Below are 69,711 nucleotides of genomic sequence, written 5' to 3'. Positions count from 1 at the left end.
ATAATGGCTATCAGAAACAATGTTGCAGGTCTTTAGAAGATTAGGTGGGTGGCCCTGAAAAGGGCCGTTCGAGAAAGCAAAGTTGGAGCCCGAGCAGCTCAGCCGCCGAAGCCGTAGAGCGTGCGCCCCTGGCGCTTGAGCGCGTAGACCACGTCCATGGCGGTGACGGTCTTGCGCTTGGCGTGCTCCGTGTAGGTGACGGCGTCGCGGATCACGTTCTCCAGGAACACCTTCAGCACCCCGCGGGTCTCCTCGTAGATCAGGCCGGAGATGCGCTTGACGCCGCCACGCCGGGCCAGGCGGCGGATGGCGGGCTTGGTGATGCCCTGGATGTTGTCGCGCAGGACTTTGCGGTGGCGCTTGGCGCCGCCCTTGCCCAGGCCCTTCCCGCCTTTGCCGCGACCAGACATGACCACACAGCAGAGGGAGCTGAAAGCTGAAACGCCGACGCCTCAGCCGAGCACCGGCTTTTATACGGCAGGCGGCGGACCGAACTGAGAACCTGCCGGAGGAGGCGGGAAGTTGCTCCCGCCGCCGTGGGGGAGGGGAAGGCTTTAGAAGAAAAAAAAAAAAAAAGGCGCCTTTTGTTTCCTTGTCTGTGCTTCCTAATGGAACTCGCTCTTCCTCCTGTTTCCAGTTTGAAGAACTGAGCGCACAGTCAATTCGCTGACCTTGTGCAAAATACGAAAAGCCGAGCGGCCCCTGACAACCCGTTACCCCGTCCAGAGAGAAGACCGCAGGGAGCCGCTAGGGTGCTCTGGCGGCCAGTGCACACTTTCTAAGGCGCAGCCCGGGCTGGGAATTACCTTCTTTTCCTTGTCTACAAGTGACTAGACTACATTTCAGTTTTACTTAATATACTTAGGGTTATACTAATATTTCTATTTTGACTATATTAAATTTAAGCTTTACCTCTATATAAATTTCATCATATTGCAAATCTCATTTCTTCTCAAATATTTTCAATTTAATTGGCTTTAACCAATATTTTCAAAGATATACAAATGCTTTTGTGCAGTTTTAATAAAATCTTTGAGGCTTGTCGTTCTTCTGTGACTGCTGTGTACAATACTCTCAGTACAGTACAAGTATAATGAAAATGCTTTTAAAAGAAAAAAAAAAATGTCCTGAAACATTTTTCCCTTGACTTCTGCGTTAGGATCTGTCAAGAAAAGTCCTGGAAGGACTGAGGCTGTGTCTTCAAAGGATGTGGGACTAGAACTAAGGTGATGTGGAGAGTTAGGGCCCAGACCTAACAGACAGGTTGGAATGTTATAGGGCCATAGGCTGGCTGTCTCGTCTTTGCCTAGTTTAAAACTCTGAACGTGGTTGCCCACCTTTGTGTCCAAACTAACACCCTGGGACTAATAGATGACAACCATTTGCAGCCTTAACATAGCAGACCACTTGCTTCCACCAACCCAAAGTCTAAGAATGTCATCAGATACAACTAATGTGTGTCCTGGTGGCTGGTGGCTGATTGACAGTAGACATGTGTCCAGTGCTCCTGAAAGGGTCACATTTGAACTGGAACTCTTGCTTATGAATTTTCCTGTTTCAACTGCCAGTGTAAACAGCCTCAGCAAGGCTCAGTTACACAGCCTGGACCTGAGCAACAAGCTGTGACCTCCAATCAAATTTATCCACCAAGCAATCAGTAATGAAAGCTTTCCACATTGCAGAGCTGTGGCCCTCATTTGCATGAACAGAGTAGAGTGGGACTGGGCTGGAACTTGGTGCAAATAAAGCCAATTCTTTCTTCAAACACACTTTACTCTTATGTGTAAGGATGTACATTTGCAAGCTAGTTGTTGAAGTAATCTTCAACACGTGGCTTTTTTTTTTAAAGTTGCATTTACACTAAAATTTAAACCACTATTTAATAGGCCTCAGATTCACAGTCATCCTGTCTCAGCCTCCTGAGCCCTGCCATTGCAGACCTGACTATCAATCAGACTAGCTAAATGACAGTTTCCCCTAAAAGTTTTATAAAAGATTTGCATTCATTGCATATTTGTACTTGCAATTCAGAACCTAAAGAACTCTTACTTTGAAATTTTTTTAAACTTTTTCTTTTGATTTATTTAGCTTTATGTGTATGAATGTTTTGCCTGTGTGTATGTAACTACATATGTACATGTGTCCCTGGTGCTCACAGAAGCCAGAATAAAGCATCAGATCTCCAGGTACTGAAATAGTTGTGAGCTATCATGTGGGTGTGAGGACTGAACCCAGGTTCTCTGAAAGAGCCACAAATGCTCTGAAACCTTGAGCCATCCGCCCAGGCCACCGCTCCACCCTTCCTTTTTTTTTTTAATAAAGAGATGGTTGTATTCCAGGGAGGCGAAGGCTGTGCCGGTAGAGAACTGGAGGATGGGACAATGGGCAATACCAGGAACTGAAGGAACACTTCCTAGGTGTGTGTAAGGGGTGTGTGTGTGTGTGTGTGTGTGTGTGTGTGTGTATAAACATGCATGAGAGTGAATACATACTTGCAAGTGTGTATGTGTGTAGGGGTGGTGACCCAAAGTCAGAAAGGTAGGCAGGAGACAAATCATGAAGAATCTTAGGGTTGCATGAGACAGCAGTGAGAAGATCCCATCACTGGAATGGCACATTAAGAGCTCATCGTCTCCACTCAGGTTTTCAATGGAAAAAAACAACACAGACTACCCTGATGAAGACCAAGTTTGTTGAGAGCCAGAGTGAATGCTGGAGGCAAGCACATGGCTATGAAATCCAGGGAAGAGATGGAGCTGGCTTGAGCCCAAATGTTGGCACTTCTGAATACGTGTTCTGGAGGTATGCTCACAGCTCTGCTTTCTCTGAAGAAGGCCGAGTCTCAGAAAAGAAAGTTAACAAGAAAAAGTGGAAGAGCTGGGGTTTCTTATTCCTCTGAGTTTCAGCTGAACTGAGTGTCATTTGAACACCGTCTAACATGAAGAAGATCGTGAGCACAGAACCCCAAGGCAGGCTGGGAGATCCAATAGAATGTCTAACTTTTTTACTGTGGTCTTCTACTAGTCCTCACGTTCTACGTGTGCAGAAACAATGTCTTTTGCTCATTCCATCTAACTGGAGTTTGGAAGAGGACACCACAGGCAGTAGATACTCAACCTATGAGATGAATAGAAAATAAGGTCTTCAATTCTAGCTCCTCTCTGCCCCTTATCTTTTTTTATTCAAGTGTCAATTTGGTGTCTCAATGTATGCCTCAATGACAGAACAGGATGTGTAAAACACCCCACCCCACCCCACCCCCCTCCCACCCTCCTCCTCACGCCCCCCCTGGCTGGATGTGAGGTCCTAGGAACTAAACTGGTCCTCTTGCAAGATCAGCAATTCTTCTTAACCACTAGGCCATTTCTCCAGCACCCTAAATGACTCTAAATTGTAACTACTACCAATATATACTTCAAGTAATATTCAGATAAAATACAATTCTAGTGATAGATTTAGTACATCATTATTTAAACCTTTTCTTTCTACAGTTGCTCTTCCTAACTTCTATGAACTCAGGATAAATATAAAAGCACTGAATTTGTATATCTTCTGAATAAGTTTCTAAGTCCTTTGGCAGCAGAGACTGATTTTTTTTTCTTTAATTTTGTATTACTGTTTATGTACTCCAGGATGTTTCAGAACTCGAATCTCTCACCTTAGACCCCTTTAAAGCCTGTCTCCACAATGGGCTTGTTTTTGCCATGTACCTTTCAAGGCTCAATAACAACCCATGAAATACTTGCCTATGATACTTAGAATTTCCTTATGTAAAGTGAAACTAAGTTAAAAAAAAAAGATAAAGTTGCACTGACCTAAGGGTTTTTAAATTTTTTTTTTTTTAAGTACATCTAACAGTTGCACGTCCTCCTGTAAATGCAAAGGCAATGTGTGACTAGAGGGACATAAGCAACAATCTTACTAGCAAACTTGGTATTCGTATGTAATGCTACACAGGGACCTACACAACGTGATTTAATGCCAAATTCCTGACTATCTCAGTCACTAGTCCCTTGAGATCTGTAATTTTAGCACAAATGGGTAGCAAGTAGCAAGTGCTCACTCCCAGTCTTAACTAGGTAATGAAACTTGGATCGGGTTCGCTTACGTTTGTACATGTCCACCTAGAAGTGACTACAGGATCAACGACCATTTTAAGCACAACAGCTCCTCCCAGTGTTTTTGTAGGTGGCTCTGAAAAGAGCCTTTGGATTAGCTAAAAGGTTTGTTTTCAATGCCTTATTTCCCCTTGGCCTTGTGGTGGCTCTCGGTCTTCTTGGGCAGCAGCACCGCCTGGATGTTGGGCAGGACGCCGCCCTGCGCGATGGTGACGCGGCCCAGCAGCTTGTTGAGCTCCTCGTCGTTGCGGATGGCCAGCTGCAGGTGGCGCGGGATGATGCGCGTCTTCTTGTTGTCGCGGGCCGCGTTGCCAGCCAGCTCCAGGATCTCGGCCGTCAGGTACTCCAGCACGGCCGCCAGGTAGACCGGGGCGCCGGCGCCCACCCGCTCCGAGTAGTTGCCCTTGCGGAGGAGCCGGTGCACGCGGCCCACGGGGAACTGCAGGCCGGCGCGGGACGAGCGGGTCTTGGCCTTGGCGCGAGCCTTGCCGCCCTGCTTGCCGCGTCCAGACATGGTAGAAAACTGGCTGTCACAAACTGCTCAGTCAGTAACGAGAGAACTGCACTGGCGCTATTTATAGTCGACGCAGGGCGCGAAAACGGAGCGATATCATTGGTTGCATATAGCAGTTTCACCCAAGCCAATGGCATCGTGGTTTTGAAAAATCCTTGCTTTGATTGGGCACTTAGTGAGTGACGTTTGCTAGTAGCGCTCAGCATAGCCACAAGTCTGTTTAAAAAGCAGCCAGTGCAGACTGCGTCCTGACTCTTAGTTGCTTTTTACTTTGTTTGTCTCTTGTTCATCGCTATGCCTGATCCCGCGAAGTCCGCTCCCGCCCCGAAGAAGGGCTCCAAGAAGGCCGTGACCAAGGCGCAGAAGAAGGACGGCAAGAAGCGCAAGCGCAGCCGCAAGGAGAGCTACTCGGTGTACGTGTACAAGGTGCTGAAGCAGGTGCACCCCGACACGGGCATCTCGTCCAAGGCCATGGGCATCATGAACTCGTTCGTCAACGACATCTTCGAGCGCATCGCGAGCGAGGCGTCGCGCCTGGCGCATTACAACAAGCGCTCGACCATCACGTCCCGGGAGATCCAGACAGCCGTGCGCCTGCTGCTGCCCGGGGAGCTGGCCAAGCACGCCGTGTCCGAGGGCACCAAGGCCGTCACCAAGTACACCAGCTCCAAGTGAGCGCGCTGACTGACCTCACCGTAACCCAAAGGCTCTTTTCAGAGCCACCCACAGTTTCGTATGAAATAGCTGTTACATGCATTAATGCTTTGTAGTGTGATCCTCTGCCCTGGGAGGTAACATAAGGTAACGTGCAAAGAGATAAGGTATGAAATATGTGTTTGGACTGCCAGTCCTTTTTAATTCTTACTAACTGGGGAGCGTACTTTATAACCACAGATCTGCAATGCTGTGTGGGTTAGGTTGTGAATAGTGACGGGTACGCAAAGGAACGGAAACTGGGAGCTCTATTAAAAAAAGTATTCCCCAGAGAGGCCATCTGCAAAGCTGTGCGATTTCAATGTCCGTCCTCACAAATCCAGCAGCATGAGTCTTAACCTGAAGACTTCTCAGAGCCACTCACTCTACTGGTAGGATGCGGCACTTTATTGTGAGTTGTTACATTTCTTAGAAAGTTGTTAGTTATAGCCATCTGGAGGTTGTCATTCGGAGAAAGATTTAGTAAAGCTATTGAGTACTTAGTAATGAAGCGTTAACGCCTTGCACACTGTCAAGTTTTCCTGGTCTTTGAAAGAGCCTGTGCACAAGTAACACGTATTGCTCAGTTTTAATGTTTGATTTAGTGCGGTGGGATTTATGCATGTTTGGTTGGATTCCCCTTGAGCTTTGTTTTACCAAAAGTGAAACTAACCAAAAGAAATTCTGCTCATCTCAAAGAATCTGCTGCATAGTGGCTTAACTGGCCAATCCAGGCGCTGCGCGGGCAATTTAAAAATTACGCGCCAAATTTTACTTGTATCTGTCTTTATCCCAAGGGGAGCCTATCTTCACCGCCGCATTCACTTCCCCGCCATTCATACGATTCTTCCCTGTTCATTTTTCTTGTCTGTTTCTGACACATGGAAGAGACTTAGAAGGAAAAATCGGAAGGCTTTTGCCTGCTGTTCCCTGTATTCACCTTGAGTAATCAAAATAGACTTTTCAGTTTCAATATGCAATAACAAAATTGAAACATTTAAAAAAATCTTTACCTGTAATCCACATGAAACCACTTCTACAAAAAGTTTATTTTGCTCAGTTCTTTTGGGTGGTACATTTTATATGATTAGGGTATTCTAGTGACTCCGGGCTGTTTTCTTAAGAATAGGCTACAAACACAAGCAACAGGAGATAGGTTTTGTTTTTTGTTTTTTGTGGTTTTGTTTTGTTTTTTGTTTTGTTTTGTTTAAGAACAATGGTATTCTTTCAGACAAACTAATAGAAATAAACATGGTAAAAAGAAATGCATTAATTGAAGTAAATTAACACAATGCATGTCATACAAAGAAGAAAATGGCTGAAGTAAAGTGTTTAATTTCAGAGTCATATCTCAGGAGGTTCACAAACAATGGCATTTAATAAAACCAAAACCAAATTACTTAATTTTGAAGTTCACTTAGAAATGTGTGATTACAAATTGATAAATGAAGATGTAAAACTATTAGACAGAGACTACTTTAGTGACAGAGGAAAGCACAGAGACTCTGAAATCCTTTTGGGGGACCAGTAGTTTGGCCTGGGGTGTCTCACATAATTTGCTTTACATTTTAGGTGTGTGTTCCCTCTAGCCAGTTTGTCAGATACTACATGATAGCATAGATACAGTACAGAGATGAAGGATTCTGTGTCAAAACAATTCTAAGCCTCATTAAAAATAGAAAAATCTATGAGAACCTAGTTTCTCTAGGTGTTTGTATTTTCTTTTAGAAAGAAGAGGAAGGAAAAATAATGAAGTTCTAACAGAGGCCAGTATCAAGGCTCGTGGTATCAAGTTTGGGCTAAAATTAAGTGAGAAAGATCAAAAGATCGGGTCACAGAGACCATGGACACCAAAATGAGGAACAGCCAAAGAAAGCTTTAGTCTTAGCCATATTATACTGTTGCAGCTCTGGTTACAAAACACAGAGCACGTAGATACCAACCTGTAACGTTGGCTTTTTTCTTACTGGATGAAGAGTAGTTTTATATATGTTAGCAATTGGACCTTTTCCCAGAAGATAAATGAGAAAAACAGGACACCTGGCCAAGGAAATACTTGTTGGCGTGTTCTGTCCTAACCCTGCAAACATCCTTTTATTTTCAAGGATTGTCTGGCAAGTGTATTGTCCTGGTCTGACATCAGTTCAGCAAGTCTCATTCACGTCTCCTTTTATTTATTGTATACAAATTATATATATTGAGATTGATACTGTTAGGAAATGCTGTATGTATTTTTTTTTATCTTGTTCAGGATATTGTACTTAGACAGTTCATTTAACAATATAATGCAATTTGCTAGTCCTTGAATGATATTATTACCAACTACTAGGATATAAAAAAATGAAAGTTAGTAGTTAGACATTACAATCAAACTTGTAGTCATATTAGGTATGTTTTCAAGGTCAAGCAGAGATATATTAGATATAGAGGTCTTCTTCAAACCCTTCAGAGATCTACAGAATATGGCATTTAAAATGTTTTAAATATTTTAAAAAATATTTTAAGTAGAAATCAGATTCCCTAATGGTATTACACAGGATGTAATTTTTCCTTAGTTTAAGCAATTTCAGCAATAGGATAAAAGATTGGATGAACACCTTCCTTTGAAATTTCCTTTTGTTCAGTTTAAGTTTACCCACTAAGCTCTTTACTCAATTAGAGGCATGAGAACATACATTTATGCAATTTCCATGATGTTTAATTTACATATAATTAAAACACCTAATAAATTTTATGTTATACAGATCATGGTATTATTTTTCATGGCTTTTTCTTTTCATTATTACTTACTATAATACTGATTAGTGTAAAGTACTGGTAAGCCACAAGCCACGTGGCAAAGTAAAGATTAATAGAAATGGGCTGAATATAAGAGTGAGAGCTAGACAATGATAGGCCTGAGCTAATGGCCAAGTAGTTTAAATAATGTAAGAGTCTGTGTGTTTATTTTATAAGTGGGCTCCGGGACTGGCGGGACTTGGCGATGGGAGCTGGAGAAAAATTCTCCAGCTACAGATTAGATCTCTCTGGAAATATGTCTGCAGAAGACCTTAATATATACTTGTTTATATTCATGGTTGCAATTTATTAAGTGAATAGTCTTATGCAGCTGGTATGATTAACAGTAATTTACACATTTCTTTTTAGTTTTATAAAACAGGGTTTCTTTGTGTAGCCTTAGAACTAGCTATGTAGACCAGGCTGTCCTCAAACTCAGAGACACACCTGTCTCTGCTTCCTAAATGCTGGGATTACAGGCATGCACCACTACCTGGCAAAATTTGTATGTGTAAGTATAACAACTTTGCTGTTTATTTAAGTACTATTAATCATAAACCTGAAGATATTAGTTATTTTCAGTATACTAAAAGTAATGACTGATTTTATATCATTTACCTTCATATATTCTGCTAAAGGCACATAATTCATTGTGCTTCAGACATACTCCTTCTTAACTAGCTTCCTACATTTGTTATATTTTGGAGGATGCTAATCAATTTCACACAATGTGCTAAGGTACTCTGACCTATTATAAATTAGATTTGAAAAATAAGTATATTAATTTGAAAATAAGTCAAACATGGCTGTGTATTTATAATTCTGGAACAATAATATTATTTTAAAGAGTTGACACCCTTGTTTCAATATTGAATACTATAGCATTTCAGGGACAATAGATTGACACTGGAATATTGTCAAAAGTGCTCCTATATTTATCAAAGTTCACTGAGGTGTATCCATTCTTACATTACTGCCAAAGCCCTTCTTTACCACAGGTAGGCTACACTGCCTCTCTTTATCTCTTAATCTGCCCCCCTCCTATCAAACTGATTCTCAAATGCTGCCAATCTTGTAACAGCTCACTTAGGTTTGCAACATGTCTCACCCTACATTATTCAAAGCTTAAATATGTAAAAGCGACTTGCTAGGAATGGTGGGAGAGCTTAGATTTTTCTTAATTACCAGATTTCATTGTCCCTTGGTAATAATTAAACTGGAGTATTTTTCATATTTTCTTCTGCTTATCCCCATAGTATTATTGCACTCTGTATTAGATTTTTACCAATGTAAAAAGATAAGTCAGTGGAACAATTTAACAGGAAGAACAATGTATTTTGGCTCATGGCTTTAGAGGGCTTAGACTATGGTTACTTGGCCCAGTGCACTTGGGCAGAACATCCTGCTGGCAGCGTATATGAGAAAAGAGCTGTTCACTTCATGGTATATAGAGAAATAGAGTGAGAGGTGACAGACACAGGAATGATATAGTGACTAAGTTCCTCCAGTTATGTCCCATTTCCTAAAGTATGTTTTATAACTTCCCAAAGCAGTACAGGACCAGACACTGAAAGTAGGAGGTTTGAGGGAAGAATTGTCTTCAGTCAATAACACAATGACTTCTACAACAGAGCATATTAGTTGTCTGATTACCATTCAATAATTACCTTAAAGTGTAGTGAGGCAAAACTACTAGGCTCACTGTTTCTTACAAGTCTCTAGATTTACTAAGAGGTCCCTTTAGTCTGTGTTAACCTGGAAGGACTTGAATAATTTCCCATGGACTCAGTCACACATCTCTGTTCTCTGCCAACACAATAGGCATATCTGTAACCCCAGTCCTGTATCCTGAAGGGCCTTTATTGTCCATGGGTTAAATTAGGCTTTTCAATATACTAGACAACAGCTATACCAGCACACAGTGTCCACTTATTTGTATGTTGTTATTTGTGATATTGTCAATTAAGATGTTATCATATTCCTTGGTATACATAAGCCACATAGAACTCTAACACACAGGAAAAATGGAAATAAACCAAATTCTTCAGAAAAAGTAGTGGGAAAACCACAACACCACACTTGGATTACAGCTACAGCAGGATCTGTATAAAGTTGCTTCCTAGAAATAGAAATCACTTTGCCTACTCCTTCCATTCATTCAAGATTTACAGGATGGAGTGTTACGCTTATAGTGTACGACAGTACTTACAGGCTTCCAGTGTAGAGCAAGGGCTTTCTCTTTAATGGTGATAATCTTGAAAATTCCTACCTCTGTTTCACTACTTGAGTGCCATCTGAAACTACCTAGTGCTATTTTTCTCAACAAACCATGGACTTTGGAATTTTTATTTTATCTCACTTGTTACTCTATTTTTACTGAAGACTGGAATGATTCATCAGTAATAACCATCCAATAGAATCAATATTTTGTCTAAGAAATCAGCCCATTTCTTTTTCATTCTGCCTCACTCAATAAGAAAGATTTTGTACCAAAATATCACACAAATGACCTCTAGCTTAATTTTTCTAGGGGATTATTTACCAGTGAACTCCTATGACCTTGACCTCAACTGTATGCATTACCATTGACCATCTCCTCTTCCAGGTCCTGCAGGAATAGCTGACTAAGCTGTGCGTACAGCTTCTGTGACTTTTGCCATCTAAAGTCCTGATATCTTCCACATTCTTCCAAAAGACATTCCCAAGTCCTTTAAAGCAACAAAATCACTTTTGAAGTATGATTTTTTTTTTTTAATACTAACTTGCTTCTCTGTTGCTGTGATTAAATTCTCTAACCAAAAGCAACTCAGGTAATGAATGGGTTGATTTGGTTGATATCCCCAGGACACAGTCCATCATTACAGGAGCTTAGGATACAAGCTTAAGCTAATAACTGAAGGCAAAACCACATGGAAACATGGTCTCCTGGCTTACTGTCTTGCTTTGTCACTGTCTCATGCTCAACTAGCTCTCTTATACACCAGAGTCCAACTTGCTTAGAGATACTGTCACCCCCAGTGGTGGAATGTTTCCACATCAGTCATCAGTCAACACAGTCTCTCACAGTTGTTGCAACCAACCAGTATGATCTGGTCAAGCCATCAACTGAGGCTCCCCCAGATGACTCTAGCCTATGTCGTGTTGATAGTTGAAGCAAACTAGGACATACAGACAATGTATGAGAGTATTTTAAAAATTCAAAACTAATGTATTAACCATATAAACCACTGAAGTACCAAAATCCTAAAGAAGGATGATAGCAAAAACTGGACAACACAGATATGCCAAGAAATAAGCAAAGGAAAGATTCAAAGGAAAGTGGAGAAAAATAAAACAGTTTCTCCACAGATAGTCCCCAAACCAACAAAAACTTTAGGAACTCATAACAATACAGTAAGTTTTCAGAATACAAAAATAGGTGAATGTCTATCATTTTCAGAGAAACTAAAATATAATTAGGTTATAATTAATAAAATTAATTAGGTAATAATTAATAAAATAACCAAACAATTATGGCACTACTGATAAAGGGAGACACCAGGCAGACCTATACATATAACACTGTCTTTTAAACAAGAACTACAAGATTATAATCAAAATCAAAACCAAAGAAATCACTGGCCAGCATTCCCCCTTTGTACTCCAGTTCTCTCCATTGCCAATAGAAGAAAATGGGTTGGGAGTGGAGTGCTGTGTCACCAAAATGGGAGGGCTTTGGTTAATGCGTTCTGATGTGTCAACATTGTAGAAAATAGTTTTGACTGCTAAATACATTTCATTCCCTCATGATAAAGAAAATGATGTCTGATAGGATCACTTAGAAACCATTTTGTTTTCTATGATTGATGATTGAAAGTAAGTCTGCACTACAGTAAGGAAATGAAAACTTTTAAAAACAGATGCAAGATGACATATTTTAAAGAATCATTGTATGATTTGTATTATATAGCATGCAAAGCAACTAGTTTTGCTCTAATTGCTTTATAAGTCACAGGAACTTTTGAAAACAATTGTCCCCAGTTTTATGTGTCTATTTGGGTATGTGAGAGAATGTCTTCCATGAGTTATAGGTAACACACCAGCAAAGAGGGTGTCAGATCCCCTGGATCTGGAGTAGCAGGTGGTTATGAGCCTCCCAGTTTGGGTGTTAGTATTTGAATACAGTCATCCCCAAGAAGAATACTTGCTAAGTGACCTACCCAGCCCTCATTGTACTTTTTATCCAATAAGATAAAAGATTTTTACAGATTAACCATGACAACAGCAAGCAAAAATAACCCAAATAAAGAAAAGTAAATAAACAATCCCTGGGAAATTGATGCATTAGTATTAAGATGTTGCATATACAGGCAAGACACTGCCCACCACCCACTGAACCCCTTTAAGCCTGTTCAAATATCTCAGACTGCACACAGCACACTTCCCAGACCTGACTCCATATCCTGGTCTACAACTTTGGAAAAAGACTTCTGCTTTACCAAGTAACAGGTAGGTCACGTCCTCTTTTTGTTTAACCATATTTTGTTACATAATGTTGAATACAGCTGCTTAAAATTTTTTCTTATCTTGAGGTTTTTCTTTCTAGACTATTAAAAATAGCAAAAAACAAGCAAATAATCAATATAAACACTAAAGCATAGGGAGAGCTTGCAATCTTAACTTGATCAAGTGGATTTAATTTCCCCAAGGCACCAGGAATACCCTCCAATAACTTATCACCAGATAGTCCATGTAATTGCTCTGCAAACATGTAATATCAAACAGTAATTTCAATATTTCCTGATTCATAGTACCATGATTTAATAAATGTTTTTTAACCATATCCTAAGAAGTAACATAGAAATTAGTCACATTCCAATCAGATCTGTGGTGATATTTTATTTGTGCTCTAACAAATAAAACTTATCTGAGGATCAGAGGACAGAGCCAGCCATAGATGCTGACATAGATTAAACATAGAAGCCAGACAGTGGTGGCACACACGCCTTTAATCCTATCACTCTGGAGGCTGAGATCTGTCTGGATCTCTGTGAGTTCAAGGCCACACTGGAAACAGACTCAGGCATGGTGGCACACACCTTTAATCCCAGGAAGTGATGGCCGGAAGCAGAAAGGCATATAAGGTGTGAGAACTGGGAACTATAGGCTTTTAAGCTTTTAGAGTTTTAGCAGCAGTTCAGCTGAAATCCATTTGAGTGAAGACTCAGAAGCTTTCTGTGGTGGTATTTTACTTGTACTGAAATGTGATTTTAATTGTATGTTAATAAATAAAGTTGCCTGGGGGTCAGAGCTATTAGAGCCATAGCAAGTGCTTGGCGTTGGTGGCGCACGCCTTTAAGGACCTGGAGGGCAGTACATACAGGCAATGACAAGGCAGTCATGTGTTTGGGTTTACAACCAATGAGAAGGCAGAACAGCTAGACTATAAAAAGGCATACACACAGGAAGTAGGTCCCTTTTTCAGAGAGCTCTCTTGGCTGAAGCAGGATAGCTGAAGCAGGAAGGGTAAGGCTCTTAGCTCTGACCTCTTGGCTTTCTTCTCTGAATCGGCTCTGTGCATCTTATTTAATAAGACTGTAGCTTAAGTTTTCCTGCCTGGCCCACAGTCAGGGCAAATCTCTTTCACCTGCCAGTCCCACAGCCTCTCAAACCCGACCAAGTAAACACAGAGACTTATGTTGCTTTCAAACTGTATGGCCGTGGCAGGCTTCTTGCTAACTGTTCTTACAGCTTAAATTAATCCATTTCCATTAATCTATACCTTGCCACATGGCTCGTGGCTTACCGGGATCTTCACACGCTGTTTCTCATCGTGGCGGCTGGCAGTGTCTCTCTGACTCAACCTTCCACTTCCCAGCTTTATTCTCTTCCTTGCCCCGCCTATACTTCCTGCCTAGCCAACGGCCAATCAGTGTTTTATTGATTAATTAGCAACACATTTGCCATACATCCCACAGCACTTCCTTTTTTTTTTTTTTCAAAAAGGAAGGTTTTAACCTTAACAAAGTAAAATTACATATAATTTGGGAATTTGGACTTAGCTTCTCTTACTACTTCCTGCTGGAAGGGGGCGCTGTATCTTATGGGGAAACAAAGAAAATTTTAGAATTATGGAATAGTCCATGAGGCTGTATCGTCTGAGCCAGATGCCTTCAAACCACTCTGGATGTTGGATCATCTGGGCCATGGTGTCATCGGAGACCTTCAGGGGGTCTTGGCTGGTCAAATCTGATGTATCTTAATCTTGAACAAATCCATAGCCTCTGGCTTTCTGTGGGAACAAAAGCAGAGTCTCCTTTCCAAAGTAACATATCCTTACATCCAAATTGTGAAGTCAAGGTATCTTTAAAATATACATTTTGGTTTAACTCAACATCTTTTACGATCAAATGTTTTTCTGCAGTTAAAAATCCCAAAGACAACACAATCCAGATTCTCTGTGTAATAGTCATCTTCACGTGGCTTATTTTTTATATTAATTTTATTGTCTCTTTAAAGACTTTATTTTTTAAAACTATATTTGTTTCTATAACTGTATATATCACCTTTTTTATCTCTTTCAAGCCTACGTATCTTTTACACACATTGTAAACTATTACATCTGAATCTGTCTTATTATGAATCTATTGCCTTAAACTGCAGCAGCTGTGGCTGCTGGCTCCGCCCACCTCAGCTTCCCAGTATGGCTATGTTTTCCACCAGCTCTGGGAGCTATTGGGGGTCTATGCTTTTAGCCAAGCAGCATGTAGTCCAGAAACCTCTTTTTTTGTTTTGTACTGTCAAAGTCTAAATCCACCATGCAGCTTAATGTGCCACTTGCAGAGGCCTCATTCCCGCCAGTAGCTCCAACTGGCAGCTGCCACGCATTTGAGAGAGACAATTAGGAAGCTGGCTTTAGCTCCGTTTTAGAATCTTTTTTCTCAGTTTTTAGGTGGAAACTCTTGCCACCACGTTGGACGCCATTTGTAGGTAGAGTTTTCCTGACTGGCCCACAGTCAGGGCAAATCTCTTTCACCTGCCAGTCCCACAGCCTCTCAAACCCGACCAAGTAAACACAGAGACTTATGTTGCTTTCAAACTGTATGGCCGTGGCAGGCTTCTTGCTAACTGTTCTTACAGCTTAAATTAATCCATTTCCATTAATCTATACCTTGCCACATGGCTCGTGGCTTACCGGGATCTTCACACGCTGTTTCTCATCGTGGCGGCTGGCAGTGTCTCTCCGACTCAGCCTTCCACTTCCCAGCTTTATTCTCCTCCTTGCCCCGCCTATACTTCCTGCCTAGCCAACGGCCAATCAGTGTTTTATTGATTAATTAGCAACACATTTGCCATACATCCCACAGCATAAGACAGTTGGTTACATCTACATTTGGCGCCCAACGTGACAAGAATCCACTAAAAACCACTTAACTTGGCTTGGCAGCAGGTCCGGGTTCCCGCCAGGGCGGCTGGCAGGTCTGGTTTCCCGCCAGGGCGGCCGGCTCCCTAGCCCGGGCCCAGGTCGGCTTAGCCTCAGGCCAGACCAACCTTGAGCTACTTGCTTAAAGCCAGTGTTACAAACAACTCAGGCCTGCCCTGCCGAACAGGGCCCCTGCCTGTAAAGCCAACGCACGTGGTCGGAGCTTAAGGTAGCCAGAGCCAAGGCTTGACTAGGCTCAAGTGGGAACACGTGGCTGGATTCAAGCTCTTAGGCAGAACTTGCGGCTACGATTCTTGCGTGTTCCCTTTCTCTCTCTCTCTCTCTCTCTCTCTCTCTCTCTCTCTCTCTCTCTCTCTCTCTCTCTCTGGATTCACACCTCGGACACTAGGTGACTGTTTTGAAATTCCCTCGGATTTGTACTGTTCTACGAGGACTTGGTAAGTTACTTAACATATCAGATATTTTAAAGGAAACTATTTAAAAGAAAAATTTTTTCCACATTAAAAAAAATGGGTTTTCTGTGTACATTGGAAGAAAATTGGGCTTTGTTTGCAATTTTAGACAGTCTGACAATGGAACAGCTATATGAGAAGATTAATGTTCATCGAATTATGCATTTTATTACTATGCTTATCCTCATTTTACTATTTAAAAAGATAGTCAATTTAAGTGCCAGGGTGACATCTTTAAAAAAACCTGTTAAACCTGTAAAAACTCAGACAGAAGAAACTAACAGTGAAGTTGCTTCAAGATTGGATCATAGGGTTACAGAAAGAAAGCCTGTTTTCACACAGTCACCCTTAGTTTGTCCAGTAACCGTACAGCAGCTGCCTGATCAAATGACTACACAAAATATTTGGGCTCCAATTGAAATGTTAGATTTACAAAGGTTTAAGGAGGCAATAGTATCTTATGGCATGCATTCCCCATATGTAAAGCAAATGTTAAACTCTTGGTCAACATATAATAGGATTGTACCACAGGACTGACGGGAGCTGGCACAAGCTGTTCTTGAACCCAGTCAAAGGCTTCAGTGGCTAACTTGGTTCAAGGATGAAGCTAAAAACATAGAAAAACAATGGAGGGATAAAGGAATACAAGTCTGCCAGGATCAGCTTATTGGAGAAAGTCAATATGCATCAGCACAAACACAATGTTTATATGATGTCCAAACCCTAATTTTATGTCGAACAACAGCCTTGAATGCATGGGACAGAGTTGAGGAACCAGGAAAAAAAACTGAGTCATTTACAAAGGTTGTACAAGGCCCAAAAGAATCTTTCACAGATTTTTACAAAGACTGGCTTCAGCAGTAAAGAGAATGGTCCCGGATTCAGAAGCTAGTAAGATAATAATTGAGTCTTTGGCCTTTGAGAATGTGAATGCAGCATGCAAAACAATAATCAGGCCGTTAAAGGCAAGATTTGCACCTTTGGAAGATTGGATTAGAGACACGGTTAATGTTGAAGCTCATGAGCATGATGATACGTGGGTAGGAGAAGCAATTTCAAGAGGTTTGAGGAATGTTAGATGTTTTGGATGTGGAAAGCAAGGACATTTGAAAAGGGACTGTAAACAGGTCATTCCTAGAAACAATGTTTCTTCAAGGAACAATGGCAACAGAATGCCCCTTCCTTCTGGAGTATGCAGAAGGTGTGGTAAAGGAAAACACTGGACCAACGAATGTAGATCAACAAGGGACAGACAGGGTAATCCTTTGCCTCAGTCTTCGGGAAACTCCCAGAGGGGCCTCATGCAGGCCCCAATAGCAAATCCAGTTCAAACCTTTCCTGCAGTCGTAGAGGAAACCCCTACTCAGAGCAATTAAATAACCAAATGCCTATTGGAATAAGTCATGCTGGTCAGGATGATGAAACAGAGAGAATAGAAAATTCAGGAGAAAACATAAAGAAAAATTTTTGGCAAACTTCTATTAATGAAGGAAGACCAAAATTATCGATAAAAATAAATGGTGTTTTGTTGTCTGGTCTGGTAGACACAGGTGCAGACATTACCATAATTGCACCAGAATTTTGGCATCCAACTTGGCCTCTTCAGGAGGTAAACGTTCAACTGTTAGGAATTGGGACATTATCTCAGGTGAAACAGAGTGCAAGATGGCTCGAATGTATAGGTCCAGAAGGACAGAGAGGAAAATTGAAACCATATGTAGCTAACATAGCTATGAACCTGTGGGGTCGAGACTTGTTGCAACAATGGAATACTCAGATTAACATCCCTCCAATCTCAGAAACAAATCATAAACTAGCACATGTTTCTGAGAGAAAAATTAGAAGGCATTATTCTGAGTGGTCACCAGCCATGCATATTATACAAGAACAGGGCACAACAACTGATGATCTTCCAAAGACATCAACAGTTCTACCTTTAAAATGGTTAACAGACAAGCCTGTATGGGTCCAGCAATGGCCTTTAACAATAGAGAAACTCCAGGCTTTAGAAGAGCTGGTAGAAGAACAGTTAAATGCTCAGCATATTGAGGAATCAACCAGCCCTTGGAATTCTCCTGTATTTGTTATTAAAAAGAAATCGGGTAAATAGAGAATGGTAACAGACCTTAGAACAATTAACAAAGTAATTCAGCCAATGGGCTCTCTACAATCTGGAATTCCTTTGCCTACTCTGTTACCAAAAGGATGGCCTCTCATAGTTATTGATTTAAAAGACTGTTTCTTTTCAATACCCTTACAAGAAAAAGACAGAGAAAGATTTGCTTTCACAGTGCCTACTTATAATAATCCTCAACCGGTTAAAAGATTTCAATGGAGGGTCCTCCCACAGGGAATGTTGAATAGCCCAACTCTGTGCCAATATTTTGTACAACAGCCATTGGAAGTGATATGTAAGAAATTTCCTAAATCTATAATTTATCATTATATGGACTATATTTTACTAGCTGACTCAAATGCAGATACTTTAGAAAGAATGTTTGAAGAAGTAAAGAAAATTTTGCCTTGCTGGGGATTACAAATTGCTCCTGAAAAGATACAAAGAGGAGATTCTATTAATTATTTAGGATATAAAATAGAGCTACAAAAAATTAGACCCCAAAAGGTGCAAATTAGGAGAGATAGACTACAGACTCTTAATGACTTTCAAAGATTATTTGGAGATATTTCTCATCTACGAACTATTGTTGGGGTAAAAAATGATGAACTGCATAATTTGTTCAAAACCTTAGAAGGTGACAAGGACTTAAACAGTCCAAGAGAATTATCACCTGAAGCTGAGAAAGAATTGGCCTTGGTAGAAAAGAAAGTACATGAAGGGCACGTGGATCATATTGATCCAAAGCTGGATTGCATTTTGGTTATTTTACCTTCTAGGCATTCTCCTACAGGAATATTAATGCAGAGGGAAGATATTATATTAGAATGGATATTTTTACCAAATAAACCAAATAAAAAAAATTAAAAACTTATGTGGAAAAAATCTCTGACTTGATTTGGAAAGGAAAATTGAGACTTCGTCAATTAGCAGGAATAGACCCAGCAGAAATTGTTGTACCTTTAACTAAGGAGGACATTGAAAAATTATGGACAGAAAGTGAACCTTGGCAAAGAGCTTGCTGTAATTTTTTGGGAGAAATTAACAGCAAATATCCCAAAAGCGATAGAATTGATCTTATAAAGAGAGCTGATTGGATCAATTGTACGGGAAAAGCCCATATCTGGAGTTCGTACATTTTATGCAGATGCCAACAAACAAGGAAAGGCAGGTTATAAATCAGAAAATTTAAGTAAAGTGGTTCAAAGTCCTTATAATTCAGTTCAAAAATCAGAATTGTATGCTATTCTGTTGGTATTAATGGATTTTTCAGAACCTCTCAACATAGTAACTAACTCTCAGTATGCTGAAAGAGTAGTATTACATATTGAGACTGCAGAATTTATCCCTGATGCTTCAGAATTAACTTCACTATTTATTCAGTTACAAGATACAATCAGGAAAAGGAGTCATCCTTTATATATAACTCACATTTGATCTCATACTGGTCTGCCAGGCCCTCTAGCACAAGGCAATGATGAGATTGATAAGTTATTAATAGGAAATGTGCTGGAGGCCTCAGAATTTCATAAAAAACATCATGTCAATAGTAAAGGTTTAAAAAAGGATTTTTCCATAACCTGGCAACAAGCCAAGGAAATAGTAAAGAAATGTCCTACTTGTTCCTTCTACAATCAAACACCATTACCAGCAGGATGTAACCCAAAGGGTACTCAAAGGAATGAAATCTGGCAGATGGACGTGTTTCACTTTACAGAATTTGGAAAACTGAAATATGTACACCACACTATCGATACTTATTCAGGATTTCAGTGGGCAACTGCTTTGAGTTCTGAAAAAGCTGATTCTGTAATCACTCATTTGCTAGAAGTTATGGCCATCATGGGTATACCTCACAAATCAAAACTGATAATGCTCCATCATATGTCTCTGTTAAAATGAAACAGTTTTTTGTTTATTACAATATAAAGCATATTACAGGCATACCACATAATCCTACAGGTCAAGCAGTTATAGAAAGATCAAACAGAACTCTAAAGGATATGCTAAATAAACAGAAAGGGGTAACAAAACCCCCCAGAAACAGACTGCATAATGCTCTATTAACTTTGAATTTTCTTAATGCCAATGAGAAAGGAACAACAGCTGCAGAGAGACACTGGATAATAGAAAAAACTACAGAATTAAATCAGCCTATATACTTTAAGGATGTGCTGACCTCAGAATGGAAACCAGGGTATGTGTTACATTGGGGACGAGGTTTTGCTTTTGTTTCTACAGGAAAAGATAAGTTGTGGGTACCATCAAAATTGATAAAGGTTCGATTTGAACAAGAGAAACATCTTAATTAGAGGAGGTGATAGTTCTTCAACCAGCATGATCATCCAATTTAAACTAACTTATACCAGTAACACATGTCTTTTCATTTAATTAAATAACAACTTGCCAAAAAGGAACATCCCCAAAATTAGTCTTGGGGAAAGGTTTTTGTTTTTGTCTTTTAGGAGAATGAAGGTTAAGGAATCTGAAGAACACTGGACAAATGAGACAACTGAAGAAAAGGGACAAATCATCTATCCCAGGAAGCAGAGTGAAACGGCGTATGGGTATATATTATCTAAAAAATGTTATGTCTTCCTAAATGTTTGTTTCTGCTTTTCTCTAAAGATTTAACACTATTGGTCTTCTAATAGTCCCAGTCTAATTAAAATTTAAAGCTGACTTTGGAATTGGAGAATGGCTCTCTCCTTCTTTAAACTCAAGCATGTTGTTAAAAGGAAAATGCAAACTCCCTGTATCATGCCAGAATAAAAGAGCCATCTTCTGCTATGAGACAGGAGAAAAGCCAAATTAATTAAGGGATTATTCTATTACTAATCTCAACTCTTTGATTCTATTCTGATTCTTTAAACTTTTCTTAAAGTATAAATTTTATATCAAAATTTACAAGATTAATATATATAGATATATAGATATATATACATTTTAAACTTTGTTAAGATATGAATGGTCATATAGAGTACTAATTAATTCTAGAAAAAAGGCTTCAATTAGCTGCATATATATGTCTTTGTGTTCGAGTCTCTTATCAGTTTTCTGCAGGAAATCACGGCCAGGCCTAACATCAACTGAAGTCTCCAGGAAGAAGTTGGGGCCCCACAACAACAACAATTCCACGTGGACAATAATAATATCACTAAGCTGACAAACATCATCTACAGATCAGCTTTGAACTACAAGGTGCTCAGAGCAATTTTGAGATGACTAGATGAGATGATCCAGTCTCAAAGACTACTTGAATAAGGACTTGAAATAAACCCTGAACTTTGGCATTATACACAGACCGGATAATGAAGGATATAGTTACCTTTCCTAGAATTTGACAATTAACCTAAAATTTTTCTTTCAGGATAAAGATAACTTCGCCCATACCCAGCAGGAAGCAATTTTAAGAATATGACGCCCACATTCCCAAAGAGGTGGTGTGGGGCGGGTGGTTTTTTGGTCTTTTTAATAGGTTTTGGGTCTGGGATAATTTTCATTGTTTAGGGGGGTTGGTTACAAGTTGTTGTCAAGGGTTAGGAAAAAGACTAAGCAGATTAGATTTAAGGTTCTTGTTTAAAAAAAAAGAGAAAGAAAGAAAGAAGAAAAAGACAATTACTAGTTTTAAATACTTTACATTGGATTGGATTGTTTTATATTGTATACAAATTATATATATTGAAATTGATATTGTTAGAAAATGCTATATGTATATTTCTAATTGTACTTATACCGTTCATTTAACAATGCAATTTTCTAATCCTTGAATGTTATTATTACCAACTATTAGGATATAAAGAAATGATAGTTAGTAGTTAGACATTACAATAGAACTAGTAGTCATATTAGATATGTTTTAAAAATTGAGCAGATATATTTTAGAAAGGTCATCTTCAAACCCCTCAGAGAAGTACAGAATATGGCATTTAAAATGTTTTAATAACTTAGAAAATTTTTCTTTTTTGTTATGACTATGAGACATGTCGGCTCCTGGCAGTACCAATCTACTTCAAAGAAAATATGGGCATTGAAGAAACTGCATATAGAGTTAACTTTCATTGTGGCAAAAGTTAGCCACTGGACCACAAAGTATCCTCGAATCAAGAGGACAAAATGGACATACAGGACATGAAACAAAGGACTACTGATTCTTGATTCGTGCCAAAACAAGTGTGGTTATGGCTTTATCAAAAGGCATCTTCTGAGGTCAGGACAATATGGCACCATCCCTGACGTGGCCTTTGCAACTCGGAAAAGGTACAGTGCCCTTTTCTTCGAAGGCAGCTGAACAAGCAGTGGGCCGATGGCTTCTGATGTGCAATGGAACAGCAGCTGAAACAGTTATTCTTGAAGAGTAACTAAGCTCACGCCTCTCAATAGTAGACTGGCATTTCATAGAGGGATGTGGAGAAGAACGGGATGCTGAGATGAAGCCATATATACACAGCCAAGAAGAATGGACAGCTGAATTAAAAAACCATCAACAATTTCCAGAATTTAAAATCCTGAATCATGACATGACACTAGTGGAATTCAAGTGTTTCTGGTATATGGACTGCTCTCACCCAATGTGAGGTTGAACTGTTGACCTTGTATACATCCTACTTCACAAATGAGTCTGTCAGATATGCTAAGCCTATAGACTGAAGATGATGCCCCAGCATTGCGGAGAAACCTCAGGTGACTGTCCAGGCAGCTGGCTGTTTGTGTCAACTCACAAATGTTTTGGAAGTTGCTTGCATGCACTTTCTGTTTTTATTTTTGTTAGCTAATATTATTTCCTTCTTGGGTCTCTGAGGGAGTTGAAGATTAGTTAGTTATAGTTGAAGGTTAGTTAGTTATAGTTGAAGATTAATTAGGATAGAAAGTGAATTAGATACATTTTGGACTTAACAAAATAGGAAAATGAAATTATTATCTCTGAATTTGTCAAATACAAATGGACTAGACATTGTTTAGACATTTATTACTTGTATATATTGTATATAGTCATTGTACTTTTGTATATAGTTTTTCTTTTGTTAGTTATAACCTTTTTCTTTTTTTTCCTTTTTATTAAAATAGAAAAGGGGAAATGTGGTGGTATTTTACTTGTACTGAAATGTGATTTTAATTGTATGTTAATAAATAAAGTTGCCTGGGGGTCAGAGCTATTAGAACTATAGCAAGTGCGTGGCGGTGGTGGCGCACGCCTTTAAGGACCTCGAGGGCGGTACATACAGGCAGTGACAAAGCAGTCACGTGTTTAGGTTTACAACCAATGAGAAGGCAGAACAGCTAGACTCTATAAAGACATACACACAGGAAGTAGGTCCCTTTTCAGAGAGCTCTCTTGGCTGAAGCAGGATCGCTGAAGCAGGAAGGGTAAGGCTCTTAGCTCTGACCTCTTGGCTTTCTTCTCTGAATCGGCTCTGTGTATCTTATTTAATAAGACGGTTGGTTACATCTACAGCTTTCAGTTTGAGGATCCGTGGAAACAGGATAGGATGAGGAGTTGTCGAGGTGAGGTTGGCTGTGGCTTGTTCTGTTTCTTTGATCTTTCTGAACTCACCCCTATATCTGGCTCCAGTTTTTTTTTTTTTTATTAATAAGACTGTTTAGCAATTTGTCTTACACACATCTTAATAACAATCTTTGTAAGCAAAAAGCTTGGTCACCAAACCTAATCAGGACTGATTCTAAGTCAGTGATTTCAGCATGTAATATACTATCTATACGTCTTTGAGTATTCCATAATTTTTCTGAATAAGAATGACATTTTTTAATGTAATATACATATTGAATGCTTTGATGTAGGGCTACTCCAGCAGCAACAGAAATGGGAGCAATGGCAGTAATTCCCAACACAATGTCAATAATTAGTCATTTTCTTCATTTGATCCACTGTATCGTAAAGCATAGACATAGAGGGAGAGTCTTCCTAGCTTGATCCATCTAGGCATGCAAACACCAATCCGAAATCAAAGCACAAAAATGCTCTGGGAGCTCAGTTAATGGGAGTACTAGTGTTTAAACACGTCTATAAGGAACAATTGAACAAGACACAGATCCTTCAGATTGGTCCTAAGTGATTTCTCCAATCATGAAAATAAGGAAGATTAACACATGCCATGTGATACTTTTTTTTTTAAAGAGGAAGTCTCATTGTTAGAAACATTTTTCCATATATCCCCTTTCCAGGTCCAAATATTACCTAATGCTGTTATTAATTTCCAAATATGTTCTTGAGTAGCTCCTCTCTCCATATGAGGATAGGAGGGAGCATCCTGCCCCCATACCATACTGACTCCTCAGACCCATTACTATAGGTGCTGATGGTATAGTTATTACACAACTATCTTAATTCTTTGCCTTTCCATTTGGTGCAAGCAGAAAGCTACAGGGCTCCAGTCGATGACACTACCATAGGAAGTATCAATAAGAACTCATACCTCTGGTCCTCTACATCGATTCCATTCACTTAACTCTGAGACAGACAACAGGAGTATGGCAAGGGGGGGGCGAAATGAGATGGAATGAGAGGCTCATTAGTAATGTTTCCTTTAAACACCTTAGCTATCAAAATGAACACATTTTCTTCCCTTCATTTTTTTTGTTCCATTACGAATAATAGATAACCATCCCCTATATGTAACTTCCAAGCAATGAACTTCATGCCCAATACAAATAGGAAATTCTTACACTAACATTTCATAAGATGAATTCAAATTTAAACCCCCTTCATTGGGAAACAAAGAACCTCTATTGTCAAGGTCTTAGAATCCAATTAGAGGATCACAAGAATGTGATGACGAAGAACATTCTCTCTTTGCCCCATCTACTGCAAGAATGAAGACCATTCTCAGCAATCAGACTGTTGACATTCCAAAAAATGTAAACATCACTCTGAAGGGGCACACAGTCATTGTGAAGGGCTCCAGAGGAACCCTTCGGAGGGACTTCAATCACTTCAATGTAGAGCTGAGTCTCCTCAGGAAGAAGAAGAAGAGGAGGCTCCGGGTTGACAAATGGTGGGGAAAAGAACTGGCCACTGTCTGAACCACCTGCAGTCACGTTCAGAACATGATCAAGGGTGTTACACTGGGCTTGTGCTACAAGATGAGGTCTGTGTATGCCCACTTCCCCAACAACGTCGTTACTCAGAAGAATGGGTCTTTGGTTGAAATCTGAAATTTCTTGGGTGAAAAATACATCCGCAGGGTTCAGATGAGGACAGGTGTTGCTTGTTCTGTCTCTCAAGCCCAAAGGATGAATTAATCCTTGAAGGAAATGATATTGAACTTGTTTCAAATTCAGCAGCTCTGATTCAGCAAACCACAACAGCTAAAAATGTAGATGTAACCAACCTTCTTATTAAATAAGAAACACAGAACCAATGCAAAGAAGAAAGCCAAGAGGTCAGAGCTAAGAGCTAAAACCTTACCCTTCCTCCTGCGGTGGTCCTACCTCTCCGAACCAGAGCTACTTTATGTGTTAAAGTCCTTATATAGAATTTCTGTTCTGCCTTCTCATTGGTTGTAAAACCAACCACATGACCACCTCGTCACAGCCTGTCTGTAGAGACCTCCAGGTTTTCCATGATTCGTATTGAGATTAAAGGTGTGTGTATCCAATAATGGCTGTATCCCTGAACACACAGAGACTTACCTAGCTCTGCCTACCAAGTGCTGGGATTACAAGCGTATGTCACCACTGCCCTGCTTTCCTATGGCTTGCTAATAGCTCTGACCCTGGGCAACTTTATTTATTAACATACAAATAACATTTTAATGTAAATAAAATATCACCATATAAAAATAAGGATATAAGAAAGTTTTTGGATGATATCTGTGTGTCTGAAAAGGAAACAGTGCAGCAGGCTAATGAGTGAGACCTGAGTTATCCAGCTCCAGAAACAAGATTCTGCATTTAAGTACGATTTGGGGTGCCTTTTGGGACAATAAAAGACTTGTATTAACAAAAAAAATTAGAGTCATTAGTATAAATTGGAATAGCATGAACCCCCCAATGCATCACTTAGTTTAAGTGAGAATTTTTAGAAATGTAAACCCAGTAAGAAAAATTCTTTGCCTCACTTGAACAGTAGTGCTCACTAACATGGCCAAGAACAAAGTTTCAGGCATTTTATTTTGCCCCAGCTTATGAACCATCTTCTCCTACATTGGCTAATTTTTTCCGCTGCCGCCAGGTAGGAAAGGTACAATTCATTGAGGAAAGTAGTGGTACTGCAATTGTTTGGGATGTCTGACCCAAAGTCAGATGAGCCGTTTTGTTAAGTAGGTGAATCGCAGTCAAACCATGGTCACGTGCCCATCTCTCAATTTCAGCGGTCTTTCTGGGATCCAGTGATCACCTGAATCTGTGCAAGCATATCCATGCACTTTCTCCATCTTATAACATTTTCCTTTTTCTATTGCAAAGTCTTCCCTTTTATATCAAATAGGTTGTAATATATTACACTCAATACATTCTCCAATGCTAGATTGCCAATGAATTTTATCTGGCATGAGATCATTGTCTTTACAATTCAAAAAATTTAAAATAAATAATGAGTCTAATATAATGTTCCTAGAGTTAAGCATTGTCTTTCCCCCTTTGTTTAATTAACATCGCTTTTAATGTTCTGTTAGAACTCTCAATGATGGCCTGTCCTTGAGGATTATAGGAAATACTTTTAATATGTTTAATATTCCAATATTGTAAAACACTCTTTAAGTTTTTGTCACACATGAACTTGAACATTAATAATTTTAATTTTTGGAGGAGTACCCATGGTATTAAAAGCTTCTTTTAAATGTAGTATAACTGATAAAAACCTTTCCATTACTTAGTGTAGTAGCCCATTGAAATGCTGAAAATGTATCCATAGAATGATGCATACACTGCAACTTCAAAAAATTTAATGTGTATTCCATCCAGTTGCCATATTTCATTTGATGTATTACCTCTGGGATTGTTACCAGAAGGCAATCTAGGCCGATAAAAAGTTTGACAAGTTTCACAATGTGAAGTTATTACTTTTGCCATTCTTTGAGATACAGGAAATTTTCATTTTAAAGCTCTCTGGTTAGCTTGTATATCTGCATGAAACATAATAGCTTCAGATACAAGGATATAATTGATATGCATTGATTAAAGAATCTGTGAATTGATTAGCATTGGCCATAGGGCCCGGGGCACTGGTGTGTGCTCTGATGTGCATAATAAAATGGGGATTAATGTGATGTACTAATGGTTGTTGTAACTGTGAGGAATACAATATAATCATACTACATTAACTTATAACTAATTACTTGCCTTTTAAGAGCTTTTAAAACCTGGCTTTGTATTTGCTCATTAGGGACTGCCCTTCCACAGGGGTGAAGCCAATAGCCGTGTTTCTTAACTGGTTTAGACAACTGTGGGAAAGTTTCTAGTTTTACAAGTTCTTAAGTAAGGCTCTGAGCAATTGCATATATTGGTCTTGAATTGACAGGGAATTTCCTGAGTTCCAGGAAGTGCTTGGACTATCTAAACATGGTTTCATGTGTGGAATTAGGATCAGGAGTGCTGAGAGTTCTGTTCCTTTGGAGAACCCGAACAGCTTCTACAAGGTGCGTCGACTGCTAGGCCTATCCTTTCAGTTTTTACCCTTTACCAGCTCTATGGAACCCTATAAAACCTTCCAGTAGAATCATCTAAAGGGGCTCAGCAGTTAAGAGCACTGGCTGCTCTTCCAAAGGACCAGGGTTCAAATCCTAGCACTCACATGGCAACTCACAACTATCTGTAGCTCCAGTTTGAGGGAATCAGACACACTCACACAGGCATATATGCAGGGAAGACACCAATAAACATTTTTAAAAAATTTAAAAATCATCATCTGCTGTAGTTGGAAGATTTCCTGTGACCCGCCCAGTCCACACCTGCTCAGACCCAAGTAAACACATACAGTGCTCAGCCATTAGTTCAGGCTTCCTACTGACTAGCTCTTGCACTTAAACTCAGCCCATTTTTGTTAATCTATATGTTGCCACATTTTCCGTGGCTTTACCTGTGTGCCATTACATGCTGCTCCCTGGACGGCGGACTGACATCTCCTGACTCAGCCTTCCTCTTCCCAGAATTCTCCTTATCTGCTTATCCTGCCTATACTTCCTGCCTGGCTACTGGCCAATCTGCGTTTTATTAAACCAATGTACAAAAGCATTATCCCACAACAATATGCTCCTGTCTCAAACTTACTGATCCCTGCCTTGCTTCTGGGGTTTTATGTGCTACATGTCCTGTTCTAAATCTGCCCATCTGCTTCTTCCTCACCACAGGAACCCTGGAGTTGCCTTAAGCATGTTGTGAACAGTAATCCTGAGAGTTTTTACCAGGTCTATCTATCCAGTCCTCTGACTGGAATGCCTCACTTCCTGCAGATAGTTATCAAAAGATGACTCACCCAGCTTCTTGATGTAACCCTGCAAACTTAATGGTAACGTATTAGTGAGATTTCCTATCCCTGTGACTGTGGGGCATTTACCCACCAACCCCACAGCTCCCCAGAGTTTTCTTGAGTGTGAGAAGCAGGAAATATTAGATAGAAGGATTTATATTGTGGAGATAAACAGGTAGAAAATAAAGGATAGCCTCGAGGGGGCCTGAAACCTTTTCCAATGGGCCCCGACTGTCTCTGCCACAGGGTATTTATAGAGACGCCAAGGGGTGGAACAAAAGACCTCCTCCCACCCAGCACAGCCAAGTGCAGACCATCTCAGACACCTGCACTCAGGCCCGTGACCCTAATCATCCTCTATGCGGATCTGCTGGGTAAAGCTACGAGGAACCTGAAAACGGGCTCCCACATGTGACAAAATACCTAACAAGAGCAATCAGGAAGGAAGGGCTTATTTCAGCTCCTGATCTGAAGGGATACAGTCCATCAGACAGGGATGGCATGTTAACCATCCTGGCAGGGGAAGAGACCCTCCTTTCCGACATCAGGCTACATGAGCGATGGGAATTCCACCTGAATTATAGTTCCCCCCTGAGAATCTCATGCTGGGAGAAGGAAGATATTAAAACCTTGATACCAGCTGAAGAAGAAACTTGCCTCCTCAGAAGAGGTTTCAAATAGTTCTGACAATTTATCAGGCAACCTTGCAGGAACAATGGGACTTGAGATAATGATGGACCAGTGCTAGGTGGGACATGCCTTGATCAGGACTACCTAGTCATGTATATCCCTTCCCTTCTGATGTAAGCTCGTGTCAGGACCCAAAAGAAAAATACAAAGATCACTGAACCTCCTTATTGTTCCTCTTCCAATTGGGGACACATTGAACAAATCCTTTTTCTCTGCTATTCTCTAAGCCTGTCTCCTTAGTCAGCCATCATGTTGAGAATGGGTGGCCATGCCAGCTTGCTGTAGCCCAGGTTTGACTGTTTAACACTCCAATACTAAACACGGCATTGGGAATATGAAGTAGCTGTCACATTGCGCATCCATACCAAGAAGCAAAAAGATGCGTGCTGGCATTCATCTTGTTTCCTTGTTTTCATTTTTATTCAGTCTAGGACCCGGACCAAGCTTGAGTTGGTCCAACCCACACTGCGGATACGTCTTCCCTCCTCAGTCAAATGCTAGCAACCCCATCACAGACCCACACAGGGGTGGGTCTCCCGTGTGATTCCAAGTGCAATTGCTCTGAAGATGAACAGGAACCACAAGAACAACATAGATGTTGCCTTGATGTCCTTTAAGCACAGTGCTAGGAGTTTACTAAATCAACTTAAAACACGGAGCAAAAAACAGCTTGAGGCACAGATGGGTTAGATGGGCCAGCTCTCGGAGTCGGTGGAATCGTAACACTGTGCCTTACTTGCACAGTGGCTTTAGAGAGACACAAGATGAGCAGACCTGACCACTGTTGGGAGTGTCAGTTTGTCTACTGAATAGCTAAGGTGTTCTTTTTGTCCTTCTCTTCTCCTCCTCCTCCTCCTCCTCCTCCTCCTCCTCCTCCTCCTCCTCTTCCTCCTCCTCCTCTGTCACCCTAAACACCCTTATTCCCTCCTTCTCTACCTCTTCAACATACAGTGCATGCTACCCTGGAACTAGCTACATAGCCCTAACTGGCCTTCATCTCATGATTCTCCTGTTCAGACAACTGAGTACAGGAATTAGAGGCCTGTACCACCATGCCCAGATTATATCATTTCTTCAGTACAAACTTAGGGTATCCCCAGATTGTATGTGTGTTTTAAAGCCTATGACTAGTTAAAGTTTGAGTGTGTCCTGTGACTGTCAGTTCTATTTAGTGTTTCCACTTTGTGCCTGAGCATTAGCTGTCTCTTGATGCCAAGGCCCTTCTGTCTGTATCAGACTACACATGCTCTGTTTACTAAGTACCTGTGCTCTAAGCACACATGCTCTATTTACTAATTACCTGTGCTCTAAGCACACACGCTCTGTTTACTAAGTACTTATTTATACTTAAAATATCTGAAGTGGTTTTGCCTATAGCTTACTAACTAAAAGCATATTTATTTTTATAACAGAATTGTGACAAAGCCAGGCATAATGGCACCTTTAATCCCAGCAGTCTAGAGGCAGAGGCAAGTGTATCTCTGAGTTCAAGGTTAGTCTGGCCTACATAGTGAGAACTCATCTCAATAAACAAAAAAACTTAACAAAAAAAAAAAGTGACTTCAAATCTAAAGGCATGCTACAATATAAAAATCACTAAGTAATGGTGTGATTTTTTCACACAACATTTTATTATTTGTACATATGTAAAAGTTTCTAGGTTACATGTACAGTGAATTTTATCATTGTCAGTAACAGAGTGAGTCAAAGCTGTACAGTTCTGTTCTTACATATATGAAGATTCAGCAGTCGGCTAAAGGGCCTGTTATGATGTCTTCACAAACATTTTGTAATGGTGACACATTTGAGAATTATAGAAATGAAAAAAGTTTGTTAGAGATTTGAATTCATTTTTGCTTTTTTAAAAATTAACAGCCACGGCTAGGCGGTGGTGGCACACGCCTGTGAGTTTGAGGCCAGCCTGGTCTGCAGAGTGAGATCCAGACAGGTACCAAAAGTACACAGACAAACCCTGTCTCGGACAAATAAATAAATAAATAAAATAACAGCCAAAACAAATGGGTTTCATGATAGCATTTTCATACACACATATCATTGTTCCTAAATGCCGTCCCCCTTAATATATGCTTTCCTCCTTTCTCTGGGAGTGCCTTAGACACTGTTCTGTTGCTGTGGATAGACACCACAACCAAGGAAAATTATCAAAGAAAGCATTTACTTGGGGGATTGCTTACAATTTCAGAAGGCAAGTAAGTCCATGAACATATGGTGGGAAGCATGGCAGCAGGCAGGCAGGCCTGGCCCTGGAGGACTAGCTGAGAGCTCACTCACATCTAATTCACAAGGAAGGGGTGGGGGTGGGAAGGAGAGAGAGAGAGAGAGAGAGAGAGAGAGAGAGAGAGAGAGAGAGAGAGAGAGAGACTGGGCTTGGCTTGGGCTTTCGAAACCTCAAAGCCCACCCCCAGTGACACACTCCTCCAACAAGGCCACACCTCCTAACCCTTCCCAGAACAGTAAATAGGGACCAAACCCTAGAGTACATGAGCCTATGGGAGCCATAGTCATTCGAACCACCACAGAGAGGGAATTTAATTAGCATATATCACTTTACTGGACCAGAACATTATTTATATAGTCAAAATAATGTAAACTCAATAAAATTTTAAGGAAAAATGTTGACATAGAAAGTGATATAGATAAGGGGAAGGGAGAGAAACTATAAGGGTGAAATTTTTATTCATTGTAAATAAATCTGGGAGGTGGTGATGCCTGCCTTTAATCCCAGCATGTGAGTTCGAGGCCAGCACGGTCTACAGAGAGAGTTGCAGGATAGCCAGGACTGTTTCACAAAGAAACCCTCTTTCAAAAGAAACAAAGAAAGAGTAAATAAACCAATAATAATGGAATCGCACATGATGGCACGTACCTATAATCCCAGCATTCAGAAGACTGAGACAGGCAGATCATGATAGGCAGGCCTGCTAGTCTCAAAGGCCGAACAGCAGGGGCTGGGGAGATGGGTCAGTGATTAAGAGCACATCATGTTCTTGTGGATGACCCAATTTCAGTTGCCAGAACCAGGAGATCAGAGGCCATTTTCTTCACTCATAAGCACATGAACACACACACACACACACACACACACACACACACACACACACAATATATATATATATATTTTTTTAAAAAAAAAAAAAAAACAAGACAAAAAGTAACGTATTTTGTCAGTCTTCTGTTGTTCATGGATGTGTGGAAAAATTAGGGTCACTTCCAGGATGAATTTTGTCTTGCAGGAGCAAGAAAGCCAGTTTTTGGTGAAATGACTGCCACTACTTTGCAAAAAGGCCTTTTTTGTTGTTATACAATCTACACCTTAGCAAGTCAATTTCCGAATATCAAAACCTCTAATCAGAAGTCTCCTGAATGAACCAAATGCTAAAGCAATTTTCAGTCTGGACACCTCTTCATGCTCCAAGCACTCTCATAACAAAGTTTTGCAAAAGCTTTGAACCCTTCAGGAAGAATTCAGACAAGATTCAAACACTTCAACCAAAAGGTAACATCACAAAAGGCAATTCAAGCCCAGGCACTAACACTCTGGAATTCAAACCATATGCAGTGCAATACTACATACAGTAGTATTAATTGATTTTCTTCTGCTGTAATAGAACACCAAAATCAACTCAACTTATAGAAGAAAGTTTATTTTGGCATGCAATTCCCGAGAGTTAGACTCCGTAATGGCAGGGGCCAGGCATGGCACCTGGAGCTGGAGGCTGAAAGTTGTGAGCATGAACAACCACAAGAACAAAGCTGGTAGCAAACTGTAAGTGGGTCTAGGCCTTAGGCTCTCAAAGCCGAGCCCCACCCCCACCCCAACCCAACCCACCCCGACCCGTGACCATGTTCTCCAGCAAGGCCTCACCTTCTAAACCTCTCCAAACAGCATCAGCAACTGAGAATCAAGTGTCCAAATACCTGGGACAATGGGGGACATCTCTCATTCATTCAAACCACTACAAGAAGAAAACCAATTTTTTTTTTTTAAGGTCACTCCATCTCCCATTATTCCTAACATTTATGTTCCTCATTTCAATGTTTGTTGAACATGTCCTTAGAGTCAGGTTCACAAGTCAGCAGTGGAATCCTTCTGCATCATCAGGCAGCCTGAGGACTGAAGTGGATGCCGCATCGGATAAGCAGGTGCATCAGAAAGGAACAGTGGCTGATACAGAAATAAGAGGAAGCTCTGGGGCCCCTACATGGAGATACAGGTTTCCTGAACCTGAGCATGTAAGGTTTGAGGCAGGTCCTAAAGAAGAAGGAGAACTGGAAAGCAAACAGTACAGGCGTGCTGAGAAGGCTCTACTTTGTGAGCTTGGGGCTTGGCCACTCTTAGGGCTGCCACACTACTCACACTCACTCGGATTCCCATCTGCTTTTGTCAATCTTTATCAAATGCAGCAAAATACCTGAGGCGGGGTGCTTCTGGAGAAAAGAGTTTGTTTAGCTTACGATATTGGATCCCCAAAGTCTAAAGAGAGTGAAGGTCCCGTGATAAATGGCTGAGAACCCTAAAAAGATCACTTTTTCAAAGAGAGGCTTGCAGTGGAGGGTGGCTCACTCTTCTGTAATAAGCCTTTCTTGAGAATTAACTTAGGGCTTTCCACAATTACTTTGATCACTTCCAGGGCCATGGCCCATAGTGACCTAAGGGCTTCCCAAAAGGTCCTGCATGCTAAAGGTCTGGACTGTCTCCCATATCACCACTGGGGAGCAAATTACCATCACAGTGACATTTGTAAACCAATCAATACAAACTCAAATAACATTGCCATCCATTATCCATCCACCAGCCAGCAATCTACCCATTCATTCATGATCCTATCCATCCCACACTACGAATATATCCTTCGGTTCAGTCACCATACTCCCGTCTACCCCTCTTATTCATCCATTGGTCTTTTGTGTGACCATCTACCTAGGCACTACATACTCACTGAAGTTTTCTGTACGACCCAGCTGGCTAGTTCTGATTCCCCAGCCTCCAATTCTTTCACAGTAGCCTCAACTGTGGCTGTGAGAGGTGAGAGTTTTAAGGTCCATGGACTGTGGATTGCTTACCCAGGTCTCTCTAAAAAGCAGGAGGAGGCTCCTATAGCCTCTCACCCAGGGGCACCTTACTCAGATCCTCCTCTCGTTCTCTTAGCTGGATCCTCCCTTCTTCTACACTACCTACTCTCCAAGCCCTGAGTCTCCATCCTGGGTGGAGTTTTGTGATCACTCAGTCTTCCTTCTTCCTAAAGTTCACACAGAAGCTCAGCAGTTAAATCCAGTGTTTCCTGGTCTCTCTTGCAGCCAGGTGAAGCAGTGTGGCTGAGTTTCAGTCATGAAATAGTTAACAGAATCTCAGACCCTTTAAAAAAATATTTGGTGGCTGGAGAGCTGTCTCCATAGTTAAGAGCACTTGCTGTTCTTGCAGAGGTCGCTGGTTCAGTTCCCAGAAGCCACATAGTAACTCACATCTTGAACTCCAGTTCCAGAGGATCTGGCTCCCCCTTCTGGCTTCCACGGGCACTGTATATACATGGCTCACATAACAACAGGCTAGCAGAAACAATCATGCACATAAACTAAAAATAAATAAATTCCTTTTTAACTTGTTTTACTATTTAAAGTATGTGTGTGTGTGTGTGTGTGTGTGTGTGTGTGTGTGTGTGTGTGTGTGTCCCTGCACTCATCCACATGCATGTATGTACGTATCCTTGGCAGCCAGAGTCATCAGATCCCTCTGGAGCTGGGGTTTCAGGATCATTTGCTGCCCGATGTGGATCTGGAAACTTAACTTGGGTTTTCTGCAAGAGCAGTATCTGTTCTAAACTCTTGAGCCATCTCTCCAGCACCCCAGATAGGAGGAGCACTCTTCTTGGTTCATTCTTTATATTTTTTTCTCTTTGAATGCAAATGTAATGTCTGGAATCGAAACACCTATTTTGGACAAGACCTAGAGGTCAATAAAAGAGCTTGAATAGCGGACCATGAAAGATGAAAATGCTCTATGCTATTTAAGGAGGTTTCCAGTAACTCAGGACAGAAGTTACGAGTTTGATGAGGGCACAGTTCACCCAAAGTCTTAAAGTGGAAAGGCCAGGCCCTTCACATTGTCCTCAAAAGTGTCATCCAGATGTAAGAGAGAAAGCTGTCGCTCTCCTGTTCCTGCTCCCTCTCTCTGGCATTCTAGTAGCCTGCCTGCATGCAGCAGTTCAACCTGACCCAACTGGGATTTTCTATACTTATCTTTCTGGGTAAGAACAATTCTCCATCTTGTTACTGCACAACACGTTTTAAATGCTATCTGAAGTGTGAGGGCAAATATGATGGTCAAAACATTCTAGTCAGAGAATGTGTCTGGATTTTTCTCAATCCTTGCAGAATAATTCAATCTGGGTTCTTAATGTCATGTGTCCCTGGATCTTGATCTTGGCATGGTCTTAAGTCCTCTGTCCAGAGCCCCAGAGGTACCAAATTCAGCTTATAATTTCACAAGCTTCGAAGAAATGCTGAGACATGGGCTGGTACAAGTCCATCCTCAAGAACAACTCCTGCTGTCCCTTTAGTCCCCAAAGAAGCAGAAGGGCGCACATTCTAGCATAGCAAGACTTTTGTACAGCTGAGAACTCCAAGGGCTCAGAATCACTGACCTCAAAGAGTAGAGTGCCAGGCCACACTGCAGGCATCCTAGCTCTGGCCTTCATCCCAACAGGTTTCACAGAGGCAGGCCTCTCCTGAGCCAGCTGGGAACCCTGAGCTGCTCCATCTCCTTTGTGTCCCATACTCTGCCCTTCCCTCGGCCCTCTCCTTGGGGTGTCCCTGTCCCCTTTTCCTCTGTTTCACTCCTGTCCTCTGACTTACTGTCTCCTGTCTTGCAGTCTGTCCTCTCCAAGCTGAGCCTCAGTGGACCTTAGTGTGCTGCAGTACTAGATCTCATCCCTCTGGAACAAGAGGTCCTCGGGTCACCCAGCTGGAGTGTCTCCCACACTGCAACACAGCATGTCTCGACGTGCCACTATTAACATATTTTGTGCAGATCATACTTGTGGGAGCCCGTTCTCGGGTTCCTCGTGGCTTTACCCAGCAGGTCCTCATAGAGGATGATTAGACCACGGGCCTGAGTGCAGGTGTCTGAGATGGTCTGCACTTGGCTGTGCTGGGGGAGGAGGTCTTTTGCTCCACCCCTTGGTGTCTCTATAAAAACCCTGGGGCAGAGACAGTCGGGGCCCATTGGAAAAGGTTCCAGGCCCTCTCGATGCTATCCTTTATTTTCTATCTGTTTATCTCCGCGATAGTCTCCGCAATAAATCCTTCTATCTAATATTTCCTGCTGCTCGCACTCAAGAAAACTCTGGGGAACTGTGGGGGTGGTGGGTAAACGCCCCACACATACTGAAAGGATCAAGCAGACGCCATTACAGGCTGCTCAGTCTTCTCTCAGAGGTCAGGCCTCAATTTCAGTTTCCTGAGACTTGAGCAAGCAGTTTCTGGGAGAGCCATGAACAAAAGACCATCACTGATGCCCCTGCCAGCAGGGACAGGGAGATAGGATGCACCAAGCCTGGGCCACTGGGCCAAGCCTCACATTCAGTAAGTGCTAGGCCAGCCAGCCTCCACAGCAGCTCAAGGACAAAGCCTGGGACTTGTCTAGGCCTGCCCAAAAATGGATAACTGTAACCCTCAACTAACCCTAGCCAGTTTAAAGTTACTAACATGATTACCACTCGCATAAACCAATCCTGAGTCTGTTCCTATGTAGTCTGTAGACCCCAAGACTCCTTTGCTTTACACCCTATAAAGACCCTGCTCCATTGCTACCTGAGGTCTCTCCTGCTCTGCTGCTGCATCGGACTGGCGGAGAGACCCGAGTTATCTCAGAACAATAAAGACTCTGCTTTTGCATCGGATTTGGTCTCTTGATGGGTCTCTGAGGGACTTTGGTTACAACAATACCCCACCCTGTCAAAGCACAGCCCCCCACCCCCACTCCCAATGGCAGACATAGAAGGGCAATGGGTAGACAGGGTGGCCAAGCGTGACGGCAGAGATTGTCTAAAAGCCTTTCCCAACTGTAAGTGTTCCTCTCTGTCCAGCCTGCTCCCTCCTAACCCACAGAATCATCCCTAGAAAAGCCAGGATTTCCCTGTTTTGTGGTCCTAGAGAGTGGGATGATGAGAGTTTAAGGCCACCCTAGGCTATGTAATTGGGGGAGGGGGGCCAGCTTTGTGCCTCAGGCTCAATGGTGTTCACCCCAGAAAAAGCCCTATAAACCTGTCTTACTTCCCTATAGTCCATCCTTTTCTCATTATCTCCTGTAAAATATAAGATTGCCACAGGAACAGTGGAGAATAGGTTCTTTCCCTGATTTGGGTCAAGTATAAAAAATCCATTTCCCTTACCAATTTCTTTTTCATAATTCTTTTGGAATACAGCAAAACTAAGGCAGTGGAGGTGGACCTAAATAACACATAACAGTTGTAGCAAGGGCCAGAGAATGCCAGGAACAGGAGTGGCAGCTGCCGAGATGCAGGTAGGTGTGGTTATGGGGGAGGGCGGCTCTGACTGGCACTGGTGATGTTTCCTCTCCTTTCCAGGTCTGGGGCACAGGACTTTGTGACTTCTGCACTGACACCAGCAACAAGAACCCCACCTAAATTAGTGTTCCCTTTCCTCTCCTGCTGTTTGTGCCCCTTACTACTTACTCCTGTGCGAGCCTCGAGCTCCAGCTCGTGCATGGTGAGTGAGCACACACAGAGAGAGAGAGACAGAGACAGAGACACACAGAGACAGAGAGAGAAGGAGCGAGGAAGGGAGGGAGAAAGTGCACGCCCCGCATGGCAATTGGGCCTGAAACCTGGCGAGGGAAGTCGGGATGAAAACAGCACACATCAGTCAAGTAGCAAGCATCAGGACTCGCTTTATTCTTTCTTCCCCATCTTGTATACCCTTTCAGGAGGAACAAACAAAATTGTTTATCAAGCACCCAGGGTCAAGGAAAGGTCAGCATGCCCCAGAAAGCCACAGCTGCCAAACCAGGAGACATACCAAACAGCAGAACATCCGCAGAACAGCCCGACCTCAGCGCACTCAGAACAGGGGAGGTGGGGGCAATCTTAGGGGTCAGAGCCATTCTGATCCCAAAAAGAAAGAGAGAGAGAGAGAAAGAGAGAGAGAGAGAGAGAGAGAGAGAGAGAGAGAGAGAGAGAGAGAGAGAGGAAAAGTTTCCCAGAGCCTGGGGTCCTGATATAACCATTTACCATTTAACCTCATTGGTTTCCATTTCTCCAACTATAAATAAATGCAATTATTAACAAGAATGGCAAGATTTTCATCAACAGTGTACTCTATCCTCTGCTCTAGGTCTCTGTGTTGGCTTAGGCCTAGTGTAGCCAGCATATTTCAAAACAATCAAAGCCGGGCGGTACTGGTGCATGTCTTTAATCCCAGCACTCGGGAGGCAGAAACAGGCGGATCTCTGTGAGTTCGAAGCCAGCCTGGTCTACAGACCAAGACCCAGGACAGGCACCAAAATTACACGGAGAAACCCTGTCCTGAAAAAACAAAACAAAACAAAAAACAAAAAAAAATCAGAAGCCCTCTGTGTTGCCCATTATCATTGCTAGAGACTTACTGCCAGGATCCCAAAGTGGAGGAAAACTTCCCTGCAAAGTATACTTCAATTTTGCAAATGAATCCATATAAGATTAAAAATTTAAAGATTTAAAGTGATACCGAAGTCAAAGCAGTAAAATGTTTATGGATAAAAGTCACGAAACTTGTTGGAAGGTGGTGGCACATGCCTTTAATCTCAGCACTCCACTTGGGAGGCAGAGCCAGGCCGAACTCTGAGTTCAAGGCCAGCCTGGTCTACGGAGAGAGATCCAAGACAGGCACCAAGACTACACAGAGAAACCCTGTCTCGAAAAACCAAACCAAACCAAACCAAACCAAACAAAAAAAAAAAAAACCTTTTCAGAGTTCCCTTTTAAACTACCAAATAAATAAAGTAACATTCCTATGAAGAGATATCAATACAAAAAATTCAGAGGCAAAGATGAAGCAACATACATTTGTCTACCTCTTTCTTGTCTCTCTAGCAAACTTCTGAAATACCTTTGTTACTCAAGTTCAAAAATGTACTCTGTCCTTGTTATGCCCAGATCGAGGGGACCCCCAAAAGATCACCACGGAGACCGAATCCCGCATGTAAAAGCAAAGAGCCTTTATTTCAAGCTCCAGAGCTTGGTCCCTCTGTCTGTCTGACACAATAGTGAGAGCAGAGAGTCCTGAGCCCAGGTGGGGCAGAGTTTTTATCATAGCAGAGGTTGGGGTGAGGGGGATTTCCAAGGTTCACGACCCTGATTGACTGACAATTGTCTAGGGTATCTGTAAAACAAAAACAGATGTGTGCCAGACTCAGGGGCATCTGGCCACCTTATCTAATGCTTGGAATGTTTGGGATGTCAGGTACTTCCTCACCCATGGGTGGATCCCTGGGTGGTGTCCGCTTAAGGCTGTTCCTGGATCTGGGTGTTGCCTGCCAGTAAGCCTGTCACAGAAACTGTGTCTAGGCCCCTAAGCCTGTCATGGCTGCTGTGTGGTCAAGCTGTTTTGGGGCCCCTTCACATCCTACCAATTAGTCACAGATGTATTATTTTCTATTTGTTGAAAATACATATGAAAACATACTGACAACCTAAGGTGTTTAATTTGCAACATACTCAAGCTGGTCACTTAACATCTCTCCAGAATGAGGTCTTGAGATGGGGGTACAGGACACTTTGAGTCTTTGCTTAAGGCAAGGCATCACATTCAGAAATACTGCTCTATTGCTTAGAATTTCTCCCCCACATTGCAGACGAGAAAAAATGTAGCTAAATGAAACATACAGCTAATTTTAAGACTGATCTCCATTGTGGATGAAGGAAAATTCTAACCTTGTGGAATTAATGGCAGCTCGGCAGGATGGCACAAGCATTCTAAAGCATGCTATCCCAGCGCTGAGGCTCAGTAAGAGCTGCTTTCAGTTGGAGGTCAGTCTGGGCCGACTGTGGCCACACCTGAAAAACAGGTAACTGCAAAAAATCATTTTTTAGAGGGGCAAGATGTTAAAAGGCAAATAAAACACAGGCATCAAAATGAAGCTAGCATTTTCATAGTAGGAACTTCATAGAAAGGTATGGCGACAGAAACAAATATGGCTACTTTGCTCTGTCTAGATCAGATACACAAATTGGCAGAGAAGTTCAAACTGCCAGCAGTGTTTACACTAGAAGCCAATTCTGACTCAAATGAAGCCTGTGGGGTGCCTTAACTCAGTGTAACTTAACTTGTTCGATAACACTCAGGCATTTCACGCAAATTAAGCCTGCAGTGAGTGAGCAAGAAACCACATTCCCAAAACTTACATTGCTAAAGAAAACGTGACTTGAAAGTTCTTAAAGACTATTTACTTATTTCTGACTGCCCAGCTGCCATGCCTGAAACACTTTACAAACGATGACTGAGTAATGTTGGCAACAATCTAACCTTAAAAGTGAAAACGATGTACAATCTTTAATGCTTAAAACCGACCAAATGTTAAATAAATACGTTAAAAATCCTGTTTGGGATGTCACACCAATTACATTAATAAACCTTTAAAGCAACAAAAGGTCTGTTATCCAGGAACTTCACTGTCTGTGTGCTACCAATGGAAGAACCAAGCAAATACTCCCTAAGTGTAAGTGAGCTGGATGGTGGGGGCGCACGCCTTTAATCCCAGGACCCAGGAGGCAGGTGCAGGCGGATCTGTGAGTTGGAGGCCAGCCTGGTCTACAGAGCTAGTTCCACTAGTCAAGGCTGTTACACATTTAAGCCCTGTCTCGAAAAAACACCAAGAAGTGTCAGTGACTTGAAATGCACAGTCTTGGTGCACTTAGACACCGGTGCTTGGCATTTGGCACTGGAAGAGATGCCCATGCTGGGTTGTAGCTGCTACAGCACCTGTACACGAACACGGAATAACTCTATCTGGCGGCAACCGTGCTTCTAGCAGGCTTTCAAAGATTTGGTCATCGCCTTCATAGAGAACTCCTTCCGATCGGGCTCGGATTTCACGGGCAAAAGAACTGTGAAGAACAAATGGAAACGTTTAAACGTAGGGTGTAGGCTGCAATTGTAAGCAAGTTGTGACAATGAGTAGCGTGAACCTCCAGACGTCACCGACCAACTGCCCAATCAAGGTAAGGTTAGGACAAAACCTTGGAACCATTGGGTTAGGGGATTGGATTATGTGCAACCAATGAATTCGCTCTCTTTTCGCGCCCTGCGTTAACTTCTACGGTGGAAAAGCCTCAGTGCGGGCTAAGTGGACTCACCGTGTCTTCAACATGGATGGTAGTAAATAGTGCGCCCGTAAAGGTCAAGACGAGCTGGAAGCGGGAGGAACTTAAGCCACCGGCGGGTAGGGGGTACAGACTGGAGAGGGGGGTAACGTTTAAAAAGAGTTAGCGCCCGTGTCCTGGGTAACATGACGACTATGGTACAGTACCAGTACCTCAGTGACAGAATTTCTATTTCAAGCACTGATTAAACTCTGGCAGCCTTACCTTATAGACGAGCCCACATGACTGGGTTCGGTTAGTTGGCCAAAGTTTGAACACAGGCGGGACTTTTGAAAAGGCTAGGTCAGTGTGTACAGCTACATTCACAGAGCTCTCTGGGTGGCTCTGAAAAGAGCCTTTGGGGCTTTGTTGCTCTCAGAAGCAAACCTACTTCTTCTTGGAAACCGCCTTCTTCGCCTTAGCAGCTTTAGGCTTAGCCGTCTTAGGCTTGGCTGCCTTGGGCTTCACAGCCTTGGGCTTTGCCGGACTCTTAGCTGCCTTCTTAGGCTTGGCTGCAGCCTTGGCCTTCTTAGGGCTCTTGGCCACTTTCTTTACACCAGCCGCCGCAGGCTTCTTTGCTTTCTTTGGAGTTTTCTTCACGGTCTTCTTTGCCCCCGCAGCCTTCTTAGGCTTTTTCGGGGTGGAACCCGCGGGCTTCTTAGCCTTGGCCGCGCCTGCCTTCTTGGCTTTGGGCTTGGCCTCGCCGGAAGCCGCCTTCTTGTTGAGCTTGAAGGAGCCGGAGGCGCCGGTGCCCTTGGTCTGCACCAGGGTGCCCTTGCTCACCAGGCTCTTGAGCCCCAGCTTGATGCGGCTGTTGTTCTTCTCCACATCGTAGCCTCCAGCAGCCAAAGCCTTCTTGAGCGCGGCCAGGGACACGCCGCTGCGCTCCTTGGAGGCGGCTACAGCCTTGGTGATGAGCTCGGACACCGGGGGTCCGGACGCCTTGCGCTTCCCCGCCGCGCCAGCCTTTTTGGCTGTCTTCTTCTTGGCGGGAGACTTCTCCACGGGAGCCGGAGCAGCGGTCTCGGCGGGAGCAGTTTCGGACATGGCCAGAATATAAGCTGCTAGAAAAGTAAAGAAAAGCTAACTCAAAGAGCCAATTTAGCAATGCTCCTTTGCTCAGGCCCCGGGTTTATATAAGCCAGAGCTAGGCTGTGATTGGTGGAGCGTCCAATCCACCGCCCTCTGGCCACGGCGACTCAAGGTTAGAATCCCAAACTGTGTTTGTTAGTCCCCAAATTTTTACTTACTGCTGAAAATAATGGCACAGAAATTGGCAGTTTGGAGTTCCAAAGAAGAAGAGCCTTCGGTTTCACATGTCTGTGTGTGCTTTTTTGAATCGCATTCAATTGACCAAAGATATTTATAAAAATCCCACCAGTGTTTACGAAGAATCCAGCAAGCAGAGAGCATCCTGATAGTTACTTGCATGTTTTCATAAACTTAGACGAAGTATACAATGAACATTACTTAAAAGGATTTGTCCCCAAGTACCGCCTTTAATTTTTGTAAGAGTAAAAGTAATAATGTTTTTGGTTTGGGCACAAACTTTGTTTCTTACTGTAGCAAATAACACAGGTAAGAGTGTCCGGTTGGCTCCAGGCTGAAATTAACCATTTCAGATATTTCTTTTTAAAATGGTTCAGGCTCCTAGTACTTTCCAAACATTGCTATCTATAACGGAGAATGCAAATTTTCCATTATGAAGGTTTCTTCTTTAAAGTAGGAAGATTAGAAGTCATTGACTTCAGGAGTTGTTGAAATGGCAGGGCAGTTAAAGAGTATTTACTGCTCTTGCAGATCTGCGTTTCTTTCCCAGAACCACAGGGCAGCTTGCAACTGTCTGTATGTAACTCGAGTCTCAGGGGATCTCGGGCTATTTTCTAGATTCTCCCAATCTCGGGCATGTAAGTGGTGCACATATATGCAAGTAGGCAAAACCTCATTCAAATAAAGATTTTTAAAGATTTTTAAAAATCACTAACTTCAGAGGCTAAACAACTTAATTCTAAGTCAAAATTAATTAAATATGAATCTGATTGATGGGCTTTTGTCACATTTCCTAGTCCTTTTTGAAGACAAAAAATACTTACTAAAGATAATTTACATTAGAAAACTGCTAAAAAAAAAAAAAAAGTTCGGAAAATTATTAGGGTAACGCTATGGCCCTCAAATGCAGTTGGTTGAGATGGCCAGTGAGAATTTCAAAACATTTAACAATCAGCACAATCAGACATACTCTTAAGTAAATAGTCAAAGCCAATACACGTACTTTTTGCATGTTGAGATGCCAAGCAGGAAAATATTTTAGAATATTATTAAGGGGCCAACAGAGTTTCAAAGAATTTGACAAAAATAAAACAAGGTAAAGAGAAGGGGAGTAGTGAAGTTTGCTGTAGGGAAAAAGTGAAGTTTGCTATGGTGAGAGCTGCGACTTGCTAGGGTGGGGAAAGATGTACAGAATTCTGCACTAATAAAGGACATCATCATTGATTCAGATGTAAAATAAGTCACAAAGGTTGCAGTTGTTTTATTTTACATTAAAATGCAGTTTCTTTTGACAATCTTGATGCAGGTTTACTGGGTGGGGCACGCCCATAATCTTACCAATTATGCATAAGAGACAAGATTAGGACAAGGTCATTCATTGCTACCTATGCAGGCGCCTTACCTCAAAAAGTAAAAACGAATAAAAAGACTGTCTTAGCAATACAGACCGAGACAAGGACCTAGACTAGAGGCCAACGCACGTTTGATACAGGAATGGTGTACAAAATAGCCAAACCTATATAGTAAATTGTGACTCCCAACGTAGGAAATTTTTAAACCATATAAAACATCGTTTAAAGTAATGTCAAAGATGTAACTTAAAAAACTTAAAACTACTTGCTCGCGTAGAACAGGCTAATTAAACACACACACAAAAAAAACTATATTAACACTTGAGAGGGTTCAGGACTGCCAAATCCCAGGCCAGCCTCATCTATAGCGAAGCCTTGCCTTAAAAAGCGAGAACCAGTAATGTAACCAAACAATCTCCACTATTCAAACAAGTTCCAGTTAGGGAACACTCCAATGCAGCATGAAGAATAGGGCAGGTACTTTATGTTAACCACTAATAAAGTCCTGGACTCTTAAGGGTATGCTCTGAAGTTTCATTTGCAATTCTTCACATTCCAAAGTTGAGATCGTTAAGGTTAACGAACAAAGAACATATACCTAAAATGTAAAACCAGAACTGGTCTCAGATTTGAAGTCATCTTTAAGGGCTTCTCTATACAAGGGGCTGATTATTTATAGCCCAAGGTGAAAAGGACAAAAAAGTGCCTTGCTAAAAACTAAATACGCAAAAAATACGAATGCATATGCTGAGTGGCTTTAAGAAAATGGTTTCCTAAACGTGGGAAGTGTAAATTTGGAAATTAAGGATACAGCTTGCTTTTGGTGACAATGAAGGGGCTCTTAAAAGAGCCTTTTGCAGAATAGACGCCGGTTAACTTATTTATGCCCTCTCCCCGCGAATGCGGCGGGCCAACTGGATGTCCTTGGGCATGATGGTGACCCGCTTGGCGTGGATGGCGCACAGGTTGGTGTCCTCGAACAGACCCACCAGGTAGGCCTCGCAGGCCTCCTGCAGCGCCATCACGGCCGAGCTCTGGAAGCGCAGGTCGGTCTTAAAGTCCTGTGCGATCTCGCGCACCAGGCGCTGGAACGGCAGCTTGCGGATCAGCAGCTCGGTGGACTTCTGGTAGCGCCGGATCTCGCGCAGCGCCACGGTGCCGGGCCGGTAGCGGTGCGGCTTCTTCACGCCGCCGGTGGCCGGGGCGCTCTTGCGGGCGGCCTTGGTGGCCAGCTGCTTGCGCGGGGCCTTGCCGCCGGTGGACTTGCGGGCTGTCTGCTTGGTGCGAGCCATTGCAAAAACAGAAAAGAAACTTCTGTGGAAGAAACGGTGGCAAAGCCTACGTTTATATAACGAACCTCCCTGCTGGATTGGACAGTAAATTGCTGACATCATAGATGCTAACATGGGATTGGTCCGCGTTTAAACCCAGTAAAAAGGAAAGTATTCGTTGCCTACCTCTTGTTTAAAATGTACAAATTCCATTTTTTACGTAAAAATTACTCTACCATATCCCAGGAATTAACATCACAAGGAAATGTTGATTTTGAAGATCAAAGGATCTTTGCATTATTTTAACAAAGGAGTCATTTGGGGCACAAATTTAATAAACAACCTGAAAGGGAAATTGACAAGAAATTCCTGGCGTCATCAGCACTTCCCACACTTGATCGCACCCAAGTACGGCGCCAACAGTTCCATCACAGGAAACTGCTTTAGAAATTGCAGTTCTGACTGCCTTTCTCTCGACTTTTGCGGTTTTGGCGCGAAAAAATTCAAAATGGGTGACCCAGCAACTTCCTGTAGTTACAAACCCACAAGGCAATGAGATTTGACTGTGTTACACTATCACTGAAAGGGACATGTCTGGTGAGTGGCATTCATTTACAAGTTACAAAGTTACACAGTTCAAGGTTCGAAGGGAACCCCGGAATTATTCACAGAAACAGCAGCCGGTACAGAACAATGTATACAGCCCTGGGAGACTAAGGCAGCCTCTGGAATAGCTGAGCCAGTGATGCCTTTGATGCAGCTCTGCTGGGCCAGGAGGCAGGTGGCAGGCTTGGTGATAATTCTGTGTGCTGTGCAGGACTTTGCAGAGGCGCTTAGCACGGCCTTTGCCCAGACCCTTCTCATCTTTAATGTAGTCAGATTTGCTTTTGTAGACACAAAAGACAATAAGGTCAGACTGTAGGGGTGTGGTTTTATGAACAGGTTTTGTTTTGTTTGGTTTTGTTTTTGAGACAAGGTTTCTCTGTATAGTTTTGGTGCCTGTCCTGGATCTCACTCTGTAGCCCAGGCTGGCCTTGAACTCACAGAGACCCGCATGCCTCTGCCTCAAAAGTCCTGGGATTAAAGGCGTGTGCCACCACCGCCCGGCTATGAACAGGTTTTTTACCTGATAGGGAACACCTTGTGCCACCAATATTTACTCAATGTTTTACCAGAGAACCTTATCAGGATTTTCAGAAAAAGGAAAAGGACTATGCGGGAACTCCAGATTCTAAAGAGGTCTATTGGGAAATATCTCTACCCACCTAACATTTGGAACTACCCACCGCTAATGGACCACCCCAGCATGGCAGTCAGGCTCCTTAGTCTCCCTTTGTTCACAGCCCGGACACACTAGTCTTTGTGGTTGGTGGGTATGAGACTCTCAGTTTAAGAGGGTTCATGCGAGTTATTTCTGATAATGTCGGTGTGCAAAGAGCTTTCTTTATAAGAGAAGCTAAACAGCCTGAGAAGTAGAGGGTGGCAGTTGGTGCCGTGTAATTGACGCTTAGATGTGGTTCACCCCCGATTGCCAAGTGCAGTTCTTTGTCTTTGTTCTATGTATAAATGTTTGGGTAAGAGGGATTCAAACCCCAGTCGTGTACTGCTTTCGAACCCTTTGCTTCTCCCAGACTTGCCACATTTCTGGTGAGAAGAAATTAATGTTTTCTTCATCCCAAAAACATCCGAGAAGCAGTGCTCTCACTCTGAATTTCTTTGCAGTGTGTAGAGATGAAACTGCTGTTCAACCTGGCCCCTCTGCCCTTTTTTCTACCCGGGGAAGCAAGTGCACCCAGACATCCTCTCCTTTACGTTTACAAATAAGAGGCAGAATGCAGAGACTCAAAATGGCTTTGTCCCAGGACACACTGAAGGCCGGTCCGGCTTGGTTCTGAAGACTCCAGCTGTTAGGCCATGTCCTGTCTTTCACAGCAACTGAGACTTCCCCCTTCTGCCTTCTTCTCTCACGTTCAATGTCAGTGATATTCACCTTTAAAATGGGGCGACATTTTTATTACTTTTGGAAGGAATGCCACTTTTAATCTTAAGAGTCAGCTTGTCTTAGTACATTTTGAAGTGTGATCTGCATGTACAAAACAATACATGCTGCTGTTCTTTACGAGAGTGTATTTTATTTGAGTTACTAGGTTGTAAGTGACTGGTGTGGGCATCTTGTCGAAAAGGCTCAACAACCCCCTTCCCTTGCAACAAATATTTTCAAACCAAGTAGCATTCTATCTGTGGACACAGAAAAAGCCCTGGATAAACTATCTGAAATCTTCAAACACAGAAATCTTGGGTCTCATTCTCTCTCATCTGATTCTCTAATGAAGAGTTAAAACCAAAAAAAGAAAGATTTCATCTACCTTTAGGTTCCGTGCCTGTGGCCTTGAAATTAAACTGACAAAAGGCACATTAACAGGGGAAATTATTTAATTTCATGAGATACACAGAGAAAAGCTTTGCAGCAAAACCAGAAAAGTCAACCATGCAGCTTATCAGCTATTCTAAGGGTCTGGGGATTTAAGATAAATACAGGAGGAAACTAATAACGGGAAAGGTAACCTAATGAGAATCCTTCCTGAGAGTGTTGTGACCTGGTATGTCACAGACTACTTAGGAGCTGGAGAGATGGCTGAGTGGTACATGCAGGGAAAACCCCAATGTATATAAAACACGATAAATAAAAAGGGAAACCTGGTCTACCAAGTGTTCCACCCAGTAGCTCGTTTTTAGTTTTTGTTTTGTTTTTGTTGTTTTGTTGCATTGACCATGACTTAAATCTTGGTACTATTCTTGATGAGGCTCAGAGTTCAATACTCTGAGTGGAAGGCTTGAAAAAGAAATGTCTAGCATTCTCCCACCCTCCTGTATCCCTTCCTCCCAAACCTCGTTACTGGAACCAGAATTCCTCTTCAACAAACCAGGAAATAGAAACTAGAGTTGCAGTCCTCCAAAGCAAGACATTAATGTGAAAGTTCATTCTTTCCTTTCTCCTTTGCAGAGTCTCATTCCATACCGGTGAGGAGACTGCTGAACACAGGTCAAGAACCTGGAAGAACAGGCCTTGCTGGAACTTCCCTTTGCGCTAAAACCATTAGGTCAAATGCTGGATGGAGTTGCATCTCCACACAGCTTGTAGTCTATTCCATATCATGCACTTAAAACACACAAGAGGGTATTCTCGAGAGCTTAAATCACAATCGTTAGTTGCCTGCCTGTGTACCTCTTGTGCACCACGTACATACTAGTGCCCTTGGATGCCCTAAGAGGGCTTCAGGTACCCTGAAAGTTACAAACGGTCCAGTGCTACAATGTCATTGCTAGGAATAGAAGGATGCAGTTAGGCTCATAACTCCTGGGACCTGACATTCATGTCACTAAAAAGGTTGAGGAGATGAATCTTAAGCCAAACTATTGGAGCTCCTACCTACTACTTACGATGGGTTGTCTGAGAACAAGTTAATACAAATTACTGTGCTTTTAGTATTCTGTAAGGACCCCTTGTAGTTTTGACTCTTCGTGAAAACAGCCTCTCAAGTGAGAAGGTGGTGGCTCTGAAAAGAGCCTTTGGAAAAAGCACACGCAGAGAAAACCTTACGCCCTCTCCCCGCGGATGCGGCGGGCCAGCTGGATGTCCTTGGGCATGATGGTGACCCGCTTGGCGTGGATGGCGCACAGGTTGGTGTCCTCGAACAGACCCACCAGGTAGGCCTCGCTGGCCTCCTGCAGCGCCATCACGGCCGAGCTCTGGAAGCGCAGGTCGGTCTTGAAGTCCTGCGCGATCTCGCGCACCAGGCGCTGGAACGGCAGCTTGCGGATCAGCAGCTCGGTGGACTTCTGGTAGCGCCGGATCTCGCGCAGCGCCACGGTGCCGGGCCGGTAGCGGTGCGGCTTCTTCACGCCGCCGGTGGCCGGGGCGCTCTTGCGGGCGGCCTTGGTGGCCAGCTGCTTGCGCGGGGCCTTGCCGCCGGTGGACTTGCGGGCCGTCTGCTTCGTGCGAGCCATGACCTCAGAGCTGAGCACAGTGGAATGGGCTCGGCTGAAGGCTTATTTATAATCAGAATCTGAAGCTGATTGGACGAGAGTACACTGGGCCTACTCAACTATACAGGGATTGGTCCATTGCGCACGCGCGTTTGCCGCGCCGCCGCCTCCCTCTCTCCCCGCCCTCCCCCACCCCCACCCCTGGGCAATCCTGGGCTTAAGTCTGAAATGTAGGTTTTAAAATCGGCACCCGGTACCCCCCAGCACTCGGGACAATGAGGCAGGAGAATCGCTACTAGATGAAGACCAACCTGAATTATATAGTGACAGGCCTTGTCTCAAAAAAATGTTTGCACATCCTTTGATACTTCGTGATGTATGTGCTGTTTCTTTATTTCTCAGGTATAGGTTGTTTTATGCATGCTTCTTCTGATAGACATATGTGCTAGTGGCAGTTTTCCCTAAAAAGTACACTAAAGCTGGGTAAATAATATGCCAGGTAATGTGCCCACGCTAGTACTGCTGGTAATTAGTATGCTCCCAAATGTTTTACTTTTATTTTGGCCCTTCAAAATACAATGTACTGTATATGTCAATTTTTGGTCTACTAAAATTCCAATTCAGCAAAAGGAAAATATTTGCTAATGGCCACCATCACTGTCCATGCACATTTCAACGCTCAAGTTATTTCAAATTTTTCATCGATAAAAAATTTATAGGAGAGTAATTCAGGGAGCAATTTAAGTGTCTAATTACATAGTTTCTCACCAAAAACAAACCTGTTGTCAAAATTTTTAAATGCAAAGGAATGGCCTTAAGATTGTAATCAAAGTTTGACGTGAGATTTTAAAGAACGATTTAAATATTCAAAGCAAAAACTAGTGTATTTGAATTTTTCAAGTTTATGTGGAGGGATTATGAAGTTTGGGAGGAACATTAAAAAGCCGTTCAAATTGGCAAATCGATTCTCCCACTCAGTGTAGTTTCTTCCAACCCTATTTAAAGAAAAGCACTGATTCTGGTGTGGAAAGCTCTGGGTTAACTGTCACTGATTCAATTCAATGACGAGCAAGAGTGGGAAAACGAACTATCCTCCCACAGGAAGACTTAAAAACCTAATGGCTAAATATAAGACACTTGGCTAGAGGCAATTGCATATAGCTACACAGCCAAAAGTGTTCAGTTCTTTAAGGACAGTGTGGGTGGCTCTGAAAAGAGCCTTTACTGGGTTTTGTTTTCAATGACTCATTTCCCCTTGGCCTTGTGGTGGCTCTCGGTCTTCTTGGGCAGCAGCACCGCCTGGATGTTGGGCAGGACGCCGCCCTGCGCGATGGTCACGCGGCCCAGCAGCTTGTTGAGCTCCTCGTCGTTGCGGATGGCCAGCTGCAGGTGGCGCGGGATGATGCGCGTCTTCTTGTTGTCGCGGGCCGCGTTGCCAGCCAGCTCCAGGATCTCGGCCGTCAGGTACTCCAGCACGGCCGCCAGGTAGACCGGGGCGCCGGCGCCCACCCGCTCCGAGTAGTTGCCCTTGCGGAGGAGCCGGTGCACGCGGCCCACGGGAAACTGCAGGCCGGCGCGGGACGAGCGGGTCTTGGCCTTGGCGCGAGCCTTGCCGCCCTGCTTGCCGCGTCCAGACATGGTGAACACACAGTAGTCGTTACCAACTGGGTGGATGAGAGCCGCAAGAGCTTGGGCCTTATAGTCTTCTCTGGGCGCGAAAAAGAACCCGTGCGATTGGCTGACTTCTTCATTTCGTTTAGGCCAATGAGAAGCGTTTGTGCCGACCTGCACACGTCGATTGGGCAAGACTCCGGATGACATCATCAAAATAGCACTGAATCAGAAGTGTTCTTTTCTCAGCTTCATTTGAATAACGCCTTATAAAAAGGGAAGTTACCGGCAGACTCGGTGCTACAGTTCCTGTGGTTGTTGTGTCAAGATGCCCGAGCCAGTGAAGTCCGCGCCCGCCCCGAAGAAGGGCTCCAAGAAGGCCGTGACCAAGGCACAGAAGAAGGACGGCAAGAAGCGCAAGCGCAGCCGCAAGGAGAGCTACTCGGTGTACGTGTACAAGGTGCTGAAGCAGGTGCACCCCGACACGGGCATCTCGTCCAAGGCCATGGGCATCATGAACTCATTCGTCAACGACATCTTCGAGCGCATCGCGAGCGAGGCGTCGCGCCTGGCGCATTACAACAAGCGCTCGACCATCACGTCCCGGGAGATCCAGACGGCCGTGCGCCTGCTGCTGCCCGGGGAGCTGGCCAAGCACGCCGTGTCCGAGGGCACCAAGGCCGTCACCAAGTACACCAGCTCCAAGTGAGCGGCGGACCTCACCGAAACCCAAAGGCTCTTTTCAGAGCCATGCACGTTTTCAGAACAGAGCTTGTTTCCTCCCACAAGGGAAATGTCAACTGTAACTGTCCTTGTTTAGGCCTGGGAACGCAGGAGCTCCTTTTTGCCTGTGCCTCCTGAGTACTGGTGTTAAAGGTGTTGCACCCACCACCGGCGCTAACATTACTTTTATCTTGGTATTCCGGAGTCCACAAAGTCTGATGGAGACTTAACTTGTCAGTGAGTGTTGTGACGCAGTATTTTAAGTCCCCTTCTTAACTGCTGAAGCTGTTATAATAGGTTCTGTTCAATAAATCACCTCAGTTTTCCTGTTAGAGCTGGGGTCTGGCCTGAGGTCTGAAAGTCGCAAATCATGTGTTAGAGCCCAGAACTCTGCATCTTAAAAGATAATGATGCTGAAGACCTAGAGATGTAGTCAGAAGCAGCTTAACCTGATTGAGTTCTATTTTCTCGGTTTTGTTTGGATTGAGTGTTTTGTTTTGACAACAGATTTAACCATTTAGCTGTCCTTGAACTAATTGGATCTCACTGCCTCAACATCATGAGTACTGGAATTACAGGTCTATACAATCAGGCTTGGTCTTACAAGTCTCCAGGTAAGCACTCAGGAAAATAGAAAAACTTATTATTTTTTTTCCTTTAAGAATTCTTAAGTGGTTCGTTACCTTCATAATTGTTTTCTGTTTCACCTTCACTGTATGCTTATTACTTGATTGTAAGCATGTGTGTGTGTGTGGTTGTGTATGTAAATATATACTTAGATCTATATTCTGGTGTGATGGTTGAAAATTGGTTGTGGAAGAAGAAAAAAACTAAAGAGGGTCTTAATGTGATTTAGTTTGCAATTGTGTTTGAGTTTTTCAGGGCATAAAATACTAAAGAAAGATTAATTCAAACACATTTGAAAAAAAAAACCTCATTTCTGTAGTCCATTAGGCTAGTAAATGCAAATACGGTGTTGATTTAAGTATGAATATGAACAGCTTAAAGGTAGTTGACTATCAATGAAATGTTAGTACACCACAGCTGGAAGAATTGTTAGGTGTTGTATAACTAGTGAGATCTTAATAAAAGCCTATCTATTTCCCTAATCATCTCCATTAATCTCTATAGTATCCTGTGGAGCAAATTCTATTGTCTCCTTCCTTTAAAGTTGAGGAAATTAAAATGATCCAACTGAAGCTGCAGTCTAAATCCAGTCTTGTCTGAGGTGAGATTGAACTGTGAAATACCCTCCAAAATATCCTGCAAAGGGACTACTTACTACATTATAAAATGAATGTTTTAAATTATCCCAGAATGTAATAGTCTCTTCATTTGTTTCTTCACTTGGGTTTGGGTTTTCTGGGAATGGTTGTTTGATTTTGGTTTTGAATTTTGTGTACGTGTGAGAGAGACAGGGGTCTTGCTCTATAGCAAGGCTGAAGGAAAAATCCTCCTTCCTCATCTAGTCATGTCCATCAGTTACAGTTTGGAGTTAGAAGAATTTCCAACTGAATTCCTGAGGAGGGTAAACGTTCCTTCTTTACTTCTGACTGTTCCATGATTAAGTAGATAATGGTAACCAGATAAACCAAAGAAAAGTGTGTAAATGTATTACATGAAAGAAAAATGACTACTCTGAACTTCAGAGATCCTGAAGTTCATACTCCTTAGGGGAGGAGGGACATGAACTAGTGGGAAGTAAGTGATCTGGGGATTGTCCTGGGGACAACTACTTGCAACAAGTCTATTTGAGCAGGACATTGACCTTCAAGTCTCTGCTGACAGTCTCTGCTTGACATGTTTCTGGAAGACAGTTATATTGCAGTCAGGTCTGGACATTTGTCTTTGGTCATTTAAGGGAAATTCAAACCAAGTCCCTCCCTGAATTTGCTGTTTCTCAAATGCCCTCAGTTGGCAATACAAAGGGCATATATTTGGGGTAGCGTTAAGCAAATTCCTGTACCTCATATATGTACATAAAAAGACAAATACTTCCATTTGGACACATACTGTTAGTCTCAGGGGCCCCTTGAAAAGAAACACACTCTCTCTCTGGACTCATAGCATAAGAAGTTCCCTTAATATTTGATAGCTCAGGTGCTACCAGGTCCTTGGCTTTGACACAGAAAAGAATAATCTCTATGTTACACAAAGGAACGAACATGAGGCCAAAGGGAACAACACATCTCTTTAAGGCGATTTTTAAAATTTTTTTTATTTTTTGAAAGAGTTCACCAGGCAGTGCTAGTGGATTGAACCCTAGCACTTGGGAGGCAGGCAGATCTCTTAAGAGTGTGAGCTGCTGTAGTCTCCATAAAGAGCTCCAGGCCAGCAAGTGCTATAGTTAATGAGCCTTCCATGTCTGAGAGAGGAGAGAGAGGGGAGAGATGGGGAAGAGAGAGGAGAGGAGAGAAAGCAGGCGGGCCAGACCTGGGCTGACTAACACAAAGGTACGGGAAGCTCACTTGGTTGTTATTGTAACAGGTGGTGAGTGTCTTCTGCCCTGGCTCGGATCCTACCTCACAGTCTTTGAGATCCGCTAGTTTAAAGGGAATTGGTGCAAAGGAACAAAGACGGGGCAACCTTCTTGCTCCAAACCATCAAGTTCTGGGAATATTGTGTAAACAAAGTGAATTTTTCTCCTGATAAGAGAGATTAAAAGATTTGTATAAAGTTTTATAAGGTAGGAGACATTAAAGGAGGAAGACATTTAGTGGACTGGAGGTCCTTGGTAAGCTAGTTACTTTTGATAGAAAAAAAATTTTTTTTTTCAAAATTGTAAGCCACCATTGAATACGATGAGGGTTATTAGAAGAAGAAAAAACCTCCTTAAACCGGGGCGGTGGTACACACGCCTTTAATCCCAGCACTCAGGAGCAGAGGCAGGCGGAGCTCTGTGAGTTCGAGGCCAGCCTGGGCTACAGAGCGATCCAGGACAGCCAGGGCTGCACAGAGAAGCCCTGTCTCTTCTTTTTTCTTTTCAGTAGTGGTAGTAGGATTAAGAAAACAGGAGCTTGGAAAAATAAGAAAACATATAAAACAGTAAATATAGCTATATGTGTTGAAGTTAGGCTATGTCCTACTTTAAGTTACTTTGTGAGAGCCCAAGTTACATTTGTAAGCTTTACTTACTCTACCTTAAGGGACCCATGAAACAAAAATGGCTCTGATCTGCAAGCCCCTTGCCCAAGGACAGATAGTTCCTGAAATGCTGGAGGATGTGGCTTAGGAGAGATTACAAGCCACATGTTTTTCATCCCGTAAACACGGTTGTTTGACCCATCTGCACCAGATGTGCTTGATACATGTGGGTGGGAGGTATATAGGCAGGAAATACTTCTGATTGGATGTAGGTTGGAGGTATGACAGGATATATACTTGGCCCTGATTAGACCAGATGAGAAATACTTAAGTCACTGTACACCCTGATTCAGGGGCCATTTTCTGGAAACCCAGAGATAGACTAGGCCAGAGGCCATTCACCTGGCTAGTATTTAATTAAAGTTTACTTCAAATTTAGTTTTAAACTGTGGTAGTGGTCTTATTCTCCATCTGTGGGATTAACAACTTCGTAATGTATAAAATAGTGTTCTTTCAAGTTGTGCCTTACCACAGTCAACTTCACTTTACAATCAGCTTCGGACTCCATTTGGAGAGAAAAAGATGATGCAGACCCTGGGTAGACCCAGAAACAACACCATTTGGCAGGCCCTGGGCATCCAGCACAGACTGAACGATGTCTTACACCTGGAAACAGAGAGGGAGCCACACTGTAGATTCCATGGGGAAAAAATGGAAACAATGGAGGCACCGGGGTGTATTAAAATTATGCCTAGAAAACCATGCTCAAGAGCTCAACGCATGGATGAAGAAATGGTTTAACTCCCTTGCCTGGACACCATAGAGCGATGCAGACCTGACGCTGAGAGGACATGGCCCCGCATGCACCCATCATCTAACGTCTCTGAGATTCTGCTCAGTGCCCCAGTGTTGAGGTCGATTACTCAACATGGTCGACCTGTTCACTACCCTGGACCTGAACCTGGCACTGTTTCCTGCTCCTGGCCTGGTTCAGACCTGGTTCAGTCTGTCACTTCAAAGCCTAATTCTGCAGCTTTGCCCTCAAACCTGACTCCAGCAGCTCCCTCCTGCAATCACCACGGTTGGGCATCTTATCTATATACCAGACCCTGTTCTGAGCTCCATTGGTTTTGTAATCTGTATACATGTATATAGATGTGTAGATGGCTGTAGTGCATTCCTGCTGAGCTCCCGGCCTGGTTCCAGAGACTAGCACCTAGCCCTAATCCTTCCTTTGTTTAAACACACCTTTTGTTTCTTTTACCTTTTGTTTTTCTTGTCGCCCTATGTGAATCTTCTCTGAGAGTCAAGGATCAGAGAGTCCCCCAAGGATCAAAGGCCTGTGAAAAACTTGGTCCAGGAAACCCGGAAATCCTAGTACCTGATAAATCAAGTAATTTGCACTTGGCATTTGGTCTCTGGGAGCTCTTTTTAGGGTGCTTTGAAGGTACGGAAATTAACTGGCTAAACTGTAATAGAGAGCAAATAAAAATACCCAAGGCGAAGGAAAATGTTTCAGTTCCCACTAGGGAACTATTCAGTCCTGCAATAGGCTGAGGAAAAAAATCAGAGACGGCTCATGTTTTGAGTAAGTTTATGATTTTATGTTGTGGCACACTCCTGGCGATTTTCAGCTGCAGGGGCTTTACCTAACTGAGATATCTGAGAAACAGCCCAAGAAACCTGCAGCTGTGACTGGACACAGAGGCCTGACCACAAACTGCTCCTTACAGCAGAGTCTGGGAGGAGAGCGCATCTCTTTCTCAAGGTGGATTGCCTTCTCCTTAGACATTTATCACTACTCAGATCCTGTTATCCAGTCCTAGGATACATAACGTGACCATTCTTTCTAAAACAGAGGGGGAAATTGGCATTCTTAAAAATGCACACATGTATTCTTTCCCAGGAATAAGGAGACACCAGGAATCTGCCCTTCCTCACCCACACCAGAGCATGGGTCCTGGCAATTGAAGAGACTTCCTGCAGTATTATTTCTGACCGTGGGCCTGCTTGGACATGTAAGTTCACATTTCTGAGGACTGAGAACAGGCGCTGCTTGTGAAAGTGTGTGTTGGGCGGGATTGGGGGGGGGGGGGCTGGTTAATACTGGGAGACATTTTCAGTGGAGCTCTACTGCCCCCTCGAGGCACGTGTTGACAATACAGGGGTGTTTTGCCTCTCAGGAGCATAAATTAACTTTGCAAGGTCAGAGCTAAAGTCCTGAAGTGCCAAGACAGTTCTGCCACACGGAGGATCCAGAGGCCCTCCAGCTCTGGTGAACGTTTTGTCAGGTTTTCTGGGGATCCTGTCCGGCAGTGAAATCCTTGCTCGCCTGTGCCCTTCTCCTGAAGCATCCTCTCAAATGCAGTGCAGGACCTATTATGACCTTTTCTTTTATTCTGAAATGAAGGCTCACAGCTTCACAATGGATGTCCTGGTGTGTTGGGATCAGAATGGCTCTGACCCCTCTAAGATTGCCCCCACCTCCCCTGTTCTGAGTGCGCTGAGGTCGGGCTGTTCTGCGGATGTTCTGCTGTTTGGTATGTCTCATGGTTTGGCAGCTGTGGCTTGCTGGGGCATGCTGACCATTCCTTGACCCTGGGTGCTTGATAAACAATTTTGTTTGTTCCTCCTGAAAGGGTATATAAGATGGGGAAGAAAGAATAAAGCGAGTCCTGATGCTTACAACTTGACTGGTATGTGCCGTGTTCATCCCGACTTCCCTCGCCAGGTTTTGGGCCCAATTGCCATGCAGGCATGGCACTGGTGGACTCATTTTTCCCAACTTGAGCTATCACACAGCGACTCTGACTCTCTGTAGGAGGTCACCATAGTGGTGGGTTGTCTGTCTGAGAGTCCCAGCACACTGTCAACATCAGTTGGTCAGGTACGTGTGGACAGGTGTGATGTGAAATCAAGCCACGTTCCAGCTGAGTCTGCAAATCTCACAGATTCCAGTTGTGTTCTGTCCTAACCACTGACCTCAGAATCCAGGGTTATGATACAAACTAATCCAGGATTATGATATATGCTGGTTTTATGTCACCAAGTTTTGGATTGACATGTAATGGAATAGTAACCAGAAGAAATTCTCAAACAGGAATTTTATCTAAATATTCATGCTGTGTTGCCTAGTAGTATTGCTCTACACACAGACACACCCACACACACATACCCCCACTCTTCTTCCCCACCATAGATCAGAGAACTTCAGTGGCTGCAGACTTCTGCTGGGATTACTTAAAAATTTGTCACATATCTCCCCAAATGATGCCTGTTTCAATATTGTTGATTCTGGGTCTGCAAGAGTGGAATGAAATGTGAAAAATAGTTTTAAAAATTAAGCATATGAGTATGATTTGGACTAAGAACATATGTTAATACACATCGTGTGGTTTCTTAAAAAATGGGCAAACCATTATTTTTAAAGATAGTTTTATTAATCTTATGAGCACTTCGTACAATACATTTTGATCACATTTACTTCTTCCCACTCCGCATAACTCTTTACAAATCCACTTCCACCTCCATACTCCTGAAGTTTTGTGTGCCCACTTTAAAATCTAACCCATGGAGTCCATTTCATGTGCTCCTGGATGTGGGGCCATCCTTTGGAGTGTGGTCAATTTAGCAGGGCACACACCCTTAAAGAAAAATGTCTCCCTCTCCCAGAAGCTATCAATGGCTCATACCTCCTTAGGGGCGAGGGCTCATGAGTCAAATCCAATAAGAAAATGGTTGGTTTTCCCCATACTGTTTGTGCCCTTATTACACCCATGGGTATATCTTGCTGTACAAGTTGGTTCTTACCATCAAGTTGTGATGGGCAACCAAAAGCAATAGCAATAGCTGTATTTGTGTGTGTGTGTGTGTGTGTGTGTGTGTGTGTGTGTGTGTGTGTGTGTGTATCTCCAGTATACCTCTGCCCAACAACTCAAGTAGAGGTATCCCACATCTGGTACTGGGTCTTTTATTTTTAGACAACTATGGCTTCGGGTAGGAGCATCATTCCCTCTGTAGGGGCAGCTCCAATTTCGTTCTTTTCTGTAATATTCATTTTGGCTTAATCTGTAATTGCTGTGGGATGTCTTTCTGTACACTGTGAATATGTGTTGTTCCGATTGGTTGATAAATAAAGCTGCATTGGCCTTTGGCAGGGCAGGATGGAGCCAGGAGGGAAAATCCAAGACAGATAGTGAAAGGAGAAAGGAGAGGAAGGGGAGACACCAGCCACTGCCCGAGGAGCAACATGTAAGGGGACTCAGGCAAAGCCACGGAACACGTGGCGATACATAGATTAATAGTTATGGGTTAATTGAAGATGAAAGAGCTAGCCAGCAAGAAGCCTGCCATAGGCCATACAGTTTGTAATTAATATAAGCCTCTGAGTGATTACTCTATAAGCGGCTGTGGGGCCTCAGGGTCGGGCGGGACACAGGGAAACTCCATGTAATATTTACTTATTTTTTCTGCTGTAGAAATTGGCTTCTTTGATTATAAAGCTCCCTGCAAACAGCATGGTTTTCACCCTTAACTGAAGATAAAGTAACGAGGTTCATTTGACTTGTCCATGACTGCAGTGTCAAAGTGACTTACTACCTCTGTGGCCTTGAGTCATCAGACGTTTTCCCTAAGTCACCAAGGGTCTAAAAGTTGTGACTTTGCCTCATTTTACAGAGGCAGAGGAGGACATGAGGGCCACATTTTGGAGGGTTAGATGCATCTGCTTAGTCATGCCTGTAGATTTTCTTCTTTCTCTTCTCTTCGGGTGACAGTTCCTACACACGTGAAAGTCTTCTATTACAAATTACAAGGTCATATTTTATGTCCATCCAAACACTGAGATCCTGGGTCAGAATCCTTGACAATCTGAACTGTGTTAAAATTTCCAAGTTCTGTCGGAGTGAATTCTAGAGAATACCTTTGAGGAATTCAATGTTATATGCCCTCAAATGTGTTTTTGCTTTTAAATTTAAATTTAATTCCCCTTCCCCTCCCCCTCCCCGCTTCAGAATTAAAGAGCAAAGAGATAGAATTTGGTTACAATATTGTGGAAATAAAATAGACATTTTTTTTTAAACTTTCTAGCCTCTAACCATGATTCCAAAATTAAAGGACATAAAGTAGAAATTCCAACAAGTTTAATTGCAGATACAAGTACATGATTGTAGTTGGCATACTTAAAAATCTCAAATTTTTATAAAGAAATAGAAAACTGCAGTGTATTTGGCTATTGCTGAGCCAAGTTATAAATTATTTTACAGAATTATGATAATGATCCTTAGTAATCAGCCTTTTTCATTATAATTTTTTTTAGGTTTTAGAATTTCCCTTATAGTCCTCAGATACAAGCATCCTAATTAAAGCCTAGTTGGTACATTTGATCATTGGATCTTGCATTTCATTTTTATTGGTGTCTATCTGTGTGAATGTATGCCACGTGTGTGGGTGCCCTAGGTCAGAAGTGGGTGTGGGACGCCCCGAAGGAGCTGGAGTTACAGGTGATTGTGAGACACCTGACGTGGCTGCTGGGAACCGAACCAGGGACCTTGTGAAAAAAGGTTGGCTTTGGCGGTAACAAGAAAAACATTAAAAGATGTGCTTTAATGACTTGAAAAATCGTTAAGTGGGAGAAACTGAGACTTGGTCGTTTTGGGAAACAAAACCAAACCGGTGATGCCTTCTACTTTTTGCGGGTGTGTGAGGTGCTAACAGTGTATTTATTCTACTGAGGATTACCCAGTGAGCAATAAAGCTAGGGCTCAAGACTAGTCTCTTCCCATTCCTAAGCCAACCTAGGCTGAAGCTTCCTTTTCTTCAGTTCTTACACTTGCATCTTGCTAGGTAACCAGTGAAAAAGCATCTTGATGAATCTCTTTCCCGATTAACATCTCTTCTCCTGGAAATACAGACATCAACCCAGGGGGCCGCTCGCTTACAATATTCCCTGGTCGAGTCCTAGAACAAATTACACCGGATACACGGATAGTAAATCGCTGTAGACAAGGCTCGAAGCTCAGAGGCCCTCCCCGGGCAGGAGTACTGACTGATCCTTCAAGTCAGTATTTACTTAGTGCCTGCGTGAGTGTTGGTGCCCCCTCTCCCAGCAAAGGATTTCACTGCCAACAGCATCCCATCTTTAAGGAAGATGACCGCAGTTGTCTGACCCACCGCCCACTCTCCAGTCTTGAGCTTGGTCCAGTAACGAAACGGACTTACGGGCTGCTCCCTCCATCGTCCTCGTTTTCCTCCATTATTGGAGAGGTAGAAGAGGCCGAGCGTCTCCGAAGGACCCTTGGAGACTCATGTACTGGAAAACCGAGGTTTGGGGTGGGGAGGGCTCACGGGAGAGCTACTAAACACAAGCTACCACAAAACCCCACGTCCAGGATCCCAAACCGACTACAGGAAGAGACGCCATGTGTTAACAGCTTTTTCGACTGAAACTGTGGGTGGCTCTGAAAAGAGCCTTTGGGTTACGGTGAGGTCCGCGCGCTCACTTGGAGCTGGTGTACTTGGTGACGGCCTTGGTGCCCTCGGACACGGCGTGCTTGGCCAGCTCCCCGGGCAGCAGCAGGCGCACGGCCGTCTGGATCTCCCGGGACGTGATGGTCGAGCGCTTGTTGTAATGCGCCAGGCGCGACGCCTCGCCCGCGATGCGCTCGAAGATGTCGTTGACGAACGAGTTCATGATGCCCATGGCCTTGGACGAGATGCCCGTGTCGGGGTGCACCTGCTTCAGCACCTTGTACACGTACACCGAGTAGCTCTCCTTGCGGCTGCGCTTGCGCTTCTTGCCGTCCTTCTTCTGCGCCTTGGTCACGGCCTTCTTGGAGCCCTTCTTCGGGGCGGGCGCGGACTTCACTGGCTCGGGCATCTTGACACAGCAACCACAGGAACTGTAGCACCGAGTCGGTCGGTAACTTCCCTTTTTATAAGGCGTTATTCAAATGAGGCTGAGAAAAGAACACTTCTGATTCAGTGCTATTTTGATGATGTCATCCGGAGTCTTGTCCAATCGACGTGTGCAGGTCGGCACAAACGCTTCTCATTGGCCTAAACGAAAGGAAAAAGACAGCCAATCGCACGGGTTCTTTTTCGCGCCCAGAGAAGACTATAAAGCCCAAGCTCTTGCGGCTCTCATCCACCCAGTTGGTAACGACTACTGTGTGTTCACCATGTCTGGACGCGGCAAGCAGGGCGGCAAGGCTCGAGCCAAGGCCAAGACCCGCTCGTCCCGCGCCGGCCTGCAGTTCCCCGTGGGCCGCGTGCACCGGCTCCTCCGCAAGGGCAACTACTCGGAGCGGGTGGGCGCCGGCGCCCCGGTCTACCTGGCGGCCGTGCTGGAGTACCTGACGGCCGAGATCCTGGAGCTGGCTGGCAACGCGGCCCGCGACAACAAGAAGACGCGCATCATCCCGCGCCACCTGCAGCTGGCCATCCGCAACGACGAGGAGCTCAACAAGCTGCTGGGCCGCGTGACCATCGCGCAGGGCGGCGTCCTGCCCAACATCCAGGCGGTGCTGCTGCCCAAGAAGACCGAGAGCCACCACAAGGCCAAGGGAAAATAAGTCATTTCACCAAAACCACTTAAAAACAGACCAAAGGCTCTTTTCAGAGCCATCCACAGTATCTTTTAAAGCGCTGGACATTTTTGCACAAGAAAGTGACACATTTTCCTTAGAACTAGAGTAATCCTAACCCAACCTTTGCGATTTATGTCCCGAGTAGAGAGACTGTTGTGGCGTATATGGACCAACGTTTAAAAATAAGGTTAAGGCAATGTAGTTTCACTGAAAGCGTCCCATCTGGATTTTAGCATTAGCCATTACACAAGAAAATTGCATCTATTTCAACTGTGGGGTTAAGTATTGACAATCTCGTGGTTGTCACTCAGACACTTTCATTTTCAAATTCACAAACTGGAGTTCGGGTTTTTTTGTTTTCCAGCAGGTTTCAGTGTGTAGCCCTGGCTGGCCTGGAACTAAGACATCCCCCTGCCTCTGCCTCTGGAGTGCCGGCCACCGCGCCTGCAGATCCGGTTTGTCTCTGTAGCCGGGGCTGAGACCAAACCGGCCAGTTCTGCCTCGGAGGTCCGGGATCACACGCGTGCGCCACCACCGCCCTGCTGTGTAGTCTACATACATACACGCATACACACGTACATACATACATACATACATTTCTGGCACTAAATTATTCGGTCCTTAAATTTATATCTTTAAAGTTAAAAGGTATGGTTATGCCCAAATAGTGGAAAGAATATGAATGTACGTGCTACAATGTTTCCGTTTGTATTTTCTATAATACATTTTGTTTTCTAAGGACACGGTAGGGATCACATTAAACGAAAATGGTAAAAAGCTCTTTAAAAACTCTCACACGCTACGAGTGCTCACCTGACTCTTCCGTTGTTGGACACGTCAAACAGTACTAAAGGAAAACGTTAAGTGTGGGGAGATGAGGACATTGGACCGAATTTCCATTTACAATCCTCAGCTTTCAAATCGCGCTGCGGGCCCCTCCCCCTAGCCACAAGCAGTTCCCGCCACCGCGCTTCCTGTTTTCACTCCGGTCCGCACGTTCCCTATAAGAGCGAACTGCTGTCTCGGAGATGGCATCAGTCGGATAACTTTTCCTCTGTAGCCATGTCTGGTCGGGGTAAAGGCGGGAAGGGCCTGGGCAAGGGCGGCGCCAAGCGCCACCGCAAGGTCCTGCGCGACAACATCCAGGGCATCACCAAGCCCGCCATCCGCCGCCTGGCCCGGCGTGGCGGCGTCAAGCGCATCTCCGGCCTCATCTACGAGGAGACCCGCGGGGTGCTGAAGGTGTTCCTGGAGAACGTGATCCGCGACGCCGTCACCTACACGGAGCACGCCAAGCGCAAGACCGTCACCGCCATGGACGTGGTCTACGCGCTCAAGCGCCAGGGACGCACGCTCTACGGCTTCGGCGGCTGAGCTGCCCGGCTCCTTTCTCTTTTTCTCTAAAGGCCCTTTTCAGGGCCGCCCACCCGACCCTCGGAGGAGCTGCAGCACTGTTTCGTTCTAAGCTCCGGATGCCCACGATTTGCGGCACGCAGCTCAGTCGGCTGCGGACTGGATCCCTCGTTCGCGGGACCTCCCGTCCTGGGGGTGCGCCGGTGTCCTAACTGTTCCGTGGTTTGCATCTCCCGTCTTTTTTTTTTTTTTTTTTGGTTTTTCGAGACAGGGTTTCTCTGTAGCTTTTCGCCTTTCCTGGAACTCACTTGGTAGTCCAGGCTGGCCTTGAACTCACAGAGATCCGCCTGGCTCTGCCTCTGAGTGCTGGGATTACAGGCGTGCGCCACCACCGCCCGGCTGCTTCTCCCGTCTTTAGTGTAAATTAAATGTAAGACGTGCCCGTGACATTAGGCCTGTGAGTGGTGGGTGCTCTGCCCGCTTCAGGTGCAAATGCACTTCATTTAGGAGTTCCTGGGCCATGGCTACGTGAAGGAGAACTTCAACCCGCATGACTTCCTTAACATAAAAGCTCCTGCCCTCAGAGGAGCCTGCTGCCCTTTGCCATTACACCAGCAGGCCCCTTGCGGACCGACTGGGGGAGCAATCAGGACGCCCCATCAGGCCTTACCCAGCAGTTGGGCCGGCCAGCCGTCTGATGGCCTTGATGGTCTAAATACCGGCTCTAAAGTGGGGGCGGCCGGTGGGGGTGGAAGGGGAATAAACGCAACTCCCGGGAGAGAGACTGGCTTCATCGCCTTCCCGGCACAAGAGCTATCCCTGCGTGTGCCAGTGGCAAGCGCTTCTTTTTCCCTCGCCCTAATAAATGCCTTTCTCTACTGTTGGTTCTGTCTGCTGCTGTCTGAAATTGTTGAGCTTTTCCGCTGTTCACTGGAAAATTTTTCCTGCCTTGGAATTCTTTAGTTGGCAGAGAAGACGAGCCCGGTCACGACCGTTAGGTCTGTATCAGCATGGCTGCATAGTTGGGAGTGATACTATGTTGGTGTCTAAAAGCTCGCCTCACTTTGTCCGTGTATGGGATGGAAAGGGAGGTCTATGCAGTGCTCAAGCTGGTGACGTCCCCTTAGGGTACAATAGACGTCAAGGTCAAGGCATTTCCTCCTCTGGCTCCCATGGTCATCATGCAGCCGTATTCCTGGGCTTGTTCTGCAGTTGGAGGAACTGTTAGGAAAGGATGAAGTGTGGCCTTGGAGAGGTGGGTCACTGTGGGTAGACGTTGAGGTTTTGTTTTTGTTTGTTTGGTTTTGGTTTTTGTTTTCATGGAGATAGGATTTTTCTGTCTAACAGCTCTGGCTCTTCTGGCCCTCACTTTGTAGACCACACTGGCCTTGAACTCACAGAGCTCTGCCTGCCTCTGCCTCCCAAGTTCTGAGATCGAAGACGTGTGCCACCACCACCCATGGGCTTTGACATTTCAAAAGCCAAGCTGTTCTCAGTTACAGTTGCCTCTGCCTCCTACTTGTGGATCAGATGTAAGCTCTAAGCTACCATTCTAGTGCCATGCCTGCCCGCCTGCTCCCATGATGACCATGAACTCAAACCCTCTGGAACCATCAATCCCAATAAACGTTTCTTTTATAAATTGCCTTGGTCATGATGTCTCTTCACAGCAAAAGTAAAGTAACTAAGACAATGAATATTGAGTATTCCCTATATCTCATGCATGTTTAACATCTTGATATTTCATGTGTGTCTTATGAATGCTAATCTTTTGGTTCATATATTTATGCAGTGCACGACTTATTCCTTATCTATGCCTGACACATTTTAGAATTTTTTTTTTAACCTATCACATTTGTTTCTCAGTAACAGAACTACAGGATTTCAAATAGTACCAGGAAGGCATATTTTAAAATGTCAGGAAACCAAGACCATGAATTGTTCCAAATATGATACAAGCCTAGAACAGCTGTATAACAATATGGTACAGTAATCTAATGTTTTGTTCTATTCTATTTTAATGGTAGGGCTGTCAAGTAATAAAGAACTTGATTGTTTTAAAACATTTTATTATTGTGTGTGCATGATATGTATGCTGAGCTCATAGGGGGAAATCAACCTTAAGGAGCCACTTTCTCTTCTGTGGGTGTCAGGGACTGAACTCACATCAACATGGGGTGTGTAGTAAGCTCTTTGTCTTTGTTTTTTTGTTGTTGTTTGAGACATAGGGTCTCACTATGTAGCTCTAGTGTTCGTGGAACTCACAATGCAAACCAGGATGGAATCACAGAGATCCACCTGCCTCAGGTTCCCAACTGCTAGAAGATTAAAGATGTGTGCCACTATGCAGAACTGGAGCAAGTACTTTCACCATTGAGTCATCTGGCCTGCCTAGAACTTGCTGGTTCTAATGAATGATTCATTTATTCTAATCCATGGGAACAAACTCATAAGTAATGGTAGTTAACAAAAGCTTTTGTGTAAAGTCCACTCACTACCATTCTGTTACTATGTGGACAGGGCCAGTGATATAAATCATATATTTTCTTAATTAAAAAAAGTTTATTGTGCTTTGTAGATGAAATTCTAAACAGTCTTAGTAAATAAGAAACACAGAGCCAAATACAGGGGTAATAGCCGAAGAGATCAGAGAAATAGCGAAGAGCCACTGACTACCCTTTAGCTTACCACCACGCTGTCGTGTGACCTTCTTCCTGTCTGACTTGAGTTTTTATTGCTTTTCTATTCTGCCTTCTCATTGGCTCTAAGCCCAGCCACATGACTTCCTGCCTGTCTATACAGACCTCCAGGTCTCTATGGTTGGTACTGGGATTAAAGGCGTGTGTCACCACGCTTATGACACCACAGAGACTCTGCCTGCCATGTGATCGGATTAAGGACATGTGCTACCACCGCCTGATTCCTGTTTCTGGCTATGTGACCTCGCTATGTGACCTCTGATCTCCAGGCAAACTTTATTTATTAACATACAAATAAAATCACATTTCAGCACAATTAAAATATCACCACAGTGCTTTATATGGATGAATGTTTTATGTGAATGTATGTGTGTACACCACATGTACATCACATGTGCCTGGTGTTTTGTGGGGCCAGAAGAGGGTGTCAGACCCTCTGGACCTAGACATACAGAGGCTTGAGAACTGCCATGTGGGTCACTGAGAACTAAGCTTGGGATTCCCTGGAGGAGCACTAAGTGCTCTTAAAACAATGAGCTGTTTCTCCAGCCCCTAAATCACACATTTCCTACACAGTCATTGCTCTTTCTTTCTTTTCCTTCTGTAACAGGGCCCGGACCTTGGTAGGCCCCGAGACCTTAGCACGACTGACTCCATGGTGGAAGAACCATTCAGGCTCTAGAGCTCAGCACACAGACAGCACCGCCGGCCACAACTGAAACAAAGACCTAGTCCACCACAGTCCACAGTTCTGGGAGAGTCTCTAAATGGACTAACCTTGCTTTTTGGCTTCTGTAGTTCTGCTTCTGGCTAACTGTTCTCGTTAACTGAAGCATGTCAACCCAGAACATGGTTTTTGTGCTTAAAAGCTCACCCTGAGAAAGTCTTGGAGCTACACTGGGATCCTGAACAACCAGTGTCGTAGTTGGCCAGCTAATAAAGACTTTTCATTGGCTTAAACCCATGTCTGAGCGGTCTTCTTTGGTGAATACCCCACAACACCTTCCTTTCTTCCTGTCTTTTTTTTCTTTCAGAATGGGTTTCTCACTATGTAGCCTTGGATGGCCTTGAATTTACTTTGTAGACCAGACTTGCCTCAAACTCAGAGAAGTTTGCCTGCCTTTGCCTCCCAGGTGGTGGGATTAAAGGCGTGCACCATCACTCCCAGCCAAAGTCATTGTTCTTAAATCCCAGACTTGTTGGATGAAATTTCACAGGATGTTTTTCTAAAGCTGGAGAGGACAATTTGAAAATGAAAGCAACCGGATGTGTGTTGGTCCAGAAGGCATGCGTCAGCATGGTGAGCTTAGTGATGAGGGATCCGCTCGTTCCTAATCAGACAGACACTCTTGGCTGATCTTGGGTGAAGCACTGTCTCCATTATGACCTACAAAACTCAAACTACCTCAAAGGTTGAGTGTGACGAGCATCTCTTATACTCTCATTTTGATGTCTCAGGAAAACAGGTCAGAACTTTGTGGGATGGGCCTTTTGATATCTACAGAAAAGACTCGTTTGTTGATGACAGAACAGAATTTGTCTTGTTAATTTCCTACATGACTGGACATTATCGTTATGAAGAAGGGCAGTGCTCTCTATGTAGGTGGCACAGGACCAGCAGTGTGGACAGTGACAACCTTCCAAGACTTCTGATAGATTCCCAAAAGTCATTGCAAAGACAGAAGGAAAACATAACAAACAAACAGCAAGCAACAAAACGCACAGAATTAACCTGCTGGCATTTTTATGTTGCTCCATAGTATGAAAACGAGGATTGTGATCAGGCTCTGGTTGTAGCTTAGGTGGAAGAGTGTTGGCCCAGCATGCACGAAGCCCTGAGGTGGCACAAAGTTGTAATCCCAGCACTGTGAAGGTGGAGGCAGGAGGATCAAGACTAAGGGTGTGCCCTGCAGTGGTTAAGAACATGTACTGTTCTTGCAGAGGGCCCAAGTTAGATTCCCAGCACCCACGGAGAGGAGAGCAATCTCACAACTGCCTGTAACTGTAGTTTCAGGGGACCCAGTTGCTCTACCAGCCAGAGGCACTTGTACCACCACCACCCCATACACATAAAAGAAAAAGTTGGATTTTTGTTAAGTTGGTTACTTATCAATTCATCAATAGCTTGGGATATTTTTAATAAATGAACGAATCAATCAATAGTACTATTTAATCCATTTTAAAAGTGGGTAAACTTTTTGCGTATGTGTGTCTAAGCTTTTATATTGTGTGGAATGCACTGCACATTAAGAGAAATATCTATCAGACTTCTTAACCTTATTCAAAAATATTGAATTTTGTCATCAATCCCCCCTTCTTATTTTAATAATTTTTTTATTATTATTTACATCCTGACCGTAGTTTCCCCTCCCTCCTCTCTTCCCAGTGTCTCCTCCTAACTCTCGTTTGTGCCTCAACTCTCCATAGCAGGCTTTTTCTATTGGGCCACCAACCAGTTCCCAAATCATGACATGGAGACTTATTATTAGTTTTGAATGCTCAGCCCAGCTTGGGCTCATTTCTGGCTTTTGCCTTGGGGCTTTTTTTTTTTTTTTTTTGCCTTGGGGCTTTTTAATCTCTCTTTCCTATAAGACAAATTTCTAAATGTTCTTACTAATAAAATACCCGGAGCCAGATATTGGGGTAAAAAATGAGAGATCAGGGAAGCAGAAAGAAGATAGCCACGTTCTTACCGCTAGAAATCCTTAGCCGAAAAGAGAGAGCTACTTCCTGTACACCCACACCTGTATGCTTTTCTTTCCCTGCCCTCTTACTTCCTCTCTCTGCCTAGCTACATCACTTCCTGTCTGTCTGTCTGTCTGTACAGACCTCCAGATCTCCATAGTTACTGCTGGGATTAAAGGCATGTGCCACCACATCTGGCTCTGTTCCCAGTGTGGCCTTAAACTCACAGAGATCTGGATGGATTTCTGCCTCCTGAATGTTAGGATTAAAGGTGTATGCTATTAAACATTGCCTTACTTCTATGTTTAACCTTGAAAACATACCTAATATGACTACAAGTTTGATTATTATAGATGACTAACTACCAAACTACATTTCTTAATTATGCATTACATTTTTAAATGAGCTGCATAAGCACAATGCCCCCAACAATAGTAGAAATATACAATATAACAAAAGTAACTTTAAATTTGTGTCAGTATACCAAAGTTCATATCTAATGAA

The 69,711-nt window shown here is 43.3% G+C and overlaps 10 protein-coding genes and 1 pseudogene across 10 annotated transcripts; 5 read left to right on the top strand and 6 right to left on the bottom strand.

Annotated features, from left to right (window-relative positions):
• Window positions 1-98: 98 nt before the first annotated feature.
• LOC131911026 (histone H4) lies at window positions 99-410 on the bottom strand. The gene has a single exon (XM_059263007.1). The coding sequence runs from the start codon at window positions 408-410 to the stop codon at window positions 99-101; it is 312 nt and encodes a 103-aa protein (XP_059118990.1).
• Window positions 411-4,223: 3,813 nt separating this feature from the next.
• Window positions 4,224-4,641, bottom strand: LOC131911358 (histone H2A type 1-B). The gene has a single exon (XM_059263335.1). It carries the CDS (start codon window positions 4,630-4,632, stop codon window positions 4,240-4,242), a length of 393 nt encoding a protein of 130 aa, XP_059119318.1. The 5' UTR covers window positions 4,633-4,641; the 3' UTR covers window positions 4,224-4,239.
• Window positions 4,642-4,908: 267 nt separating this feature from the next.
• Window positions 4,909-5,307, top strand: LOC131911361 (histone H2B type 1-F/J/L-like). The gene has a single exon (XM_059263338.1). The coding sequence runs from the start codon at window positions 4,927-4,929 to the stop codon at window positions 5,305-5,307; it is 381 nt and encodes a 126-aa protein (XP_059119321.1). The 5' UTR covers window positions 4,909-4,926.
• Window positions 5,308-24,925: 19,618 nt separating this feature from the next.
• On the top strand, window positions 24,926-25,967 carry LOC131911355 (large ribosomal subunit protein uL6-like; annotated as a pseudogene).
• Window positions 25,968-41,974: 16,007 nt separating this feature from the next.
• Window positions 41,975-42,675, bottom strand: H1-5 (H1.5 linker histone, cluster member). The gene has a single exon (XM_059263330.1). The coding sequence runs from the start codon at window positions 42,632-42,634 to the stop codon at window positions 41,975-41,977; it is 660 nt and encodes a 219-aa protein (XP_059119313.1). The 5' UTR covers window positions 42,635-42,675.
• A 1,934-nt stretch (window positions 42,676-44,609) lies between these two features.
• On the bottom strand, window positions 44,610-49,595 carry LOC131911025 (uncharacterized). The gene is made up of 2 exons (XM_059263006.1): window positions 49,081-49,595; window positions 44,610-45,546 (listed from the first exon to the last, which is right to left on the bottom strand). Exons 1-2 carry the CDS (start codon window positions 49,485-49,487, stop codon window positions 45,090-45,092), a joined length of 864 nt encoding a protein of 287 aa, XP_059118989.1. The 5' UTR covers window positions 49,488-49,595; the 3' UTR covers window positions 44,610-45,089.
• A 1,116-nt stretch (window positions 49,596-50,711) lies between these two features.
• Window positions 50,712-51,533, bottom strand: LOC131911354 (histone H2A type 1-B-like). The gene has a single exon (XM_059263332.1). It carries the CDS (start codon window positions 51,288-51,290, stop codon window positions 50,712-50,714), a length of 579 nt encoding a protein of 192 aa, XP_059119315.1. The 5' UTR covers window positions 51,291-51,533.
• Window positions 51,120-53,110, top strand: LOC131911356 (histone H2B type 1-F/J/L-like). Its single transcript, XM_059263333.1, has 2 exons — window positions 51,120-51,782; window positions 52,932-53,110. Exons 1-2 carry the CDS (start codon window positions 51,406-51,408, stop codon window positions 52,987-52,989), a joined length of 435 nt encoding a protein of 144 aa, XP_059119316.1. The 5' UTR covers window positions 51,120-51,405; the 3' UTR covers window positions 52,990-53,110.
• An 8,234-nt stretch (window positions 53,111-61,344) lies between these two features.
• On the bottom strand, window positions 61,345-61,836 carry LOC131911359 (histone H2B type 1-C/E/F/G/I-like). Its single transcript, XM_059263336.1, has one exon. The coding sequence runs from the start codon at window positions 61,759-61,761 to the stop codon at window positions 61,381-61,383; it is 381 nt and encodes a 126-aa protein (XP_059119319.1). The 5' UTR covers window positions 61,762-61,836; the 3' UTR covers window positions 61,345-61,380.
• A 226-nt stretch (window positions 61,837-62,062) lies between these two features.
• Window positions 62,063-62,506, top strand: LOC131911357 (histone H2A type 1-B). Its single transcript, XM_059263334.1, has one exon. It carries the CDS (start codon window positions 62,063-62,065, stop codon window positions 62,453-62,455), a length of 393 nt encoding a protein of 130 aa, XP_059119317.1. The 3' UTR covers window positions 62,456-62,506.
• Window positions 62,507-63,529: 1,023 nt separating this feature from the next.
• Window positions 63,530-63,863, top strand: LOC131911364 (histone H4). The gene has a single exon (XM_059263340.1). The coding sequence runs from the start codon at window positions 63,533-63,535 to the stop codon at window positions 63,842-63,844; it is 312 nt and encodes a 103-aa protein (XP_059119323.1). The 5' UTR covers window positions 63,530-63,532; the 3' UTR covers window positions 63,845-63,863.
• The last annotated feature ends 5,848 nt before the right edge of the window (window positions 63,864-69,711 follow it).

This window comes from Peromyscus eremicus, chromosome 5 (genome assembly GCF_949786415.1).
Source record: "Peromyscus eremicus chromosome 5, PerEre_H2_v1, whole genome shotgun sequence".
In the NCBI taxonomy this organism is placed as follows: domain Eukaryota; kingdom Metazoa; phylum Chordata; class Mammalia; order Rodentia; family Cricetidae; genus Peromyscus; species Peromyscus eremicus.
Note: the sequence above shows the minus strand (reverse complement) of the source record. Positions and strands in the feature narration are given on the sequence as shown.

Excerpts from the sequence above, each read along its gene's own strand:
- LOC131911025 (XM_059263006.1), bottom strand. The coding sequence starts at position 49,487 with ATGGCTCGCACGAAGCAGACGGCCCGCAAGTCCACCGGCGGCAAGGCC. Across the intron at positions 45,547-49,080 it reads CGCATCCGCGGGGAGAGGGC|GCTTTGCCACCGTTTCTTCC; the intron begins GTAAGGTTTTCT and ends ATATAAACGTAG.
- LOC131911026 (XM_059263007.1), bottom strand. The coding sequence starts at position 410 with ATGTCTGGTCGCGGCAAAGGCGGGAAGGGCCTGGGCAAGGGCGGCGCC.
- H1-5 (XM_059263330.1), bottom strand. The coding sequence starts at position 42,634 with ATGTCCGAAACTGCTCCCGCCGAGACCGCTGCTCCGGCTCCCGTGGAG.
- LOC131911358 (XM_059263335.1), bottom strand. The coding sequence starts at position 4,632 with ATGTCTGGACGCGGCAAGCAGGGCGGCAAGGCTCGCGCCAAGGCCAAG.
- LOC131911354 (XM_059263332.1), bottom strand. The coding sequence starts at position 51,290 with ATGATGTCATCCGGAGTCTTGCCCAATCGACGTGTGCAGGTCGGCACA.
- LOC131911356 (XM_059263333.1), top strand. The coding sequence starts at position 51,406 with ATGCCCGAGCCAGTGAAGTCCGCGCCCGCCCCGAAGAAGGGCTCCAAG. Across the intron at positions 51,783-52,931 it reads ACCAAGTACACCAGCTCCAA|TATCCTGTGGAGCAAATTCT; the intron begins GTGAGCGGCGGA and ends TAATCTCTATAG.
- LOC131911357 (XM_059263334.1), top strand. The coding sequence starts at position 62,063 with ATGTCTGGACGCGGCAAGCAGGGCGGCAAGGCTCGAGCCAAGGCCAAG.
- LOC131911361 (XM_059263338.1), top strand. The coding sequence starts at position 4,927 with ATGCCTGATCCCGCGAAGTCCGCTCCCGCCCCGAAGAAGGGCTCCAAG.
- LOC131911359 (XM_059263336.1), bottom strand. The coding sequence starts at position 61,761 with ATGCCCGAGCCAGTGAAGTCCGCGCCCGCCCCGAAGAAGGGCTCCAAG.
- LOC131911364 (XM_059263340.1), top strand. The coding sequence starts at position 63,533 with ATGTCTGGTCGGGGTAAAGGCGGGAAGGGCCTGGGCAAGGGCGGCGCC.